The following is a 72,089-nucleotide window of genomic DNA, read 5'->3' on the forward strand; positions in this document are numbered from 1 at the left end:
TCTAAGAACTACTTTTAAATAATAGTATATATATTATATACTTAAATACTAACTTATTAGCTTATTATATTAATTATATTTATTATAAGCTAAATAAGCCTATAATAAAAAGAATATATAAAGGCTTTAAGGCTAAGGCTATAGTTATACTAACTATATTAGGTTTCTAAATAATAATATAATAGCTACTTACTTTTTTTAGGCCTCTATAATAATTTACTATTAATAACTATATATTTTAAATATATACTATTAAATACTATTACCTTTTAGTAGTTTAAAGTTACTAAACTAATTATATTAAAAGTAGTATTACTTAAAATAACTATAAACTTTCTTTTTATTATACTTTATAATACTAAATCTATTAGCTTTTATAAAAGTATTAACTTAATTAAAGATAACTTTAAAGGTTTATTTTAAATTACTAAGTATTAGTAAGTTTAAGATATTTAGTATAAAAAGAGAAAAGAATTAGTTACTTAAAGTATAGTATAAAGCTATAGTTTAAAAAAATACTTTACTTTAAAAGAAAAATTATTATTAAGGTAGTAAATAAAGTAGTAAATTAGCTTAAAGACTTTATTATTTTTATTATTAATAAGTATACTTTTATTATTAAAAAAGTACTATTATTAGTTATTAATTAGTCTTAATAACTTATTAAATAAGGTTAAAAATATTATTAAACTATTATATAGTAAAATAAAAAAGTTACTAAGATAATTTATTATAAAAGAGAAGGCTATACTTTAGAAAAAGCTAAAAAAGAATAGTCTATTAAGTTTTTATTATCCCTTTAAGAAAATAGTAAATAAAGTAAAGTATTAGCTTTATACGAAAGTAATATAGTTTATAGTATAAAAGAGGTTATATATTTTATAGTAAGCTTAATAAAAGCTTAGCTAAAAAGTTATATTACCCTTTAGGATTACTAGCTTTATAAAACTAGCTAATACTAAGATAGCTACTTTTAAAAAAAAATAATACTAAGTAGCTAAATTATAATAATAAGTTATAATTAGTTATAAGTTACTTTCTTAAAATATAACCTATAGTAAAAAAGTAAGCTAGTTATATTATTAGTAACACTAAGGGATAGGTTAATATAGTTAACTATATGTATTAGTAGTAATTAATAAATAATAGGGGTAACTATAGTTCTCTATTATATATAAAGAAAAGAAGGATAATTATTATAGGTTAGTTAGTTAAATAACTAACTTATTACCTATAAATCCTTAGAGAATTTATAGCTAAATATCTAAGGATTTGCTAGCAATAAGTTATTAGGGTTAACCTAATAACTCTAATATTTATCTACAATAGTTAATATTATAACACTAGTAACTTTCTATAGTACTAAAAATCCCCTATTATTTATATCTAAAAGAATAGCTAAAGAATATAATAAAAACAAAAAGCTAAAAAGTATTTAATACTCTTTACTTATATAGTATATTATATATAAAAAACCTATTTATTTATCTATATCTCTAACTGCCTATTACTAACTAGCTTCTCTAATATATTATTTAGTAATAACTTTATAAATCTATCTACTAGGTTATTACTACTATAAATCTACTATATCTTAAAAATCTTATAGTATTTATATAACTAACAAAGGGCTATAATATCTATTATAAGTTATTTTTTCTTTATAGTACTAAGTTTTATAAGGCACTTATAAAGCAAGTATAAGTTAGTGTAAAGTATTATAGGTATTTACAGTAGCTTAAGGTAGTTAGTGATTATCACAAGAGTAGTACTAATTACATAGGCAACGTTAGCACTAGTAACTATCCTATAGACCTTAGAGGTAAGTATACTATATATAACTCTTTTATACTTTATTAAGCTAAAGTAGATAATATTACTAGTTAATTTAAAGCTTTTACTATTAGTAGTAGGTTACTTAATAATCTATTTATTAGTAAGGACTATAATAAAGCTAAGTTAAAAGGTAAAGTTATAGTTATTTATAAATAAGCTATTAATAAATATAAAAAGCTTAGTAGTTATAAGGTTAATTAGTAAAAATTATAGGCTATAGTTAAAGTTATTAATTTACTATTTAATTTAGTAGTTTAAAGCTTTAATCTCTTTTACTATAGGTAATTAGTGTTAAGTAGTAACTAAATAGTTAAAGTAGGCTTTAGGTTAGTAAATAAAAGCAATATATGTACTATAGGCGTATTACTAGATATAATCTTACTAAGTAGTAGGTAATTTCTTATTAATAAGTTAAAGCTTTTTACCTTAGCCTTTTTAATAAAAGGTAAGCTTACTATTAGTAGTAATAAATAATATACTACTATTAAAGATAATAAAGTTATTAGCTATAAGTAACTACTTAGGTTTTACTATAAATATAGCCTTCTTAAGCTTTTTCTCTTTATAGGTAAAGAATTTACTATTTATAAGGCTAATTATATTATTTATTTATATACTAATTAATCTAAAGTTACTATTATTAGGTAATAATATTAATAAGTAAAAGTTAAAGGTTAATAAATCTATCTAGAGATTCTCTCTATAATAGTAGTTATAAGTTACCTACTAGTAGGTTCCTACCTCTATAATACTATATAATAGCTTAGTTACTATTATTATTATATTTACTAAGTAAAGATAATAAATTTATATAGGTAAGTAGGTAAAAATAATATAATTTAATAGTATTACTAATTAGGTATACACCTAGGTAATATTATATAACTAAAGAAGAAATCTATATTAAAGTAGCAAAGAGGTAAAGGTAAGTATTAATTACTAGGCTATTTACTAAATAATAGGTAACTATATAAGAATTATTTTTTTACTATTATCTATATAGCCTTAGATAATAAGCTATAATTTCTTATAAGGCTACTTATTTTTACCTTTTACTTTATAGACTATTTATAATTTAAATATATAGGTGTTACTATAGGATTTCTTATTATAAGTAATAATATAAAATACACTATAGTTAACAAAGGCTTTTACCTTTGCCTTATTAGATTCTTTAAAAGGTTTACTAGGCGTAGTAATAATCTCTTCCTTATATAGCTTAATAATAAGTATATAGTCTACCTCCTCTTTTATAGTTAAAAACACTATAGTTATAGTAAAGTATATCTTTATAAAGAATATAGGTATTAGGTTCTTTTATAGGTAACTATAGCGTTATTATAGTAGTTTATTATTAATAATAATAGTATTATATACTTCTTTTTTAGCGTTAGGTATCTCTATAGGGTCTTCCTATGCTTATGTAGTGTATATAGGACTATCTTCTGCTTACGTAGAGTAGCTAGTAGGTTTATTTAGTATAAGGAGGTCTAGTTAACCTTCCTCTGTGTAGTAAGGTTTTACTATAGTAATCTTAAAGTTATATAGGCTATAGGGTAAATTAATAGTACAAGTAGTACTATTATTAGTAATAAGGTAAAATAGGCCTTACTAGCTATATTTTTTACACTATATATAGATAAAGGATTAAAAGGGTAAAGCAATAGTATTAGTTAAATCTAGGCTATTATATATAGTTAGTACTTTATATAGCTGTTGTTTTATATAGATCTAGTATACTATATTTATTACTTTCTTAATAGCTTTAGTATATTATATAGTAGTTATAGTAGGTAGTAACTTATTAGTTATTTAAGGGTATATACTAAATATAAAGAGAGTTAGGATAAGGCTATCTAGGCTAGTAGTATTATTAATTATTTTAATAGTAAGTTAAAAGGTAACTTTAGGTTTAGTACTAGTTTCTTTATAAATAATCTTATAAGTATAGTAAAAGAGGTATAATAGTGCTTAACTTTACTAATACTATAATAGGCTTTAATAAGTACTTCTTTTACTTTAATAAATAACCTATAAGTAGTATATTTAAACTTACTAGAGTAAAAATTTAGGCTAACATTAGTTATTATCTAATTAAGTAGGCTAAGATATACGTTAATCTAGTATATCTATAGTACTTCTTATATATACTCTATAGTAATAGATAATAAGAATCTTACTATATTAAACACTATTACTATATTAACTATATAAAGTACTAGTTTATTACTATTAAGATATATTATATTAATAAAGATCTTATAGTTAAACTTATTATTATTATATAGTATAAACTTAAAGTAACTAAGGGCTTTAGAGTATAATTAGTAGTAGCAGTAGTACTTAGTAATAGCTTTAATTAACAACAAGGAGGTGTTTTCTCTAGTGTATTTAAGTAACTTATAAAGTTACTAAATAGTTAGGTAGCTAAATTACTAGTAGATTTAGTATAATTTACTATCTATTAGGTGTTACCTAGTAATACTCTTCTCTAGTAGTTATAAAAGTATTTATAGGTAGCTAAATTAGTAAATAATAGGTATAATATTATTACCTTAGATTAGCTAGTTAATAAGGTTATTAAATTTTATACTATAATAGTCTATATCCTTTAAGTAAAAGAGAAATAAAGTATTAGTAGTTATTATATAAAAAACAAGGTTACTAAGTAGTATAAGTATATTAATTACCCCTAGGGATTTAAAGTAATTACTACTACTAAAGTAAATACTTACTTTACTTACTTAGGCAGTATCTATAGGTATCTTTTTACCTAAGTAGTACTAGAGAGTAAAGTATTACTTATAGCTAGTAGTTAATTTCTTAGCTACACTAGTGTTAAGTATAATACTATAAAAAGTTACTACTAAATAGTGCTTATTAAGTATAAATATCTTATTAGTTTTTATAGTCTTACTAGGTAATAGCTTCTTTAGTAGGTTCTTATAGGTAAGTATATAAGTAGTTACTTAGTTATATAGCTCTAAGAATATAGTTAGGCTATTAATTAATAGTTATATAAAGAAAGTAGTAAATATAAAGAACACTATATCTATATAGTTATTATTATAACTAATAGGTTATTTATTACTATTACTTACTTTTATAAATAACTTATATTATAACCTTTATAGTTAAGAAAAAAGTAGTTAAAAGTAGCTAGTAAAGCTTATATAAAGTAAGTACTTTTATACTAGTTAAATAAGTATTACTACTCTTTTTAGTGTACTTAGTTAACTAATAACTAGGCTTACTATAAATAAAGCACTTCTTAGTTAATTTATTACTATACTAGTTTTTACTATAGTAGTTACTTTATAAAGAACCTTATATTTACTATAGATTAGTATAATTATTATAGCTACTATTATACTTATAGTTAACCTAAAATTACTTATTCTTTATAGTAAATTTATTTACAAGGTATTATATAGGTAGCTTATAGTAAAGTAAGGTATTTACTACTCTATTATATAGTTATACACAGAGGCTATAGAATATAGCTAGTAGGTTAAAGAGAGCTATAGTATACTTAAGTATACTATAGTAATAGGTAATAAGGTATTTATAATAATCCTTATCCTTAGGTAGGCTATTATAGATAGTTACCTTAACTAGCTTAGTAACCTTTTAATAAGTAACTTAAGGATCTTAAGTTTATTTTTACTATAGTTTTTATAGGTAATTAAGTTAAATAATATATAATAAAGCTTAGTAATATAGGCTAAGTGTACCTTATTACCTTTAAATTATTCTTTAAGCTTTACTATTAAAGCATTAAAATTACCTACTTATTAGTAAAAATAAAAGTATAATACTCTTATAGTTCCTCTTTAAGTATTACTTAAATTACTACTCTATAGTAGTCTTATATTATACCTACCTAGACATAAAGGTTATAGATCAACAGTAATTTTAAGTTAATAGTCTTATACTAGCTACTAGTATATTTTATAGCCTAGTTATTAGAGTATATCTTTATAAGGTTACTTATTTACTTTAGCGTTAGCCTTAATATTACTATTAATATTACTATAGTTAATAAGGGCTTCTGTAGTAGTGTAGTAGTTATTATATATAGGCTATAGATTTTAGCTATTACTTAGGGTTTTAGTGTTAATAAAGGCAGTAGTAAAGTAAAAGTTAGGTTATTATAGAAGGTTTAGTAGCTAGTTACTAGTAATAGGTGTACTTTAACTGTTTTTACTCTATATATAATTATCTTATAGCCCTTAATATCTTTAATAAAGTTAAGGTCTTTAAGGTATTCTCTAAAGTTATATAATAATCTCTTAATAATAGTAATTATTTTATTAGTCTAGTAGGTGCTTTCCTTCTGTTAAAGGGTATTAAATATATATTAGGTAATTAATAGGTATTTACTATAGTTAACCTATACTCTATAGTTAACAAGGAAGTTATATAGACCTATTAAGACCTTTAAGTTAATAGCTTTAAAGTTACTAATAAGCTAGTTAGTAAGGTCTTCTTGTATATAGTAAAGTAATTTACTACTAAGGTAGTTATTATACTTAGATTTACTAAGGTAAAATATAATAATAATGTTAAGCACAAGGGATTATTACTTCTCTATAAGGTTAGTTAGTAACCTTATAATATAATTCTTTCCTTATTAGTATAAAAGAATATACTATATAAGGGTAAAAGGTATAGTAATAATATTATTTATTACTACTATCTTTTCTACTATATTAAGTAGTATATTATATTTACTATAAATCTTCTCTTCTTGTTGCCTTATAGGTAAAGGCGTAGTGACCTAGGAGCCTTGCTTACTTATAAGCTTATTTTATTTACTTATCTTAGCTTAGGTCTTCTGCTTATAGGCGTAGTATTATTTACTGTTATCCTCTGTTAGCCTAATAACCTTTTAAACATAGGTATTTCTTTTAGTAGACTAGAAGGCGTATACGTTTATTAGAGGGATTACTACTAGTAGTATAAATAACTAGAGAAAAACACACTCTTATAAGTAAATAACTTAGGAAAAAATAATAGGCTATTATATTAGCTACTTATTAACGCTATTAGTTAGTAAAAAGAGGAAAAATAATAGGCTATTACATTAGTAACTTATTAACACTATTAGTTAGTAAAAGGAGTATATATATAGAAAAAAGAAGTTAGTAAACTAAAGAGCTTATAATAAATAAGATATAGTAAATAATTACTAGTTAGCTATAAGTACATAAAGTAAGGGGTTTTTTATAGTTAAAAGTGCTTCTCTAAAGGCAATAAAGCTTATATAATAGACGTAAATTAATAAGGTTTCTACTAGTTAAGGGGACTAGTTATAGATCTATTAATTAACCTATTATAATAGGTAATTAGTATAATATTATAGTAAAGGTATTTACAGAGGCGTTTTTTAGTCTTTGCCTACTCTAGGTATATAAATAATTAACTAGTAATAATTACCTCTTTTTATAGTCTTTACTAATCTATAGTTTAGATAGTAAAGTTAACTTATATAGTTAACAGTAAAGTTAACTACTAATTAGTGTTAGTAACACTAAGAGATAGGTTAATATAGTTAACTATATATATTAGTAGTAATTAATAAATAATAGAGGTAACTGTAGTTCTCTATTATATATAAAGAAAAAAAGGATAATTATTATAGGTTAGTTAGTTAAATAACTAACTTATTGCCTATAAATCTTTAGAGAATCTATAGCTAAATATCTAAGGATTTACTAGTAATAAGTTATTAGGGTTAACCTAATAACTCTAACGTTAAGGACTCCTATAGATAACACTAGAAATAGTTATAAAATCTAGTAGCTATTAGTAGAGATTATTAAACTTAATTTTAAAACTTTAAAAAAAGAATATTTAGTTTTAATTAGAGTAAGTAGTTAGTGCTAATAAAGTATTCTCTATAGGTTACTTTGTAATTAGCTAGCCTATTTAGGTTTAAGGTATAATAAGGGATAATATAACTCCCCCTAGGCTTAGTGTACTACTTAGTTATTATATATAAATATAAAAACAGAGCTATAGGATGTAGCGTAAAGTCTATAACCTAGATCTACTTATTATAGATATAGAAGACAAGACACTTAGTAAGTCTAAAAATTATTATCTAAATATATAAGTAATAGATTATATAAATATTATATATAATAGCTATTAAAGGTAAAGAGTAGTAGTTAGGCCTATTTAAAGAACCCTAGGCGTTTTTAATTACCCCCCTTTATATTACTTTAGCTTGTTAAGTAGAAGAAATTTAATTAATATAGTTATTAGTGTAGGTTATAATAGAATAGTAAAAGTCTACTAATTAAAGCTTACTTAGAGAGTATCTAATATATATAGCTAAGTTTAACATTATTCCTTTAAGTTAGTGCCTACTATAGATAAGGAGTAACTATTTACTAAGAAGTTTAGCTCTAGGTAATCTATATGTTTATTACCTTTAGTAAGTTAAAACTAAGAAATTACTTATAATAAGCTATTATTAATTTAATATCTTAATAACCTCCCTTGTAGATTATATTACAGTAGATAAATTAAAGTTATATACTATAACTTATCCTTATATAAGTTCTAATTTTTTTATAAACCTACTTAGTAAAGGGGAATCTTTATTAATTTATTAGCTATATTGCCTCTTATAATTATAATATATATCTAGTTTATAGGTTCTTAAGTTCCTATAACTATAGGCTATTTAAAGTAGTGTACACTAGGTTATAATAGTTAGTCTTAGTGTTTAAGGAAAATTATTTAACTTAAGCTAATAATAATTAGGCTATAATCTATAATATACTATAGAAGGTAATACTTCTATTAAATTAGTTAAGAAATAATAGGTAGGATCTATTATAAGATATTTTGTGTAGTAACTAGGGACTATATAGTCTTATAAGTTACTTTTACTAACTACTATCTCTATAAACTAGTAAAATATTTACTTAGGATATATAGAGTAATATTTAATTTTTATAGTAGTAGTAATACATTATTAGTAAATAATAATTACTATAGTAGGAATATATTCTAGTTACTTTAGGCAGTGTTCTAAATCTATACTATAGGCGTTATAACCTTAATAAGAAACAGAAAATAGTATTAGATTTTTTTTTATAAAAGAAAAGTTTAGTATAAGCACTAGGTTACTAGCTATAAGGGGTATTAACTACCTCTATAAAAGTATAACTTATCTCTATATAGAGAGGCTATATTTAGCTATAGCTTTATAATACAACTAGATAGCTAAGTAATTTAGTTAGCTACCTATATTATATACACCTTACTAGCGCTTAGTATAACACCTAAAAGGTTATTATAGAGTAGAATATATAATATATAAAAGTATAGTAACTTTTCTCTTTTACTATATAAAGGTTATTTTTACTTTATAAAGTTAACATTTTTACTAGTTAAATATTATATAACTAAAGGATTTTATTAGGCTATTAATTAATTATAAAATAAAGAAACAAGTAGATAAAATTTATAATACTTATAGTAGTTATTAATATATCTAATTAATTTATATATTCCCTTATTTATAATAGTGCTTATCCTATAATCTCTATAATTAATAAGTAAATAAGCTAAGGTATTACCTAAGCTAGAATTCTACTTTACACCTTATGTCACTGTAGACTAGTGTAGTAGCTATAGTTACTACTCTACCTATAGCTAATTTAGCCTTCTTTATATCCTATTATTTACCTCTCCCTAGGATAACCTATTACTTGTCTATTATAAACAAGAGTATTTAAGACATTAATATATAGCTATATATAGAGGCTATTAAATATAGCTTATAGGTTAATAACAGTAATTATATATTTAGGTATCTTATAGTAATAAGTAATAAGGTATTTATAATAATCTTTATCTATAGGTAGTCTATTCTATATAGTTACTTTAACTAGCTTAGTTACTTTTTTAATAAGTAGCTTAAGAATTTTAAGCTTACTTTTACTATAGTTATCTTAGGTAACTAATATAAATAATGTATAATAAAGCTTAGTAATATAAGTTAAGTGTACTTTATTACCTTTAAATTATTGTTTAAGATCTACTATAAGGGTAGTAAAATTACCTACTTAATTATAAAAGGTTATAGTATAATACTTATAGGCTTTACCTTATAGTATTACCTAAATTATAGCTCTATACTAGGCTTACGTAATACCTACTAGCCTATAAAGGTTATAAAACAAAGGTAATTTTAAGTTAATAGTTTTATATAGGCTGCTAGTATATTTTAGGTCTTAGTTACTAGAGTATAAATTAATAAGCTCTATAAGCTGCTTTATTAATAGGCCTAACGCTGCTACTGCTAAGGATAGGTCCTACTATAGTTTATATATTAATATACGTAGGCGTTAGACTATTGTTACTACTTAGGGTTCTACTGTTAACAAAGGCTATATAGGACAGTATATTAGTTTATTATTTAACGTTCTATAGGTAGTTATTAGTAATAGTTATAACCTAACCTTTTCTATAGTACGTAAGTCTATCTTACTACCTATAATATCTTTAATAAATTAAAGGTTTTTAAGGTGTATTTTAAAGCTATATATTAATCTCTTAACTATATAAACTATTTTATTTATCTAGTAAACATGTTCTTCTTACTAGATAGTCTTATAGATATATTAGGTAACTAATAGGCACCTGTTGTAGTTAACTTATATACTTTACTTAACAAGGTAGTTATATAGTTCCTTTAGGATCTTGTAGTCTATTGCCTTAAAATTATTAGTAGACTACTTATAGAAATCCTCCTAGGCGTAATAGAGTAGTTTACCCCTAAAGTAGTTATTATACTTATATTTACTAATATAAAATATAGTAAAGGTGTTAAGTATAAGATTTTATTACCTCCTTATAAAAGTAGATAGTAAATTTCTAATATAACCTTTTCCTTATTATTAAAAGAAAATATACTACACTAGGCTAAAATAAATAAGGTATATACTATTAATTACTACTAACTACTTACTTATATCTAGTAGTATCTTATATTTACCTAGGGTATTATCTTTATCTTATTATCTTATAGGTAATTATATAAAAGCTTATAAGCTTTGCTTACTTATAAGCTTATAGTAGTTACTTATTTTACTTAGCGTTATTTCCCTAGTTAAGGTAATTCTATTATTATATCCCTTAGGCTAATAGTACATTAAACTCTATGTTTCCCTTAGAAGACTAGAAAGGTGTATATATTTATTCAAGGGAGTATTACTAGTGCTATAGATTATCCTAGTTAGTTTACCCTTAGTTATAAATAACTTAGGAGAAAAAAACTATTAGATTATTATATTACTACCTTATTAACACTATTAGTTAGTAGAAGGCAGTGTATATATAAGAACAGAAGTTAGCTTATAGAAGAGCCTATAATAAATTAGTTATAGAGACTTATTACTAATTAGATAGCCCTAGGCTATAAAGTATTTTTTATAGTTAAGTGTATTCTCTGTAGGTAGTAAAGCTTACGTTATTAATAAAATTAATATAGCTTCTGTTAGCTAAGCTAACTAGTTATAGAACTACTAATTAACCTATTATAAGGTAATTTATATAATATTATAGTAAAGGCTTTTGTAGAGGCGTTTCTTAGTACTTATTTACTCTAGGTATATAAATAGTTAATAACGTTTATTACCTATGTTTATTATTATATTACTTACTTTTAGGCTAAGGGGAAAGTTAACCTACTGTAGCTAAAAGTTAAGCTAACTATTGTTTAGCGTAGGTTTTACTAAGGTAAGGCCTTATAGTTAATTAATATAATAGTAAATAATTAAATAATATTAGGTGTACTTAATAATCTCTATTAAGGATAAAGAAAAGAAGGATAATTACTGTAGGTTAGCTAGTTATATAATAAATTATATAAGCCCCTAGTAGATCCTTAGTTAAATAACTAATAATTTACTAGTAATAAGTTATAGGAGTTAACTTAATAACTTTAATAATTTATTACTTATAATTATTAACATTATAGTAGTTATACTAGAATAGACCTATCTCCTAAAACTTAGCTATTTTTATTAATAGTAATAGGGATTACTAAGATATATACCTATATATTAAAGACTAACGTTATTAAACTTATACTAATATATACTATAGATTAACCTAAAAGTTAGTGTATTTATACGTATATCTATAAATTCCTATAGATTAGACAAGTTTTACTATTTTTAACCTACTATAACTGTCTTTTTAAAATATTTAGTAGGCTAGTAAAGTGCTATAGAGAAGGGCTATAGAAAAAGAAGTATACTATAAGGTAATAACCTTAGTATCTTTTTTACTAAGCCTATAAGATTTATAACCCTAAGGAGGTAACCCTATTAGTTACCTATAGTACTAAGTAGTTATATTAGGTAAAAGTTACTTACTTGTTTTACTATAGAATTAAATAGTTCCTTAACTTAGTAAGTCCTACTCTTTTTTTTATATATAGTAGGCTACACTAGACTTAATACTAATTAGAAGCTACTATAGCTTCTTCTCCCTATTATATCTTTTATATATAATATTACCTAAGGGTAGTCTTAATTAATTTTTCTATAGGTATAATAGATACTATATATCTTAGTATTAGAGGAGGGAAAGTATTTTCCCCCTCTAATGCTTACTTTTTATAATAACTACTATAGTTACCTCTTAATTTTATTTCTATATATTATCTCCTTATTTACCTTAGTAATATTTCTGTTAATATATAGTATTTATATAACGTTTTACTTAGCTAAGTATATAGAATAAAGGCTATAAAGAATATATAAGATATATTATTTTTATATATACCTAGTAATAGGTAGTACACTAATCTAAGTAAGGTAAAAGCCTTTAGTAATATAGATATAAAGAAACACTATTATCTAAGGTAGCCTAAATTTAAGTAGGTTATAATAGTAAGAAGGAAGATTTTTATAGCACTAGATAACTAAGCTATACTTATTACCTTTTAGTTATATAGTAATAAAGTAGTTATAGACTATACTTTATTATAAGTTAGATATTATTTAGTATAGTTAGATTTCTCTGTCTTTACTATACTAAAACTTTACTTTATCCTTAGATAAATAAACTAACCTATATAAGAACTAATTAGAATATATACCCTCTAGTTCTTCTACTTTACTAATAATCTTATAACACTAATAGACTAGTTTAACTAATTAAAACTATATAGTAATATAATAGCCTAACTAGTTAACTAAATACTAGTTATACTAATTAAAACTAATATTATAGACTATAACTATTTTCTTTATAGCTAATTTATAAACTAGATATAGATATACTACTAAAACTAAGTAATCTATAATACTTATTATAGACTATCTATATAGTATAAATAAACACTAAAATATACTATTATTACCCTATTTTAGACTATAATAGCCTATACATAAGATAAGTAGCTAAGAGATAGCCTACTTAGTTAACTTAAGCTAATAAACACTAAACTATTAACCTCCTCTACTAAGTGCTTAGCACTATAATCCTAAATCTTACTAGTGCACTACTAAATAATACTGCCCCTTTCTCTTTAGCTAACCTAGTTATAAACAGAGGAGAATAAACAAGATATATAATATTATATATACTATTTAACCTACTTATTATTAGTGCACTAGCCTAAGGGAAAAGCTATAATCTTAGGTAGGCCTTTTAGAATAAAAGGCAAAAGGTAAATTAAGATAGCTAAACACTATAATTAGGTACTATAATAAGCCTATTTAAAAGTTAAATAGGCTACTATTTAGGCTAAGGTTTACACTAGGTTATATCTATAGCTAGTGTATACTATCCTCTCTAGTAGTCCTATTATTATTACTAGTACTATTATATATAAAGGCTATATCTCTATAGTAGTAGTAACTACTACCTAACTATAGACTTACCTACTAACTAGAGGAAAAAAACTAATATAGTAGTAAATAATCCTATATTAGACAGTAGGTAGTAATATTCTCTGTTATTATTATACTATTATTATTAGTAACTACCTTAATACTATTATTTAGGTTAGTACTAGCTAGCCTATATTAGCTAACTTTATCCTTAGTCTATCTACCTTCTATACTTTATAGTTCTCCTATATTAGGTTTATATAATAGCGTAGTAGATAATATCTTATAACTAAGATAAAAACGTATATATAAACTAAGTAGGTATCTAAGAGGTTCCTTAATAGTATATTTACCTTAGCTTACTATATATATAGTTAATAAGGCTTATACGCTAGTTAATAGTGTCCTCTTTTATTATTACTACTCTTTTTTTTTTTACTACTCTCCTTTATAACCTAAGGCTTAAAAAGATAACATAAGAAAAGTAGTTTATATCCTATATAGAATTAGTAAAAAAAAAGAAAATATAATTTTATTACTACTAGGGCTAATACTATAGAGGAGAGTATAACGTTAGTAAGACCTCCTTATTTAACCTTTTATAAGTAAGTACTTAAATAGTCCTCTTATTCTCCTTAGTACTCCTCTACAAAGGAATATAGATCCTTTTCTTACTCTTATAGCCTTATATATTATATTAAAATAAAGTATAACTTTTTCCTTATAATCTTTACTTTTACTATTAAGTTTACTAGTATAAGTAGCCTTTGTTATTACCTTATAATTATTACACTAGCGTTATACTTTAGCCTTTATATTTCTTTACTATATAGTCTTTATACTACCTTATAACTTATCTTTACTTAGTAGCTAAGTCTATACTCTCTTATTATCTTTTTCCCTTTTAATATAACTAATAAGTAATATCTAAGGCTTTACTTCTCTCTTAGTCCTTTTACTTACCTCTCCCTTTGCCTTAATATCTCCTTAGTTAGTCTAGTGTACTTAACCTTCTTATTTACTAAGGAGTAAAGAGAAATCTAGACACTTAACCTTAACTATATTTCTATTAGGCTAATAATACACTAGAAGTATATTACTTAAGCTATTTTTATTCTTTACTTATACCTTTTTACCTATAGCTAAATAAAAGTCTTTATAGCTAGAACACTTATTATACTATTACCTATAGAAGTAGTAGTACCTTTTTTTACTATACTTACTACTACTAATAGTAGTAGCTCTAGGGGGCTAACCCTAGGCCTTAGCTAGTATAGTGCCCTCCTATACCCTTAGCTCTTAAGCACTAAAGATATCTAGGTAAATTAAGTATAGTATAACTAGTAGTAGCTTAATAAGATCTAGAAGTTAAATAAACTTTATAAGGCTAAGAAGGCCTAGTAGGCTAAAGAAAGCTACTAGGTATAAGAATATAAGATTTTAGCTAATAAAAAGTAGTATTACTATAAGATTACTATTATAGAGGCCTTTATAAGCTAGTATAAGGCTACTTAAATACCTTCTACTAGGCTTTTTCTTTATAGGCCTTTATTATATTAAAAGGCTATAAGATTCTATAGATCCTATATAACTACACTATAGGTCCTTTATAGAGAAGTAGGTCTTTATTTACCTCTTAATAGCTATATATATAACCTATACTAAGTTAAAGTCCTTTAATAAAGGGCTAAAGCCTAGGCTACTATATAGTAACTAGTTAAGAGGTAATACTATAAAAGCCTATTACTACTATTAAACACTAAGTAGGCTTACTAAAAAAGCTATATATAGCCTTATAGACACTACCTTTTTACTAGACCTTATTAATAGTCTACTTATCTTATATACTTTTAATAGTATTATAAAGTCTTACTTTTACTTTAGTATAAGTTACTTTATTTAGCTTAGTATTAAAGATAATAAGGCTTTATTATCTTATATACTATTCTTAGCTATATTATCTCTACCTAAGCCTTACCTTTATTTATTTATAGTATAGAATAAGTTATATTCTTCTTTCCTAAGGATATTATTATCTTAGTGTTAACTTTTATACTATAGTAGCTAGCTACTATCTTCTTTAGCCTACTAAAGCTATTAATATTTACTAGTGAGCCTAGTAAAGTAGGCCTCTTTATAATTATTATCTTTAACTTATCTTTAATATACTAAACTCTAGCTATACTAGCTTAGCCTAACTACTTAAAAGCCTACTATAGGCTTTTATAAGTACTATTTATCTTAGTATAGAAGAATATAATAATATAGTTATCTTTAACACTACTATAGATATATTAATCTTAGAATATATTAGCCTAGCTAAGCTACTCTTAAGCCTACTATAGGCTTTTATAGCTATTAGTTATCCTAGTATAAAAGCTATAATAATATTATTATCTTTAACTTTACTATAAATATACTTATCTTAGGATATATTAGCCTAGCTAAGCTACTTATAAGCCTACTATAGGCTTTTATAGCTATTAATTATCTTAGTATAAAAGGCTATAATAAGTTATTATTCTTAACTTTACTATAAATATACTAACTTAGAATATATTAGCTTAGTTAAGCTATCTATAAGTCTACTATAGGCTTTTATAGCTATTAATTATCTTAGTGTAAAAGGCTAAGTTAATATTATTATCTTTAACTTTACTATAAATATACTAATCTTAGGATATATTAGCCTAGCTAAGCTACTTATAAGCCTACTATAGGCTTTTATAGTAATTAATTATTCTAGTATAAAAGGCTAAGTTAATATTATTATCTTTAACTTTACTATAGATATACTAATCTTAGAATATATTAGCCTAGCTAAGCTACTTTAAAGCCTACTACTGCCTTTTACTAAGGATACCTTTTTACTATTAATACTTTACTATTACTAGGTCTAGTACTATATTAATACTACTTTACTTTATAGTTATTAGCTAAACCTTACTACTTCCTAGGACCTCTTATATTTACTAGCTACTATAGTATAAGAGGCCTTAATAATATTATTATCCTTATTTCTACTATAGATACACTAATCTAGGATTTACTAGCCTTTTTAAATTACCTATAAGCCTACTATTATCTCTTAGTTAAACACCTTTATACTATCTACTTCCTATATACTATTTAACTTAGTATTATAGCTAAGCTATATACTAGTATCTATTATATATATTCTCCTTATATAGCTAATATATTACTTATATAGTATCTTTATTAACCTTTTTTACTACCTAAAGGCCTTAGAAGCTATACTACTTAGGTTTTATCTAGAATCCTATAGTATAAAGATAACTAGAATATTTATATTATATTAGTATAATATACTATCCTTATTATAGCCTACTAAGTCTTATTTAACTAGTACTAGCTTATAAGAAGGTTATTAGTAAGTCTAGGATATATAATTAATATTAGCTAAGTATCTAGAAAAAAAGTTTAATTAGTACCTTTAGGTAGTTACTATATTTACTTAAGTCTAGGTAAAACTAAATCCTATCTTTAAACTATATTAGTTTTTTAACTAGTACTATATTATATAGAATAAAGCCTATAAAAACACTAGGTCTAAGAGTACTTTAGACTAAGGACATCCTTATAGCTATATCCTAGAATAAACCCTACTGTCTTGTCCTTAACACTAGTACTACTACCTAGCTTTTAGTAAAAAGGTACTAGTTAACCTTATAGTTATAAGTGTTAAGTGTCTTAAGAACTTTATACCCTAGAGACCTTTACCTTATTATTAATAAGAAGCCTAGAAGCTATAGGTATACTAGCTATTAAAAGGGTATATTTATATATACCTTGCTTATTAATCTTATCTCTAAGTGTATTTAGCTTTAGAATACTATATATATCTTCTATAAGAGTCCTTATTTAATATACTACTAAACCTAGGTTATTAGTACTAAGCTAGCTAACTAATAGTCTATAGCTATTCCCTAGCACTAGTTGTCCTATTATGTCTATATTCTCCCTTAATTATAAGTAAAGACATATATATAATAGTAGTCTACTATAATTATAGGGTTTAGCTTATAAAGTCCTTATAATAAAGGATTAAAGAGTTAGAACTAAAGTTAGGCTAACCTATATTATAGCTTTATATTATATAAATATAGAATAATAAAGTAATACTAACTATACTAAGTTATATATTACTACTCTACTTATCTCCCTATAATAAGACTTATTATACTCTTATGCCCTCCTCTACTATTTCCCTAAGATATATACTAAAGGGTATATAGACATAAGAGAGGGTAAAGTTATAGATAGCTAATAAAAATAATATAATAATATCCTAACTTCTAATAACCTCTTAATCCTAAAGTAAACCCTACCTACTTTATATAACTTAACTACTAATACCTATAAAGTAGTTAAAATTAATATAATATACTAATATATTTATATATAAGAATAACTAGTCTTATTATTTATACTTACTATTAGCCTCTTATAGGTGTATTATCTCTTTACCTATATATAACCTATAATCCTAGTGTATAGATAGCCTTTCTCTCTTACTATAGTAACTATATAGTCTTAGTCCTAGCTATAACCCCTTTAATTACTAGCTAGGCTAGTAGCTAGCCTCCCTCTTATATAATTATCCTAGCTATCCCTTTCCCTTTATCTACTTATTATAGTATATTCTATTATTCTTCTTTTACTTAATAGTAATACCTCCCCTTATATATAAACCTCCCCTTATCTATTCCTATAGAGTACCTTAGTACTAAGAGGCTAACCTTATAAGTAGGTTACTATACTAGCTATCTCTAATAGACTATATTTATTTTACTTTACTTCTCCTCTAGTAGAATCTTTAATAAAGGTAATCCCTAAGACTTAGGTGTACCTTAATAGGCCTTATACCCCCTAAGTTATCTACCTTATAGTAATAGTACTAGTAGTACCTTTTACTATAGTGTATAGCGCTAGATATAAGTTACTATAAGAAATAGCTTTCTCTTTAGAGGTTCTTTATACTATAGAATAACCTTACTTATATAGTATAACTAACTAGTAGTATAATACTTAGCTTAGTAAGGCTACTTTTAATATATCTTATTAAGATTAGATAGCACTAAGCTATATTAAAGATATATAGCCTTTATTTTTCTTTTCTCTTAACTCTTAACTACTTTTCTCTAGATTCTATAGCACTTAACCTCTATAATATACTTATTATATTACTTCTTTTTTTTTTCTTAGCTATACTACTACTAACCTTATTGTCCTAGTTCTAGCTTAGTAGCTTAAGAAGATACTTTATATATCTATAGGGTATAGTCTTTACCTAGGTTACCTTTAACTTTACTCTAGAGGCCTAGGATTACCTAGTGTAAGTATACTAACTATAGGCTAAGGTATAACCTTTTCTCTAAGGCCTTACTTAATGTCTTTTATTTACTTACTTTACTAGGTAGCTAAAGATAAGCCTTATAAATAGACCTTAGATAATAATATATATTACTAAGTATATAAGTACTTCTTTTATACTAGCTTACTTTTTATTAACTTATACTAGTACTTTTAGTAAAAGTAGGCCTATTTAGTATTCTTTCTAAAGTTATATACTATATTAGCTTTTAGTTTAATATCTAAGGTTAAGTAGCCCCCTAGGTAGTATAATAAAGCCTTTATACTATAAGCTACTTATACTACTCTATAGACTATCTTTACTATAGTAGTAAAAAACTTATTCTTTTACTTTTATACTATTTTATTTTTTATAATACCCTTAGTGTCTTTATTACTAGCTACTTATACTTATTAAGTATACTACTTACTAGCCTACTATTCTAAAGCTACTATATTTAGTATTACCTTAGTAGTACTACTAGACCTTCTTAAGGCACCTAACACTATACTAGCTAAGAACCTTACTAATGTCTTTCTCTTAAGGTCTAGAACTATATCTTTACACTATACTAGCCTTAGTCTACCTATAAATATCCTTTAATATAAAGGTATTACTAATATCTATAACTAATATTAAGACACTAGCCTATATAGCCTACTTTATTAGCCTTATACTTAGTAGGCCTTTCTTAATATCCTCTACCTATAGTTTAAAGATAACTTTCTTTATTAGCTACTACTACTACTATCCTTACGCCTAGCTTACTTAGCTTATTTACTACTTTACCTAGGCATAAGGTTATACTTATTACTACTTATTAATAAAGTATTATCCTTTATCTTTAGCTTTACTTCTAGGCTAATACCTAACTACCTTTTAGTATTATTTACTACTTATCTTTACTAGCTTTAAATAGCTAAAGAACTAGTTACTTAAATAAACTAGTAGACTTAACTACTATATACTATACACTAGTATAAGGTGTCCTATAGGACCTAATATAGATATATACTAAGGTAGCTAAGCTCTTTATTATTACTACTTTATCTTTAGCTTAGCTACTAATAGTATACCCTTTATACTACCTTATAATATAACCTTCTAGGTCTTATATAAGGCACCTAAATTAGGCTTATAGTATATAGTTATACTTATTATAAGGACACTTTAGTTTATTACCTTTACTACCTTTAAAGAGCTAAGCTTAAGAGACTATCTACTATAGTCTACTTTCTTTTATAGACTAGTAGTTTCTACTTTTCCCTTATATCTTTAGTGCTATCCTTATACTTATATAGGCTTTATAAGTAGTCTTAGCCTAAACTACTAGACCTTTTTTACCTAGGCTAGTGTATACTTAATAGTAACACTAGTAATATCCTTTAGTTCTTAAGATAAGTGCTTAATTTAATAAAAAGCTTACTTACCTTTAGTATATACTATATACTTACTTTAATAATACTATCTCTCTTTTATTACCTTTTTTATATAGATAATAGTAGCTATAGCTAAGAATATAGTTCTATTCTTAAGAGGCTACCTAGGCTAACTATAGCTTACTTATACTAATACTATACTATAAAAAGTCTTAGCCTATATTACTCCTATAATAATAGTGTCTATAGCTATTAGCCTTTACTACCTTACTATACTAGCTAAGGCTATACCTTAAGGCTATAGTAATTATTAGTACTATAGCCTAGTAACTACTATTATACCTTTAGCTTTAGGTTTTACTACTATAGTAATACTACTATACTATACTTTACCTTTTACCTTTAGTGTTCTTAGCTATAAACTAGGCCTATTTAATACTATTTACTATATAGTGCCCTCTAAGTCTCCTATAGTAGGCTTTATATAGTGTCTAGTACCTTAAGTATTATAATAACTTTCTTATTATATACTTCCTATATTACTACTAAGGTAATAAATACTACTATAATTACTAAGGCTAGCCTTATTACTTTATAATAAGCTATAGCTATTCCTATTATATTTAATAAAAAAGCTATAACTACTAGGCCTTAGTAAAGGTAGCTTAGCCTACTGTCTAGTAGGGTAGCCCTAGGCTATTAGGCTAGTACTAGTAGTATTATAATACTTACTATAGCTAATCTTAACTAAGTTATTCTTAAATATCCTAGCTACTATATTAATAATTCTTTAGTTATTAACTATATATTATACTATATATTTCTTTAGCTAGAGTAAGCCTTAGAGCTATATAATATTATCTCTTAGCCTACTATTATATTATAGAAGATATATAGTAGCTTTTACCTATAGAGAATACTAATATAATAAAGGTAGCTAAATAACTAAAAGGTATTATTATATAGCTAGGACACTAGCCTAAAATAACTAGCCTATTATTACTAGTTATATAGCTAGTGTAGTTATAAGGTAAGTTATTAGTATAATATCTAGTATAAGGTATAATTAGTATTATTAATAAAAAAGGAAGTATAATAGGGATAGTATTAATAGCTAGCCTATATAGGCTAGTAGCCTTATTACTATAAGCTTTACCTATATATATAGCTTACTTATAGTAGTATACTTATTTACTTACCTTTTACTTTAGCTTATAGCCTTAGCTACTTATCTTTATTTACTATATTACTACTTACTATATAGTAGCCTACTATATAGCTTTTTAACCTTATATAATAACCTAGTAGCTTAGGCTACTTATTAGCCTAGCCTTTAACTTACTAATATAACTTTATTAGCTAGTTTATAATAGTAAAGGTAAATATATTATTATTATTACCTTTAGTGCTACTACTAATAAGATCTACTTATCTCTTAGCTACTATATTATATACTACCCTATGCCTTTATATAGGCTAGTGTACTACTCTTAGGGCCTATACTATACCTTACTATTATTTACCTTTTACTACTAAGCCTATTCTATAGGGTTAATATATTATCTAGGAAGCTATACTTATATTCTTTTACTATAATACTAACCTATTTAGCTAGTAAGTATAATAGTGTTATCTTACTTATACTACTTAGTGTTATACCCTTATATAGCTATAACTAAGGTAGTTTATTACCTATAGGCCTTACTTCCTTATTAGGCTAGCTAATACTAATACTAATACTACTATAGACTTTACCTTATAAAGTTATAAAGTATTTTACTAGTGTATTTATTATAGTATAGCTAGCTACTCTTTATATCTAGGTACTATATAAGTAGTACCTACCTATATTAGGTTATAGTAATAAAGTCTTCTATAATAGCCTAGCCTACTACTATACTACTACTATAATCTTATCTAGTGTTATATTAAGGCCTACTAGCCTTAGTATAAAGGCTATACCTTATATAGCCTCCTCTTTAATAAGGTATATAGCTATACTTAGCTTTCTATTATACCTTATATAGCTAAAGGCCTACACTAGTATTATAGTGTTAGGCCTTTACCTAATAACTATAATAATATAGTTAGCTATAGTATTAAGGCCTTTACTTAGTACTATTATACTTACTAGAAAGGATATTACTTAGTGCCTAGCTAGCCCCTTATATACTATAATACTACTAACTACTACTGCCTTAAGTAGGCTCTAGTGCCTCCTAGAAGTTAGCTATAGCCTCCTAGATAGCTTATGCCTATACTATATTACCCTTATAGTAGTAAGTAGTATAGTAAAGAATAAGTCTAATATATTAGCTATTACTAAGGCTATACTAATATTTATTATAAAGATAATAATAGTCTTATCTAGCTATAGTAAGTAGCCTATAATTAAGTTAGCTAATATAATCTTCTTATAGCTATAGTACTAGGTTATTAGTGCCTTAGTATATTATAAGCTAGTATAATAGGTTAGCCTACTTAGCTAACTAATAGAAGACTATATATTATAGGTATATAGTCCTAAAGGGGTTATTATTACTACTAGTAGCCTTACTCTCTAGCTAGTGTATAACTACGCCTATATCTTCTCTACTTACTAAAAGAGCCTATCCTTAGCTAGTAGTAGTATATTAATAAGGTAGCCTTCTAGTAATAGTAGTAGTATTACTATTATAATAATCTAGTGTAGTACCTAGGTAAGCTAATATAGATATAGTAAAAGAGGCACTAGAAGCCTTTAAGTATTATTATAATAGTGTTATAGTACTTATTAAATATAACCTAATCTAGCTAGCTACTTTTACTAGCCTCTATATAATACTACTAAGGGGTAAAGTTAATAATAAGGCTAACTTAAAGGCCTTAGGTATATAGATAAAAAGGTATACTATTAATAACTATACTACTTACTTATATAAAAGCTACTCTAATATTATTACTAAGATACCTACTGCCTAGGCCTACTACTATATAGCTACTAAAAGTATATAGTATAGTATAATAAGTATTATTACCTTCTTTAAAGATTAGCGCTAGCATAAGGCTTACTACTGTCTTCTTAGCGCCTATTAGTAGTATAATAATAGTAAGTAGCTACTTATTATAGTAAAAGTAAAGTACCTCTTTTTACCTTAGTTAGAAGGTAGTACTATAGCTACTTAGCCTATAGATAGCCTATAAAAGGCTAGTATATTCTTTATAATTTTACTATTATAGGCTACTAGCCTATTTAACTAGCTACTAGTGTTTAAAGCTATTAGTAGTGCCTATATTTAGTTAGTTATAGCTACTACTACTATACTAGTAGGTAATTAATATAGCCTACTTAAGTAGCCTTATTAGCTAAATCTTTCTTTTTTTTCTCTTTAGTATTATATATATATAGTCTTTTCTCTTTTACTACTTACTTTACTAGTAGTATTAGTATTATTAGTCTACTACTTATTACTTTATTAAAAAAAGGTATATATAACTATTAAGGCCTTAAGATACTTACTTTACTAGTTCTTACTTAATCTAAAATATAGTACTATAGTAGTAATAGTATACTTAACCTCTATAGTACTATTACTATAGCCTACCTACTTATATAGTGCCTATAGTAGGCCTCTAATTAGGCTATTACTAATACTACTACTAAGTGTCTTAGTAAAGTAGTAGGCCTAGATCTTTATAATATAGTAAAGGCTTATAATACTAATATATATATAAAGCTAGCGCTTAAAAAAGGTTACTAGGTGTATATAAAACTACTACTTTTACTAACTTTTACTAACTACTTAAATAGATAGTAAGTAGTATAGTAAATACCTTTTATTACTACTACTATTACTATTACTACTACTACTAGCTACTACTACCTTTGCCTAGAGGGCATCTATAGTACTATTAGCTACTAGTAGATATTACTAGCTAAGTCTTCTAACTTTAGCTACCTAAGGCACTTATTATTTACTATAGTATTTTAGTATAGTAAGTATTTTACTATTAAGTAGTCTCTAGGCCTCTTTAAGGCTATTACTTATTATATTATCTTTAGTACTATTAGTATTATTACTTATATTATTTATACTACTATTACTACTTAGTACTACTACTAAGGCTATATATAAGCACCTAGCTACTTCTTTATTAGTACCTTAAGATAATATATACTATAAGCTACTATACTTTAGCTATTAATATATAAGACTACTACTTATCTAGGCTATATATATAAAGGAAAAGCTATACTTAAAGCTACTACTAGCTACCTATATAAGGCCTAGTATAAAAGTAAAATATTAAGTAAGTAATAGGTTAATATATAAGAGAAGTATAGTAAAAAAAAGAGCTAGTTACTCTTAAATACTACTTTACTACTACTACTATTACCTTTATAGTATCTTAGCTTTATTACTTAGCTACTAAGGTCTTTATACTATAAAAGGCTTCTATAGCTATAGTATACTATATCTATATAGTATAGTATTAAAAACTTAGTACTATAGTAGCTAAGGCTACTTAATAAGAATATTACTAGTAGTAGGTTACTAAGAAAGTTATATACCTAGTAAAAGTAGGCTACTACTATACTTAGGTTTAACTTTACTTTACTTACTGCCTTATTAAGTATAGCCTAGGCTATACTACTACTATTATTACTATACTATTTATCCTAAAGGTATTAGAAAAGCTAAAGAAGTATACTTTTACTTTAGGTCTAGCTATAGGCTATTATACTTACTATAGTCTTAGCTATATTATTAATAACTACTAAGTATAGTAAGTAGTAGTTAATATAGTTTTATAGCTTAGCTAGTATTAACGTTTTACTTATAATAAGTAAAAAAAAGAAGTTAACTAGCTACTAGTAAAAAGCTAAGATTAGGTTACTATTAGTTATCTTAAAGTTAGTAATATATAGCTAGATAAGCCTATATAGTTAGCTATTATTATCTTAGCCTACGCTTATTTTTACTTTTACTAATATACTTTATATTTATACTATATATAGCTAGCTATTTACTTTCCTAAGTATTATTATTATTAGGCCTAGTATACTATAGCTTTCTTAATACTAATATTATAGTACTTATAAAGGTAAGCTAACACTATCTATAGTATATAGGTAGCCTAGCTACTACTAGTATAGTTAACCTTATACTATAGTAAAAAGGTATACCTATATATAGTAGTTTATACTATATTTTTTTAGCCTTACTACTACTTACTTCTCTTTCTCCTAGTTACCTAGATAATAAAGGAGGCTTAATATAGTTAATAAGCTAAGAGTATTTTACTAATAATAGTAAGGTATTTAATACTACCTATATCTATATAGAGCACTACTACTACTTAACTAGTAGTAAGTAAACTTATTACTACTAATATAGTTCTTTAATATAGCTAGGCTTAGCCTAATTATAGCCTTTAGCTAGGTAGTATTATTATTACTAGCTACTACTACTAGTCTAGGCGCTATACTATTAGCTAAGGCAACAAGGTAGTAAAATACCTTATTTACTAACTACTATAAGAACTATAGTAGTACTACCTTCTTAAACTTAGAGACTACTAGTATTACCTATATAGTTAACTAGATAATATATAGTAGGCTACTACTACTACTTACCTTATAGCCCTCCTAAAGAAGCTAGTAGTAAAGTAAGTAAGTAAGTATATATTTTTAGTATAATATATATACCTTTAGTATTATATTAAAAAATAAAAAAGTAGTCTTAGCTTATAATATACTACTAGATATATAGCTAATAATACTCTCTATATTATACCTTTAATCCTATAAATACTATTATTAGCCTACTTAGCCTAGCTAGACCTATATAATAACAAGTAGCTAGCTACTTATATACCTTATAGAGAAGTATAATATCCCTAAGGAAGACACTAGTAAAGGTAAAGAAGTAGTTAAAGAATACCCCTATAGCCTTATTATCTTCCTTTAGCTATATAGCCTAGGTTATATAGTATATATTAACTAGGCTAATACTATTTAAGAAGTAAGTGTTAATACTTAGTAAGGTAGTAAACTATAAAAAAAGGTTAACGCCTAGTAGCTTTATTATCTACGTTAGCTTATCTAGCTAGATATAAAAACAGCTAGTAAGTATATTCTAGGTAGTATTAAGGTTTTACTTTACTTTACCTAGTAAGTCTTTACTATTATTACTACCTACTACTACTACTACTATTACTACTACTATTAAATTAAGTAGGTCTACTTTTATAAAATAGTAAAGGTTATTTACTTTTCTAACTTTAGATAACTTTAGTACCTTCTATATATATAGTATTATATAGTAGACTAACTTATACCTATAGGCCTAGTTAAAGTAAGTATAAGGTAATAGTTTATTTATTTTCTTTTACTATATCTTTATTAGCTAGCTATATAGTAGCTAATATAAAAAAAATAACTATACTTATTTATTTAACTTACTTTAGATAAAGCCTTATAAGGTAAAGCTATAGTACTTTCTATATATAGTAAACGTTCTTTTACTCCTAGGCCTTAGGCTTCCCTATATATAGTAAGTAAATATATTACTATATAATAGCCTTAGCCTCTTGTCCTTTATACCTTATTAACTATATATTAAGCTATAGTAGCCTAATTAATATCCTTTAGTCTAGAAGCTTTATTAGCTTATACTACCTTAGCTACTCTATGTCTACCTTAGCTACTACCTTAGCTAAGTAGTATATAAGGAGTAGCTACTATATCTAGGGTACTACTATAAAGTAATATTCTTAGAGGTAGTTAATAACCTAGTATACTAGGTCCTTATTAGCCTATATTACTAAAAGGCATTTACCTTAGGGTTCTTTTTCCCCTTTTTTTATTTTAATAAGTAATATACCTCTTTAATATAACTACTATTATTAGCTATATACTTTATACTACTTATATAAATAAAATAAAGAATACTAATATAGGCTAAGTAGTAGTAGTAAAACTATTTATAGCCTAGCTTTAGTTACTAGCTAATATACCTCTCTACTAGCTCCTTTATACTACTATTAAGCCTCTTAAAGTCCCTAAGGGCTAAGGCTATACTTACCTCTATGCCTACACTATTTAGTATAACTATTTAAATTATCTACTATACTATTAACAAGGTAGCTATAGAACTCTCCTAGCTACACCTAGTTATCTATAAGAAGCTTAGTGCTATATAGAGAAAGAAGAAGGGGCTAAGGGTCTACTAGTAGCTATAATTACCTATATAAAGGTATCTAAAGACAAAGGATTACTAAAGAGAAAATAAAACACTATAATAAAAAGCTAGTCCTAGCTATATATATATAGTAGGTATAAAAGAATAAAGAATAGGTTATAAGAAGAGGAAGTATTATATTATTAAGAGTATCTTTATTTAGCCTTTTTACTATATTTCCCCCTAGGACCTTATATATATATATATATATATATATATATATACTTATATATATCTATATATATATATATATATCTTAGCTATAGTATAGGCCTAGTACTTTAGCCTTGTCTACCTTTAATTTATAGCGTTAGTATATACCTCTTAACTATATCTTTAGTCTATATTATAGTATATTCTAGTACAAGGTTATTAATAAAGTAGCCTTCTTGTCTTCTAATAAAGTCTCTACTATTTAATTAGCCTTACTAACCTTTTATCTAGATATATACCTCCCTCTTTTAACCTATAAACATTATAGTATAACCTTATTACTTACTACCTAGCTATATAGTATACTTAGCCCTAGCCTATCTCTATAGTGTTAATACCCTATAGTATTACCCTCTATAGCCTATATTACTAGCCTTACTTAATTTAGCCTAGACTTATTAACTTATATCCTCTTCCTTTTTTTTCTTCTCCTTAAAATAAATAAGCCTCTTTTACTAGCTATACTACCTTTTACTCTTTATAGATATTATAGTATAACCTTCTATATTCTTAGCTAGAACTAGCTATATAGTCTACTTAGTCCTAGTCTCTCTAGGTTATAGCTAGTGCCCTATAGTATTACCTTTAGTAGCCTATATTATTTATTTTACTTAATCTAGGCTTATTCTCTACTATAGGTTACACTAGTACTACTATATTAATAAAGTCCTTATACTTTTAGTACTACCTTTATCTATAATAGGCTATTAGTATACCTCTCTACTACTTTATACTATATTAATTATTTTATCCTCTTATAGCTTATTATTTATCTAACTAGGAGAGGCTAAAGAAAAAAAAAAGGAAAAAGGAGACAAGAAGAGAGTATTAGCTAGGGTAGTAAAGGCCTTAGTATAGTATATAATACTACCTTAGGTTTAGTAATAATATATAGTTTATTAACTATATATTTTCTGCTTATACTATATTACTTTTTATTCTTTATATAAAGTATATAGTATTTTTTTTACTATATATTTATAGTAGACACTTCCTTTGTCTTACTAAACACCTATCTTAGTACTAGTCTAGTATAAAAAGGAGTATATATATATAAAAGGGTTTATAAGAATAGTCTACTACTTATATAGCTAAATATATTATAGTATATTATAATATAGTAAGTAAGTAGTTATATATAGAGGAGAAAAGATATATATAACCTTACTAACTAGCTAGTGTTACCTCTTAACCTAGTCCCTATAAGGCTAAGGCTTCTTTTTCTCTAATACTTACTACCCTAGGCTATAGACCTTAGTGTAGCTATTACCTTACTGTCTACTGTTCTATAAAGGGATATTAATCTATTATCTATTATAAGTACTTACTTTTTAAAAAGGTAGACATCTATTTTACTATATATAACTACTACTTATATATTAGTATACCTTAAGCCTATTTACTATTATAAAATAATTTAGTCCTTATAGTTAAGCCTTATATTTCTAGGTACCTCTCCCCTTTAAGTAGCCTTAGTCTAGGTCTTAGACTAACATTAGAACACTTTATAAAGAGAGGTATAGTAAAAAATACTAAGTAAATAGCTTTTATTAATTTATATAGAAACTAAGGTATAATAGTATTATAGTTACCTAGCCTTAGTAACTATATAGAACTAACTAGCTGCCTAGCCTATAATAATATAAGGTATAGGATATTTACTTTAATAACTACTATCTTAATCTATTCTCTAAAATATATAAGCCTTACTTAGTAGCTATTAAACTACACTATAAAGTATAAATAGTAAATAGTCTTGCCTATAGATAAGGTAATTAATTAGGACGCACTAGGAATTAATATAGACGCACTAGCCTTATGGACGCTCTACTATTTGCCTTTCTATTTGGTCTAAAAAAACAGTATATCCCCACAAAGGCGGTAAGGGCAATTACACTAACACCTCTACCTAGCTCTTTAAGGGGCACTCTTTATAGCCACAAAAAGGACCCCCTTAGGCTGCCTTAATAGGCTACAATAGGCTGCCTTAATAGGCTATAATAAGCTGCCTTAATAGGCTACAATAGGCTGCCATTAATAGCTTAATAGGCTACAATAGGCTGCCTTAATGGGCTGTAATAGGCTGCCGTTAATAGGCTGCGATGGGCTGCCTTAATAGGCTACGATGGGCTGCCTTAATAGGCTACAATAGGCTACTGTTAATAGGCTGTAATAAGCTGCTGTTAATAGGCTACAATAGGCTGCCTTAATAGGCTGCGATAGGCTGCTGTTAATAGGCTATAATAGGCTGCTGTTAATAGGCTATAATAGGCTGCCTTAATAGGCTACAATAGGCTGCCTTAATAGGCTACAATAGGCTACCTCTTGTAGGCCTAGCAGTATTTAGTTACACTAACAAGAATTTTTTCAACTAATTAGAAAAGTAAATAGTAGTACGTCCATAAGACTAGTGCGTCCATATTAATTCCTAGTGCGTCCTAATTAATTACTATAGATAATAAGGCTTTAACTATTATATTTTTTACTTACTAATATAGCTTATATATATAAAGACTAGCCTTAAATAGTATCTTTAATATAAGATATAATATATAGTATATTAGAGTAGATTATATATAGTATCCTAGTAGTTAGTTTATTTATAATAGGACACCTAAGAAAAATAGATATAGCTATAAGTATCTTATTATCTTTTACCTCCTTCCTATAGTACTATAGACATTATTAATAAAAGGGATATAAGAACTTACCTTAGTAAGAACCTTTATTTATTATCTACTATACCTTAATATATTAAAAGAATAGACTATAGTTATAGGATTAGCTACTATCTAAGCTATATAGAATTACATTAGTAGCTAAATATAAGCTAGAGGAAGGTATAATTATAAAGGTACTATAGTTAACCTAGCCTATATCTACTAGCCTAGCTACTATATTTAATATAACCTTATTAGTTATAACCTATAGTATAAATTATAATATAAGTTTAATAGTTAACCTAAAGAACTATTCTATAAGGTAGGCACTAAACTCTCTTTACTTTTTTATAACCTTTTCCTTAAACAAGGCCTTTACCTCTAGAAGGATTACTATACTTAAACTACACTTACCTTTGTTAAGGCTATTAAGAAAGAGTTAAATTAATAAGCTATAAGTAATATTACTATTATTCTATTATTATTTTATAATAGACTTAACCTTTAATAAAGATATCTAATATAGTTATATTACCTTTAATTAGTATACTTAGTAAGAATAATAAATAAGGTAAGTAAAAAGTAATAGTAAATAATAAAAAGAACTAAGTGTTAAAGAACTTAACTATTAATAGGCTATTAACACTAAGTAGTAGTAGTAGGTCTAGTAGTTAAGTAATAAGTAACTATAATAGGCCTTAGGCCTATTACTATTACTACTAGGCTATCCCCTACTACTTTCTCTACTAATATTATACTTACGCCTAGTATTATATACACTAATTACACTGTACTCTCTAATCCCTCTATAGACCTTAGTGCCTAACCCTTTAATACTATAGGACCTATAAAGAGAGCCTCCTTCTATATACCCTAAAGGGAGGCAAAGTAACTACTTTAGTAAACCCTTTTATTAATATAGCTAGCTACTTATTTATTACTTTATTATTATAATATTATACTTTACTTTAAGGTAATTAACTACCTTTACTAAGTTACTTATAGATAATATAAAGTCTAGTAGTAAAATATATAATATACTTAACACTAGGTTTATTATTTTCTATAATAACTATAGTAAGCTAGGGATTAAAGAATACTAACTAGCCTTTACCTTCTCCTCTATACTCTATAGCAAGGTTATAACCTTCTATAATAGCTATACCTATACTAATAGTATATATAACTTTAGTAAAATAGTCTATTATATTTATAGCTATATTTAAATAAAATAAAACACCTAAGTGTAACCTACTAACTAGTAAGAAACTACCTCTATATAAGCTATCTAGGTAAGCCCTAGAAAGACTAAACTCTAAGCTCTTAAAGCCTTTATTAATATATAATTTATTATCTAATAAAGATATTACCCTATAGTATTTACTACTAATATAGTATATTATAAGATCCTTTTCTTATTACCTTATAACTACTGTTTTACTACTAATCTAATAGCCTTACTACTATCCTTAATAATAGTATTATTGTTTTTCCTCTTGTGCCCTTTTAGTTATCCTATAATCTATAGGACAGCTATATCTTAGGTCTAAGCCTTATATACCCTTTTATAAAAGGTTTACCTTTTATAGTATAAAAGTATAAATAGTAAATAGTAAAAGCTAGGCTTATAGTTATTATAAGCTAGATTATAAAGTAAGGCCTAATAGGATTTAAGTCTATAATATATTAATCTATTTTAGTATAAGTAAAGAAAGTAAAGTACTATATATAAGTAAATAAAAATAAAACACTATATATTATAGTATTAACTAGAGCTATTATAGAGGGTAAAAATATATAAAGCTATTATAATATATTCTTTAACTTACTTTTATACTTCTTTTATTCTATAATAACTATTATATTATATATATATATATAGTTTTATATTCCCTTTGTCTTTACCTATGCTACTTATAATATTAGTGTAGTATAGGATACTAATAATTATACTATAGTAGCTACTAATTTTTACTACTAGCTATTCCTTTACAAGTAGCTAGTGCCTTAGTTCTTACTTAGCTATTAATAAAGTATTCCTAGCTTTTATAATATTATAAAGTATAAGAAAAGTAGTTAATTAAGTGTTATAATAGTAGCTACTATAGGTAAAGGCATAAGTGTAGTAGTACCCTTATATATAGGTAAAGGTAGAAAATACTACTAGTAGGTAGTATATTATATAACCTACCTCTTCTTATAGCTATATTACCTATATACTAATATAGTAATTCTATTTATCTAAGATAATCTACTACACTATAGCTTATAAAGAACTATATAATAAAGTAGTAGCTAGAAATGATATATAAGAGTATAATAATAAAAAGTATAATAATATTCTCTACCTATAATAGTAAATCCTCTATAGCTAAGCCCTATAGAGAGGTATTTTATCTATATTAAATTATAGTATACCCTAGAGTAGTAGTAACCTTACACCTTAGTAAGTATTCTCTTACTTAGATTATAAGCAATATCTTAGACCCTAGAATAGAGTATAAGAGGTAATAAAATAAGTTTATTAAGAGGAAAACATAAGGCAACAGAGGCATAGGTAGTAGCTAGACCTATACTAACGTATATATAAAAAAGCATAGTTCTAGCTACTCTTCTCCTCTCTTTACTTAGTATACTCTATAGTTTATATAATGCCCTTAAGCTTAGTATAAAAGAACTAAGTAAAGAAGTAGCCTATATAGTATTTATGTTATTTACTTACCTATTTACCTTAGAGCTATATACTACTATATATAATAGTAGCTCTCTTTATTTACTAGACAAGGCTACTACTAGCTACTATCCTTTTACTTTACTTTTTACTCTCTTTACTTATAATAAATATATATATATAACTTACTACTTATTTAACCTTTTATATTTAGTATAACTAATAGGTTATCTATAGACCTATCTAGATAGCTTATAATAAGACAAGTACTATAGTAGAGGCAAGATCTAGTAGTAAGCTACTATAGCTATAAAAGTAGCTATTATACTTTACTATAATAATAGTATAAGAATATAGTTACTACACTAAAAAGTAGTTATACCTCTATAAGGTAGATATACTATATAAAAGTAGTTCTTATATATAGAAGTAGTTTTTTTACTATAAAGTAGTTTCTTTACTATAAAGTAGTTTCCTTACTATAAAGTAGTTTTTTTACTATAAAGTTAGTTTTTTACTATAAAGTTAGTTCTTTATTATAAAGTAGTTTCCTTACTATAAAGTAGTTTCTTTATAAAAAGGTAATTACTATAGTAAGATTATTAGCCTTCTAAAAGGCTACTTATCTATATATTCTATACCCCTAAATATAAACAGAAAGTATATATAGTATAGGCTATTAAATAAGGTAAAATAAAGTATACTACTACTAGTATAGCTTTCTTTATTACCTATATAAATGTTATTATAAATAGTATACCTAGGTTTATACTTTAGTAAGTAGTACACTAGAGTACTTAAGAGTAATTTAATTATTTAATAATAACTTATAGTTATACCTAATAGCTAAAGTAAAGTAAAGTTATAATAGCTATATATATATTAAAGACAAGTATTATAGGACTAACTTATAAAGGTAACCTCTATACTACTAGTAAAAGTATAACTATAAACACTTTAATAACTATATAACTATTATAGTTAGTAATTTATATATTATTATCTACTTAACTAGGCCTATCTAGTAATATATAGGCTAACTAGAAAAGTTAAATAATAATATAGTAAACTAGTAAAACTAACTAAATAAACTAAGAGACAAGGCTATATTAGTAAGTAATTATAGAAGATATTATCCTAATACCCTTATACCCTATATAAAGTATCCTATGTCTAAGAGTATAAAGTAGTTAGCTCTTAGGTTATATTAGTTTAGGTAGACTAAAGTGTATAGTATAGCCTACCCTAGAGAAAAGAATAAATAAGGTAGTAAATTAGTAACCTATACACTAGGATATATAGTAGACTTATTAATAGGCTTAATAATAGTAAAAAGTAACACTAAGTATAGTAAATTAGAAGATAATAATATAATATAGCCTACTATAGGCTAACTTTATTACTAGTCTAAGGTATAACTACCTAGCTCTAATATTCTTAGTAATATCTAGAGCTATATAGCTATAACTATTTTTAACGTAGATACCTTCTTCTTCCCCCTTAAGAATAAAGTCCTAAAGAGAGACCTAGAGAGGCTTAGTTCTTATAGTTATAAGTACTACTAGTGTCTACTACTTAAACTCTTATAGTAGCTTCTACTACTAAAGTATATAGCTAATAGTATTATATTGTCTCTTTTTACCTATATAGTATACAAGGTATTCCTTTACTACTATAGGCTTAGTATAAGACTATAAGGTACTAGTTTACTACTAGGCTTATATAAGTTAGAAGTTAAAACCTCCTTATAGTTTAGTTAAAGCTAATTAAGAATCTATTAAAGCGTTAATATAAGGAGTATAGTTAATACTATAATTAATATAGTAGAATATATTATAAAAAAAGAAAAAAAAAAAGATATATAGGTTATATAGAAGACACTAAGTGTTTATTATAACTTACTAAGCGTTAGTAAAATAAGAGGTTTATATAACTTTTACTTATAGCCTTATATAGCTAAGTAGTATATAGCTAGAAAATTATAGTAGTAAGTAAATTAATAGTTAAATATTAGTAATAATTAGAAACCTATTAATAGTAAATACTACTTTAGGTAATTATAGTAGAGGCTTCTAACTACTATAAAAGTTATAAAAAGAAATAATATAAATAAACCTTATATTAACTATTTAAAAGAGGACTATACCTAGTGTAGCCCTATATAAGCTATTCTTTTCTTTTTTCTTATTATAGGCCTTTTTTTTACTTCTTTATTAGTCTTATAGATAAAAGTTAAAAGAAGTACTAACTATAGTAGTAATATATATAGAGAGAAAAGTAGTAATAAGGAAAAAATTATTATATAATTATTAGTATAGATGTCTACCTTACTAAGAAGCTAGCCTTATATACTACACTAGCTAACTATACCTTAATAACTAATATCTAGTATTACTAGTTACCCTAGGGCACCTACGTAGACCTATTAAAGGAGATAGTAAAAAGGTATTAAATTAGCTACTAGTTTACCTTACTAGCTAGAGGCCTTTTATTATCCTTATACTACTAAAGAGCCTATAGTACTTAACGTCTAATAACCTAGATAAGGTCTTATTTACTAGTAACCTAGGTATTACTAACTAGCTTTTGCCTACCTATATCTTTATAGGTGTACTATATATTATAGTTAGACTATATATCCTTTATCTTATAGCTATTAAAGACCTAGTCTTTTATAAAGGTACTACTAATAAAAATAACTATATTAGCTAACTAAGTAAATAAATAGTTATCTATTCTTATATTATAGTAATAAAAGAAAAGACCTATCTTCTCTTTAGTATTATTAACACTAGTCTTAATATACTCTTAGAACTTAGTAAGCCTACTATATAAGATAGTAGCTATACTCTAGTAGATAACTAGGTTATAGCTATTAGCTACTACCTCTGTTTCTAGGTCTAGCTAGACCTTAAAGAAGGTAGTATTAATATAGCCTTTACTACTAATTAGGCTAAAGTTCTATAAGAGGTAGTACTAAGCTAGTAATTTATATTTACTAAGGTATATAATAGTTAAAAAATAGACTACTTTAGTGTCCTTTACTTTCTTTTAGTGCTTAGTATATAGACTACACTATATAATAATATAGTATATCTTCTTTACTATATTTTTAATAGCCTATACTATAGCTATATCTATTATCTATATATTATTAGTATATATATAGAGGTAGTTATTATCCTAGAGGATATTATAAAGGCTAAAGGCCTATAATATATTTACTATTATTTATAAGTAGATCTAAAAGAAGGCTAGTAGTACTATTATTATACTCCTACTGTTTATAAAGCTAGATATCTTTTTAGATATCTATTAGTCTATTAATAAGATAGTATATAAGGTTAACTTATAGGCTAAAGTAAAAGTAATTAAGAGAGATACTACTTAAGAGTTAATAAGTATAAGTAGTAGCCTTTTAGTGCCCTAGGCCTTTCTACTTAAATAAAGGTTATTATTAAGAGTACTATTATTATTATTATTATTATTATTATTTTTTTTTCCTCTTTAGGTTAGTATTTATAACTTAATAGACTAGTGTTATTATAGAGTTATTACCTAGTAAGAGAGAGAGGTTTTAGTAAAGGGTAGTTTAAAAGAAACTAAAGGCTTCTTTTACCTCTTTCTGCCTAGCTAACAAGATAGTATAGGCTAGTGTATTATACTATAAGGTAATATATATATAAGATAGCTATAGGTAGGCTTCTTCCCTTATTATTATAAAGGTAAGGCCTATATAAAGAAGGTAGTTAAGGCTAACTTAACCTTTTAGTACTATTTACTTTTACCTTTATAGCTACTTAGCCTAAACTTTTTTTATTTTTTTAGTATTTACTAAAACTAAAAAACCCTCTGTCTATCTCTTCTTTTTTTTACTTTACTATAACCTTAACCTATCTATTTATACCTTTTACTAATAAAGTATAACACTAGATATAGCCTTATATAGCCTTATTACTATACCTACTATAAACACTAGCACTAATACTACTAGTACCTCCCTTTATACTTACTAAGCTATTCTATTATAGCCTAATAAACTATTAACTAAAAAAAAAGAGTATATTAAGCTTAATAAGGTCCTTACTACTACCTAAGTAAAGGCTAAGACTACTAGTGTTCTTTATTAGCCTACTATCTATACTACTACCTATAAAGACCTTTACTAGCTTATCCTAATTATTAGTAACTTTACTACTTATAACATAGATAATATTAATATCTATATTTATACTACCTCTAAAGAGTATATTTACCTCTAATATATAGCTAGTATTCTTATTAATAATCTTATCTATATTAATATAGATAATATTACCTACTAGTATAATAAACAAGACTATAAGAACCCCTTAGTGTAATACTTTTCCTTCCCCTTCTCCCTTCCCCCCCCCCTTTTTCTTTAACAGTGTTCTAGACTAATATTACTAGATAAGCTTTCTCTTTATTATTATTACTATTAATAAGGCTACTAAGCTAGATACCTAGGGTGCCTATATTACTATACTAAAGGTTAAAGAAGACTATCTCTTTTTACTCTTAGCTAGCTATAGTAGCTAGGTGCCTATTATCTTTAATAATAAGTGTAATAGTTAAGGTATAAAGGCTAAGGTATTCTTAATAATATTATATAATAGAAAAAAAGGAGGGTAAAGAGCACTAAGAAGTAGTCTATTAAGGTAAAAAAGAGAAAAAAAGTAACACTATTACTATATATAAAGGTAGCTAATAGCTAGCTAGCTAGACTTTATACTACACTAGCCTATATTAAATCTTAATTTACTTAATAAAGATAAACTATATAAAGGCTACTTACTAGATATATAATATAGCTACTACTTTATATAGTAAGGTCTAAAAGCTATACCTAAGAAGAGAGTACTTTACTATAGTCTAATATATACTACACTATATTACTTTATAAAAGAAAAAAGCTAGTTATAGGCTTTATTTAGGTAGTTCTATAAAGTATACTAATAACTTATTCTTCCTTTTTTTTTTTTTTTTCCTCCTTTTCTTTTTACTACGCCTATCTTAATAAATAAAAGCTATATTACCTAGTTCCTTTTTCCTTAATACCTTTATTACTAGCACCTTTCTTATAATAACTACCTTAATAACTACCTTTTACTTATACCTAAGGGGCTAGCTTACTTCTTCTTTAGCTAAAGAGACTAATATATAATTTACTACTTACTTAAACTACCTATTTTATCTTCTACCTTATATACCTTACCCTTTTTTTTTTCTCTTTTTACTTTTTTTTACTTATCCTCTTATCTAAATAATAAGCTAATAATAAAACACTATATCTAAACACTATAATAATATAATAACCCTAATTAGTACTAACCTAAAGGCCTTTAGTAAAGATAAAGTTAAGCTATTCCTTAGTATTAGATATACTATACTAGAGCCTATTAAGATAAGTAAATATAAGTCTTTCTTTTTCCCCCCTTATACACTATATTACTAAGATAGCTAGGACTAGCTAATATCTTATCTTAGCTACTATAGTTATCTTTAAGCTAGCTACTACTAACTATAACCTTTATACTTAATTAGCCTTTTTCTTATTACTATAGTAGAGTATAGCCCTTAAGGCTAGCTAGTATACTATATAAGGTATTAATTACTACTTTTTCTTACTTTACTTTATCTAGTATCTTATACTTATTACTAACCTCTTCTTCTCTATAAGGTTAGCTTATAGGCCTTAGTTACTAGTGCCTAGAAGCCTTACTTACCTATATAGCTTATTACTATTACTTATCTTAACTTAGGCTTCTACTTATAAGTAAAGTGTCCTTTGCTACTATCCTCTGTTAGCCTAACTACCCCTTAACTATATATGTTTCCTTACTTAAACCTAGTGTATCTAAGGGTATATATATTTATTAGAGGATATACTACTAGTAGTATAAGTTACTAATAAAATTATACTCTTATAGGTAAATAACCTAGGGTAAAAGAGGTAAATAGGCTATTATATAGGTATAATATATAAGTATAATATATAGGTATATTCTATTAGCCTATTATAATAGTAAATTACTAACGCTATTAGTAGTAAAAAGAGTATAAATAAGAAAAAAGAGGACTTAGTAAACTAAATAAACCTATAACTAGTAGGTAAAGCTAATAGTTACTAATTAATAAAGGTTACTATACTAAGTAATATTATACTTTATATTAGTCTTTATAAGTTAAGAGGATAAGCTATTAAGTAAAATAACCCTAGATAAGTGTATAGTATAATATAGTTATAATCTCTTTTGTTTTTATATAGGGGGGGGAGAGAGAGAAGGTTTTTTCCCTTTTTCTTCTTCTTTTTAGTATAGCCTACTCTAGGCTTACTTTTAATTAAAGAATAATAATAATAATTACCTTTTTTTATAATAACTTTACTAATCTATAGTATCTTATAGTAAAGTCTACTATAAAGTTAACTACTAATTAGCGTTAGTTAGGTTTACTAAAGTAGTAATATAGTTAACTATATATATTAGTAGTAGTTAACCCTAAGTAAAGGCAGCTATTAGTCTCTATTAGGTGTTAAGTAGAAGACTATTATAAGTATTATTAGCTAGCTAGCTAATAGCTAGTTTATTATTATATATTCTTAGTTAACTTAATAAAAGGTTAACTAAAGATAATTTAGCTAACTTATTATTAAAGTAAAGGCTAATACTTTTAATAGTTAATAGCGCTAAAGAATATTATAATAGCTATATAGTAAGAGAACTAGGTTATAGACCTAACTAGTATTAGCAAGAGGCTTATTTTTATCCTATTATCCTTTTACTTATAAGACAGTAATAATAGCTAAGAACACTAAGGCTAGCTAAAAGTAGGCTAGGCTATAGCTAGTCTTTTTAAGGCACCCTTTATTAGCCCCTTACTATCTAAGCCTTTACCTAGCTAGTAGACTAGCCTATAGAATAACTAGCCTAGTTAGGTTACTAAGGGTAACATAAGGTAGTACTTATTATTCTTTATAGTTAGGCCTTTATTAGCTCCCTAATTAATAGTATTAACTATATTTACTTAGCTAGTTAAATAAAAATAAGTTAAATACCTATACTATTTATTACTTATCTAAGAAAGTATAAGAAAAGGCTTAGTAAGTAGGCATCTTAATATACCTTTCTTAAGAGAAAAAATAAAGTATTAAAGGCCTAGTTAAATAGCTATTACTAGTATAAAAGAAAAAAGGTCCCTTTGTTATTTAATAGTAAGCCTATAAGAGTAAAAGATATTTAGTAAAGATATAGGACTATATCTTATATAATAAAATATAATAACTTTACTTTATAGCTTATAATTATAGTGCCTTATAAAGCGTTATTCCTTAGGGTCTCCTTAAGCCTTATAATATTCTTTTCTCTTATACTATTACTATTAATCTAGAAGCTAATTAGTTCTACCTCTAGAAAATCTAATAATTAGTAAAGTAGCTAAGTAGTAGTAAGGCTTACTTTAACTAGTACTCTTACTTACTAAAAGTATTATTTTACTAGTAGCCTCTCTCTTAAGTATTTATTAAACTACTTTATAAACTTCTTTATACTATTATTACTATTATAACCTTATATAAAATACTTTACTTTTACTTTTTCTTTTATAATATTAAGTAGTAGTATAATATTAGGCTTAGTACTACCTTCTTAGTAAAGTTAGCTAGCTAAGGTCCCTAAGGTTTTACACTTAGCGTTAGCCTACTAAAGGTAGCCTTTCCTAGAAAGGCTACTATACTTATAAGCTAAGCTATTCTTTATACCTTAGAAAGCTATTAATAAGGATTTCTCTTAGTTCCTCCTATTATACTATATCCTTAATTTCTTTACCTAAGAGTAGGTTTAGTTCTTAGGATATAAGAAACCCTTAGTTATTTAGTTTTTTCTAGATCTAAGCTATAAGTGCCTTCTAGTAGTTTACCTATATCTAGGCGTATAGGCTGTCTTCTATAGAGAAATACAAAAGACTATATTTATATATAAAAAAGGTATAGATTATCTTTTTACTTAATTTAGGTACTTTTACTAAGTTAATAAGTAGGCTTTTTATTTTTATAAAATATATAAGGATAGACTAAGGATAAAAATAATAGTAAACCTATACTTAGTAAAAAAAAAGTAGTCTATTATTATAACCTCTCTTTTATCTACTATATATTATTATAAAGACTAGCTAGCTAATATAACTAAGAAGAAATATTATATAGATAAATATATAGTACTTTTTAATTTACTTATTAAGGGTAGTAGTAATACCTAGTAGAGGCTACCTAGCCTTAGTAACTAACCTTACTTACTAAGTATACTATTATATAGTAAGCCCTTATATAGCCTCTTTTTTCTTTACTTTTACTAGGCCTCTACCTTACTTTACCCTCTAGTACTAGGCTAGTTAAGCCTATACCTTCTTAAACTTACTAGTCTTTTTTATTTATTTACTAGTAATAACCTTATAGTAATATATAACTTAGCTTACCTTTAATAAGTTATTATTAACTTAACTTAATTACTAGTATAGTACTCTTCTTAAAAAGTCTATAATAATAAAATAAGAATTCTATACTTTATCTTTTTACTTTACTTTAGTAATACTTTTATTATTCTTTATTACTTTATACTTTACACTAGCTATTACTAGTATAGTAGCTACTACTACTTATCTTTTTTACTACTATAGTAGCCTAGTATACTACCTTTACTTACTAAAAGAAAAGACTACTAAGGTGTCTAGGCTATTAGTGTATATAGCTAGTAGCCTTAATACCTTTATCTTTATAAATTATTTCTTGTCTTATAAATATAACTATACTTATAGGTTTTACTTTTATACTAATACCTTATATAATATACTATCTATAGACAAGGCCTAGTATAGCCTATACTTCCTTAGAGACACTAGTATATATAAGCTTAATATTATTAGTAAAAAGCTATTCTTATACCTAGGTTTTATTAGTAAGCTACTATAATACTATAAAGAAGACCTTAAGCTAGAGAGCGTTAGTATTATTAGTAATAGGAGCTAGATCTAGGAGATATTCTTCTATAAGTATAGTAGGTACTTTAATATCCTAGCTATCTTATATAACTTCTTTATCTAGAAGATAAACTAGGTAATTAGGTATAGAGAGAAAGGCTAGCCTAGCTAGGACTATATTACCTATATCTTTTATATTACTAAGTAGTATAAGGAGTATAATATTATATTTAAGCTTAATACTATTATTAATATATATAACTAAGATAAAAATATAGTAAAGTAGGTTAAAAGGCTAATATTATTCTAGTAAAAGGTCTTTTAGTACTTACTTATTAAGACTAAAAATAAAGATAAGACATAGGTATATAATATAAAAGGCTTCTTTGTCTCTAAGAAGTAGTAAAAGATATTTTATAATAAGTATAAACACTTATTATATTATATACCTAAGGATAATAAGACTATAGCTAGTAGTTATCTTTTACTAGATAAGTAAATATACTTCCTTAATAAAAGTAGTAGCCTAATAAAGAAAAGTAATTTCTTACTTAATATTAAGATAAAGGAGGCTATATAGTAAGTTACTTAAGACTAGGTAGCCTTTATAAAGAGAAAAAGTATTTATAAGTAGTATAAACTATAGATAGTAAGTAGTATACTAGTAGGTTATAATAGTAGTAGTAATAACTATAAGAAGCTAGTATAGTAGCTAAGTACTACCTTTATTATCCTATATATACTTAATATATAAGGCTAGCCTATAGGGTAGCTTACTAGTATATATACCTAAAAACCCTTAGGACTATATTTTAGGTCTAGTACTTACTAGGTAGACAGAGGCCTCTTATACTTATCTTTTTTTTTACTTTCTTAGTTAGTAGTAAGAGGCATCTAGTAAGTAAAAAGCCTTACTTTTTATACTAGATAGCCTAGGTAATTAATTAATACTACTATAATAAAACGTACTACTACCTAAGATCTAATATATAGTTAGTAAGTATTATTTATAGCCTTACTAGAACCTAAGGCCCCCTTTTTCTCCTTTTTACTTTTATAAAGAGAAGTATAAGGGGTTTATTCTATATTAGCTTATTAGGCTTCTCTATAACACCTAGGCGCCTAGCCCTTTTAAAGGACAATATAGAGAGATATATATTCTTTATAAAGAAGATTTAATATCCTAAGGCTACTTTTTCCCTATAAGGACTAGCGCTATAGGCCTTAGTATAAGGCACTATAACTATAATATAGCTAGGTAAAGAGTATACTAGCTACTATAACTATAAACCTTTTATAGTATAATATAGACCTTAATATAGTAAAGGCCTAAGGTAATAAGGCTAAATAGACTAGTTCTTAGGGTTATATAGGTAGTATACTAAAGAATATATTATATAGGTAACTAAAAGAGTATTTAAAAAGGAACCCTTAGACTTAGTAAAGGATTATTACTATTATTAGCCTTATTAGCCTAAATAAAAGAGATAGACTACTAGTTACTACTATACTTTTATTTATATAGTATATATTACTCTTTAAGTAATAATACTATTAATTTATAATATTTTTAAAAAGTCTTTATATACTAAATATAAGAATAATAAAACTAATTTATTTATATAACTTTTTACTTTATTAAAAGCTATTATATAAGTATAGGTAGGTCTCTTTTATTTAGTATATCCTTTTCTCTCTTTATTAAGTAGCTATATAGCTTTACCCCTTTTTTATTATTTATATACTATATAACTCTACTATAAATACTCTCTAATAACTAGTTAGTTTTACCTAGACCTATAGTAGTATTATTATCTTATCTCTTTTATCTTTTATTAAATCTATAAAAAGCCTTACTAATATTAGCACTATAGATAGGTAAGTAGTAAACTTATAAAGAGAATAGGTAGCTAGCTACCCTATAATATAACTTTTTCTTAGTAAAAAAATAAAATTATTTTATCTTTTTACCCTATAGCTTTATAGTACCTTTAGTATAAAAAACCTTATACTTATATAAGTTAAAAAGCCTTTACTATAGTAAATATTAGTACTTACTATATTATAAAGCTTTATTATAGTTAAGAATATATAAATAGTGTTTAAAAATAGATAGTCCTTAGCCTTAGTATATTTCTACTACTTCTACTACCTAGGTAAATAAGAATAGTCTAATACTACTAAAATAGTAGTAAGCCTTATAAGGCTACCTTTAACCCTTATACCCTTATAGTAAAGGTACTACTTTATAATAATACCTTTAGAATATAATACTAAAATTAAGAAAAAGGCACCTTTATATTTATATAAGGGCTAAGCACCCTATAGTACTTATTATAAGGATTAGTAACTACTAGGGGCTTCTATACCTCTATATTATATATATAATATATTTTACTTATAGTTCTTTAGTAAAGTATATTCTTAGTCTACTATAGCTAGGCTATCTTTATTATTACTAATAGGGTATTCCTAGTCTAAGTACTTAGGATTACTACTATTACTACTATAATTAACCTAGCCCTAGATAGTAGGTCTATAAATAGTATTAATAGTTATAACTACTATAGGTTACTTTTTACTATTACTATAGTCTTATTAAGTAGTAGTAAAGACCTAGTATATATAATACTTAATAAGGCAAGGCCTATAAGACTATACTATCTTTAGCTAGCTAATACTATATAGTTAAGGTTTTTTTTCTATTATAATAAATAGTAGAGGATATATCCTAGGTTCTTCTCTATATTATTATTATTATAGTAAAATACTTTTACTACTTACTTATAAAGTATAAGTATATTTAGTTATATACTACTAGTCTAGCTACTAGTAATATTTAACTTATAGGCTAATAAGCTTTTTATTTCTATATAAATAAATAGCTAAGCTTAGGCTATATAGTATATAGTATATATATATATATACCTTATATAAAGCTTTAGTCTATTATATTAGTAGTATCTAAAACCTATTCTTAAGTTTATATACTTATACTATATATATAAAACACCCTAAGGAGGTTACTTTCTAAGTTAGCCTACCTTTTAGCACTATATACCTATATTTACTACACCTAATTTATAAATTAAGAAAAGTAGTATAAAGTATAGTAAAAGTATAGGGCTATAAAGAAAAATAAAAATATTAATACTTATTATACTATACTTAAACATCTTTACTATCTACTATATTATTTAAGTTTTAATAACTTTTAACTAGAGTTTATACTTATTTAATACTATAAAAATACTATAAAGATATATATATATATATATACTATTATTAGTAACACCAAGGGATAGGTTAATATAGTTAACTGTATATATTAGTAGTAATTAATAAATAATAGGGTAACTGTGGTTCTCTATTATACGTAAAGAAAAAAAGGATAATTATTATAGGTTAGTTAGTTAAATAACTAACTTATTGCCTATAAATCCTTAGAGAATCTATAGCTAATTATCTAATAATCTATAGCTAATTATCCAAGGATTTACTAGTAATAAGTTATTAGGGTTAACCTAATAACTCTAATATTTATCTACAATAGTTAATATTACAACACTAGTAACTTTCTATAGTGCTAGGAATCCCCTATTATTTATATCTAAAAGAATAGCTAAAAAACATAATAAAAACAAGAAGCTAAAAAGTATTTAATACTTTTTGCTTATATAGTCTATTATATACAAAAAACCTATCTATTTATCTATATCTTTAACTACCTATTACTAACTAGCTTCTTTAACATATTATTTAGTAATAACTTTATAAATTTATCTACTAGGTTATTACTACTATAAATCTACTATATCTTATAAATTTTATAGCGTTTATATAACTAGTAAAGGGCTATAATATCTATTATAAGTTACTTTTCTTTTATAGTACTAAGCTTTATAAGGCACTTATAAAGTAAGTATAAGTTAGTATAAAGTATTATAGATATTTATAGTAGCTTAAGGCAGTTAGTAATTATTATAAGAGTAGTACTAATTACGTAGGCAACATTAGCGCTAGCAACTATCCTATAGACCTTAGAGATAAGTACACTATATATAACTCTTTTATACTTTATTAAACTAAAGTAAATAATATTACTAGTTAATTTAAAGCTTTTACTATTAGCAGTAGGTTACTTAATAATTTATTTATTAGTAAGAACTATAATAAAGCTAAGTTAAAAGATAAGGTTATAGTTATTTATAAATAAGCTATTAATAAATATAAAAAGCTTAGTAGTTACAAGGTTAATTAGTAAGAATTATAGGCTATAGTTAAGGTTATTAATTTACTATTTAATTTAGTAGTTTAAAGCTTTAATCTCTTTTACTATAAGTAATTAGTGTTAGGCAGTAACTAAATAGTTAAAGTAGGCTTTAGGTTAGTAAATAAAAGTAATATATACGCTATAGGCGTATTACTAGATATAATCTTACTAAGTAGTAGGTAATTTCTTATTAATAAGTTAAAGCTTTTTACTTTAGCCTTTTTAATAAAGAGTAAGCTTACTATTAGTAGTAATAAATAATACACTACTATTAAAGGTAATAAAGTTATTAGCTATAAGTAATTACTTAGGTTTTACTATAAAAGTAGCCTTCTTAAGCTTCTTCTCTTTATAGGTAAAGAATTTACTATCTATAAGGCTAATTATATTATTTATTTATATACTAATTAATCTAAAGTTACTATTATTAGGTAATAATATTAATAGGTAAAGGTTAAAGGTTAATAAATCTATCTAGAGATTCTCTCTATAATAGTAGTTATAAGTTACCTACTAGTAGGTTTCTGTCTCTATAATACTATATAATAGCTTAGTTACTATTATTATTATATTTAATAAGTAAAGATATAAATTTATATAGGCAAGTAAGTAAAAATAATATAGTTTAGTAGTATTACTAATTAGGTATACGCTTAGGTAATATTATATAACTAGAGAAGAAATCTACGTTAAAGTAGTAAAGGAGTAAAAGTAAAGATTAATTACTAGGCTATTTACTAAATAGTAAGTAACTATATAAGAATTATTTCTTTACTATTACCTATATAACCTTAGATAATAAGCTATAATTTCTTATAGGGCTATTTATTCTTGCCTTTTACTTTATAGACTATATATAATTTAAATATATAGGTGTTACTATAGGCTTTTTATTATAAGTATAATATAAAATATACTATAGTTAACAAAGGCTTTTACTTTTACCTTGTTAGATTCTTTAAAGGGTTTACTAGGTATAGTAATAATCTTTTTTTTATATAGCTTAATAGTAAGTATATAGTCTACCTCTTCCTTTATAGTTAAGAATACTATAGTTATAGTAAGTTATATCTCTATAAAGAATATAAGTATTAGGTTCTTTTATAGGTAACTATAGTATTATTATAGTAGTTTATTATTAATAATAATAGTATTATATACTTCCCCTTTAGCGTTAAGTATCTCTATAAGGTCTTTTTATACTTATATAGTATATATAAGATTACCTTTTACTTATATAGAGTAGCTAGTAGGTTTATTTAGCGTAAAGAGGTCTAGTTAACCTTCCTTTATATAGTAAGGTTTTACTATAGTAATCCTAAAGTTATATAGGCTATAAGGTAAATTAATAGTATAAGTAGTACTATTATTAGTAATAAGGTAAAATAGGCCTTACTAGCTATACTTCTTATACTATATATAGATAAAAGATTAAAGAGGTAAAGTAATAGTATTAGTTAAATCTAGGCTATTATATATAGCTAGTGCTTTATAAAGCTATTACTTTATATAAATTTAGTGTACTATAGCTATTATTTTTTTAATTACTTTAGTACACTATATAGTAATTATAGTAAGTAGTAACTTATTAGTTATTTAAGGGTATACACTAAAGATAAAGAGAGTTAAGACAAGGCTATTTAGGCTAATAGTATTATTAATTATTTTAATAGTAAGTTAAAGTATAACTTTAGGTTTAGTACTAGTTTCTTTATAAATAATCTTATAGGTGTAGTAAAAAGGTATATAATAGTACTTAACCTTACTAATACTATAATAGGCTTTAATAAGTACTTCTTTTACTTTAATAAATAACGTATAGGTAGTATATTTAAACTTACTAAAGTAAAAGTTTAGGCTAACGTTAGTTATTATTTAATTAGGTAGACTAAGATATATATTAATCTAGTATATCTATAGTGCCTCTTATATATACTCTATAGTAATAGATTATAAGAATCTTACTATATTAAACACTATTACTATATTAACTATATAAAGTACTAGTTTATTACTATTAAGATATATTATATTTAATATAGTTAAATAGGTAATAGATTCTATAACTAACTAAGAGCTAGAGCTATAGCTAGCAACAGCTAGTCTTATAGACTAGCGACAGGTAGGGCCTAGTAGGGCACCAGCTGTCAGCAGGATATTGGCCTAACTAATAGATCTACTAGCAAGGCCAAGAAGTAGATCTAAAGGTTAGCTACTTTATCCTATAATAAGTGCCCCCCTAATAATAGAAATAATTATTATATAGTAATTATTTAATTACTAGTTAATAGGATAGTTAATATTACTAGTTAATAAGGTTATTAACTATATACCTTAGGCTTCTATAAGGCTATTATAGCTATTATAGAAAAAGTATACCTAAGGGTTAATAGTTAAAGGTTAATAGTCCTTGTTATAGTTATTATTATTATTATAACTATTACTATATCTATTATTACTATATTTATCCCTATAGTTATTAAAGTCCCTATATTTATTAGTGTTATTTTTAATAGTGTTACTATTATCCTTATTACTACTATAATCCTAGTTATTATTACTAGCTAGGTAGTTAGGTTAATAGTAGTTAGGTTAGTACACTAGTTAGTTAGGTATATATATAGACTAGCTATAAGTTAGCTAGCTATAAGTTAGCTAGCTAGGCGTATATAGGTGTAGGTATAGACTTTAGGCTAGTTAACTATAAGCTAGCTAGCTAGGTATATATATAGGTTATTAATATATAGGCTAGTTAATTATATATATAGGCTAGTAGTATTAATAGTTATATACTAGTTAACTATAGGATAATTAACTAGATACTAGCTAACTATAGGTAAGTTAACTAGATACTAGCTAGCTATAGGCAGGTTAACTACTAGCTAGTTAGCTATTAGATTTATTAAAGTTATAGTAATAATCCCCTATGTAAATAGATTTATTATTATTATCCTAGGGACTTGTTTCTGTAGTATAACTAGTAGTATTATTATCTTTATCCTTATTATCTTTATCTAGGGTATTTTAACTATAGTACTAGGCAGCTTTATAAGGTAGTAGTAGTAATAGTAGGCTATCTTAGAGCTAGTAGACCTATTACTAAAGAGACTAGATTTCCTCCTTTTATTCTTAAAGGCGCTAATAGATAGGCTTACCTCTTAGTAAGTAACCTTCTCCTAATCTAGGGTATGTTTAATATAGCTTTTAAAGGTATAGCTAGGTATATAACTTAGGGCTACATTAAGCTATTAGTTAGGTGTACACTAGTAATAGTATTAGTAGTAGTAGCTTTAAGTATCTTACTGCTAGCTAGGGGTTTTATATATCCTTTGCCTATTTACTCTCCTATTAGACTATATCCTCTTAGTTCTAGATTAGTATTATCCTTTAGGTAAAGGCCTTAACAGTAGTATAAAATTTTATAGCTAAGAGGAAGGTTAATACTACTAGTAATATAGACTATTTACTTATAGGTAAAAAAAGTAGTAATAAGATAGTTATTATTAATAGTAGTAGTAGTAAAGTTAATAAGGTTAACAAAGGTAATAAGTATAATAAAGAGGGTAATAGAGACTAGTAGTCTAGTAGGTAGTAAAAAAAAGTATTTTAAGATATAAAGTCTTAATAATAAAGTCAGTAGTAATATTATTAGCTATAGTTATTAGTGTATATATAGTAAAAAAGTATAGATCTTAAGGGAAATCTAGTACTATACTTATAGTAGGGCTCTAGCTAGTAACTTTATTATTATTATTATTTAAGGGCTTTAATTAATAGTAGCTCTAGTAGTAGTAACCTTAATATATAAAAGGGTAAAATAACTAATATAAAGAAGTATAAAGAAGAGTAAAAAAAGTAAGGTTATTAAAGTAAACGTTAGTAATAGTAGTAGTAGTAGCTAGAGGTATAGTAGATCTAGCTAGATAGGTTAGTCTAGCGTAGGCTAGTAGTAGCAAAAAAATCTACTAGTAGGTATATATTAGTAGCTAGGCTAGTAAAGTAAATACCTTTATTTAACTAGTTATCTTTAAGATAACTAATTAAATAGCTCTTAATAGTAATTTAGTATATTTACCTCTTATTATTATTAACAGTAGCAGAGGGTTAATTACTTATAGTATTATAACTAGTAGTTATACTACTACTTAACATAGTTAAATAGGTAATAGATTTTATAACTAACTAAGAGCTAGAGCTATAGCTAGCAACAGCTAGTCTTATAGACTAGCAACAGGTAGAGCCTAGTAAGGCACTAGCTGTTAGCAGGATATTAGCCTAACTAATAGATCTACTAGCAAGGCTAAGAAGTAGATCTAAAGGTTAGCTACTTTATCCTATAATAATATTAATAAAGATCTTATAGTTAAACTTATTATTATTTTATAGTATAAACTTAAAGTAACTAAAGGCTTTAGAGTATAATTAGTAGTAGTAGTAGTACTTATTAATAGCTTTAATTAATAAAAGGGAAGTGTTTTCTTTAGTATATTTAAGTAACTTATAAAGTTACTAAATAAATAAGTAGCTAAATTACTAGTAGATTTAGTATAATTTACTATTTATTAAGTATTACTTAGTAATACTTTTCTTTAGTAGTTATAAAAGTATCTATAGGTAGCTAAATTAGTAAATAATAAGTATAACATTATTACCTTAGATTAGCTAGTTAGTAAAGTTATTAAATTTTATACTATAATAGTCTATATCCTTTAAGTAAAAGAGAAATAAAGTATTAGTAGTTATTATATAAAAAACAAGGTTACTAAGTAGTATAAGTATATTAATTACCCCTAAGGATTTAAAGTAATTACTACTACTAAAGTAAATACTTACTTTACTTACTTAGGTAGTATCTATAAGTATCTTTTTACTTAAGTAGTACTAAAGAGTAAAGTATTACTTATAGCTAGTAGTTAATTTCTTAGCTATACTAGTATTAAGTATAATACTATAAAAAGTTACTACTAAATAGTCTTTATTAAGTATAAATATTTTATTAGTTTTTATAGTCTTACTAAGTAGTAGCTCTTTTAGTAGGTTCTTATAAGTAAGTATATAAGTAGTTACTTAGTTAAATAACTTAGAGAATATAGTTAGGCTATTAATTAATAGTTATATAAAGAAAGTAGTAAATATAAAGAATACTATATCTATATTATTATTATTATTACTAATAAGTTATTTATTACTATTACTTACTTTTTAGAGATAACTTATATTATAACCTTTATAATTAAAAAGAAAGTAATTAAAGGTAGCTAGTAAAGCTTATATAAAGTAAGTACTTTTATATTAGTTAAATAAAGATTACTACTTTTCTTTAGTGTACTTAGTTAACTAATAACTAGGCTTACTATAGATAAAGTACTTCTTAGTTAATTTATTACTATACTAGTTTTTACTATAGTAGTTACTTTATAAAGAACCTTATATTTACTATAGATTAGTATAATTATTATAGTTACTATTATACTTATAGTTAACTTAAAATTATTTATCTTTTATAGTAGATTTATCTATAAGGTATTATATAGGTAACTTATAGTAAAGTAAAGTATTTACTACTTTATTATATAGTTATATATAGAGGCTATAAATATAGCTAGTAGGTTAAAAAAGGCTATAGTATACTTAGTATACTATAGTAATAGGTAATAAGGCACTTATAATAATCCTTATCCTTAGGAAGCTATTATAAGTAGTTACTTTAACTAGCTTAGTAACCTTTTTAATAAGTAACTTAAGATCTTAAGCTTATTCTTACTATAGTTTTTATAGGTAATTAAGTTAAATAATATATAGTAAAGCTTAGTAATATAGGCTAAGTTACCTTATTACTTTAAATTATTTTTAAGCTTTACTATTAGAATATTAAAATTACTTACTTATTAGTAAAAGGTAAAAGTATAATACTTTTATAGTTTACCTTAAGTATTACTTAAATTACTACTCTATAGTAGTTTATATTATACTTACCTAGATATAAAGGTTATAGAATAATAGTAATTTTAAGTTAATAGTCTTATACTAGCTACTAGTGTACTTTATAGCCTAGTTATTAAAGTATATCTTTATAAGGTTACTTATTTACTTTAGTGTTAGCCTTAATATTACTATTAATTTACTATAGTTAATAAAAGCTTCTATAGTAGTATAGTAGTTATTATATATAGGCTATTAATTTTAGCTATTATATAAGGTTTTAGTGTTAATATAGGCAGTAGTAAAGTAAAGGTTAAGTTATTATAGAAGGTTTAGTAGCTAGTTACTAGTAATAGGTATACTTTAACTATTTTTACTCTATATATAATTATCTTATAGCCTTTAATATCTTTAATAAAGTTAAGGTCTTTAAGGTATTCTCTAAAGTTATATAATAATCTTTAATAATAGTAATTATTTATTAGTCTAGTAGGTACCTTCCTCTTATTAAAGGGTATTAAATATATATTAGGTAATTAATAAGTATTTACTATAGTTAACTATACTCTATAGTTAATAAGAAGTTATATAGACTATTAAGACCTTTAGGTTAATAGCCTTAAAGTTACTAATAAGCTAGTTAGTAAGTCTTCTTATATATAGTAAAGTAATTTACTACTAAGGTAGTTATTATACTTAGATTTACTAAGGTAAAATATAATAATAGTGTTAAGTATAAAGGACTATTACTTCTCTATAAGGTTAGTTAGTAACCTTATAATATAATCTTTCCTTATTAGTATAAAAGAATATACTTATAAAGGTAAAAGTATAGTAATAATATTATTTATTATTACTATCTTCTTTACTATATTAAGTAGTATATTATATTTACTATAAATCTCTTTTCTTATTACTTATAAGTAAAGGTATAGTAACTATAAGCCTTACTTACTTATAAGCTTATCTTATTTACTTATCTTAGCTTAGGTCTTTTACTTATAGGCTAGTATTATTTACTATTATCCTCTATTAGCCTAATAACCTCTTAAATATAGTGTTTCTTTTAGTAGACTAGAAGGTATATACGTTTATTAGAAGATTACTACTAGTAGTATAAATAGTTAAAGAAAAATATACTCTTATAAGTAAATAACTTAGAGAAAAATAATAGGCTATTATATTAGCTACTTATTAACGCTATTAGTTAGTAAAAGAAGAGGAAATAATAGGCTATTATATTAGTAACTTATTAACGCTATTAGTTAATAAAAGAAGTATATATATAAAAAAAAAGTTAGTAAGCTAAAGAGCTTATAATAAATAAAATATAGTAAATAATTACTAGTTAGCTATAGGTATATAAAGTAAGAGGTTTTTTATAGTTAAAAGTACTTCTCTAAAGGTAATAAAGCTTATATAATAGACGTAAATTAACAGGGTTTCTACTAGTTAAGAGGACTAGTTATAGATCTATTAATTAACCTATTATAATAAGTAATTAGTATAATATTATAGTAAGGGTATTTATAGAGGCGTTTTTTAGTCCTTAACTACTCTAGGTATATAAATAATTAACTAGTAATAATTACTTCTTCTTATAGTCTTTACTAATCTATAGTTTAGATAGTAAAGTTAACCTATATAGTTAATAGTAAAGTTAACTACTAATTAGTGTTAGTAATACTAAAGGATAGGTTAATATAGTTAACTATATATATTAGTAGTAATTAATAAATAATAGGGGTAACTATAGTTCTCTATTATATATAAAGAAAAAAAGGATAATTATTATAGGTTAGTTAGTTAAATAACTAACTTATTGCCTATAAATCCTTAGAGAATCTATAGCTAAATATCTAAGGATTTACTAGTAATAAGTTATTAAGGTTAACCTAATAACTCTAATATTTATCTATAATAGTCAATATTACAACAGTTACTACTATATTAGTAATAAGAAGATTAGTAGTTTAATTCTACTATAAGGCACTATTAAAACTAAGTAAAAAAATTAATATATAAGGTAGTAGAATAGCTAGTATATATATAACTAATCTAAATAACTATACCTAAAGGCCTTATTACTAGTGTACCCTAAGCGCCTATAAATATAAAGGTAACTTACTAACCTCTATCTAAGAAGATAGTAATATTAATTAATAAGCCTTAGTCTAATTAAGGCTAAAGTATATTAATTATATATTTATTACTAATTAGTAGCTAAACTTAGTTAGTAATACTATTATTACTAAGTAATATAGAACTATATATAAAAGGTCTAGATAATTAGTTATATAGTTATTAGGAGGTAAATAGCTTAACTAGGCTATAAAGGCCTAATTAGGTATATAAGATTAAAATAACGTCTAGAATTAGTTCTATTACTATAATAGTAAAGTAGTAATTAAAGGTAGAGGTTAACTTATAAGTATTAAATTCTATGTCTTATTTATCTTATCTATCTTAATTAGTATTTAATGTCTTAATTAGGATAATTAAGGCTCTATAGGCTAAAAAAACACTTATAAAAACTACTTAAAGAAAAACCTAAAATCCTGCCCTATTCTACTAGTAGAGAGAGGGTATATATTATAGGCTAAAGCTATAGTAAGTATAGTAAGGCTTTACTTACTATAATATATAAGCTAGTAAGAAAGGTGTACTTAGTTAGCACTTAGTTAGTGCCCCTATTTAACCTTATATATATAAGATATATATTACTATAAATAACTTTTCCTCCTTAGTCTAGATTAATTATATTAAGTTACTATACACTTATTAGAAGGTAGTACTAACCCCTTATAGTAGGCCTAGTAAAAGAGGTAATCTTTATAGCTATAAGAAGTAGGCTTAATAAGGAGGTACTTTTTATAGCTATAAAGTAGGCTTAATAAGAGGGCTTTTTTTATAGCTATAAATATAATACTTCTTATAAAGGCTATTTTTATAGCTATTAAAAGAACCCCCTTATAAAGTCTATTTCTTATAGCTATATAGGTTAATTAGTTAATAGTAAACAATAATAGTAAAATAGTAGTATTAATATAATTACTTTTACTATCTTTATTAAAATATATTTTCTTTTGACTAATTAAAGAGTATATATCCTTATATCTATATAAGACTTATACTTATATATTAATTTATTATACTTATATATTAATTCTTATTATTTAATACTAGTACCTTTAATAGGCCTAGGCTTACTAAACTAATTATATTAAATAGTATATTATAATTTAGTTATAGTACTAATATTTATACTACTTTATAATACTAAATTTATTAGCCTTTATAAAAGTATTAACTTAATTAAAGAAGGTATTAGAGATTTATTCTAGATTACTAAGAACTAGTAGATTTAGGATTTTATATATAAAAAAAAGAGGATCTATTACTTTAGGTATAGTAAAAGGCTATAGTTTAAAAAAAGGCTTTACTTTTAGGAGAAAATTATTATTAAAGTAGTAAATAAGGTAGTAAATTAGCTTAAAGACTTTATTATTTTTATTATTAATAAATATACTTTTATTATTAGAGAAATACTATTATTAGTTACTAATTAGTCTTAATAACTTATTAAATAAAGTTAAAAGTACTATTAAACTACTATATAGTAAAATAAAGAAGTTATTAAGACTACTTATAAAGAAAAAAGAAATTATACTCTAGAGAAAGTTAAAAAAGAATAGTTTACTAAGTTTTTATTATCTTTTTAAAGAAATAGTAAGTAAAGTAAAATATTAGCTTTATACTAAAGTAATATAGTTTATAGTATAAAAAAGGTTATATATCTTATAGTAAGCTTAATAAAAGCTTAGCTATAAGTTTATATTACCCCTTAAGATTACTAGCTTTATAGAACTAGTTAATACTAAGATAACTATTTTTAAAGAAGGAAAATAATAGTAAGTAGCTAGATAATAGTAGTAAGTTATAATTAATTACTAGTTACTTTTTTAAGATATAACCTAAAGTAGAAAAATAAAATAGTTATATTTTATACTATAGAATATATTATAAAGCTATAGTAAGTAAATAATATAAATAAACCTAAGGTTAAATAAATTAACCTTATTATAAAGAAGAATATTATAAAGAGAGATAGGAAAAGAAAGGCTACTTTATATAGGTCTAAGAGAATTTAGTTATACTAACATTTATTTTTTAGACTAATTAGAGGGTATATATCTTATATCTATATAAGACTTATACTTATATATTAATTCCTTATATTTATATATTAATTCCCTTATTTAAAAGTATATTTATTTTATAATAATAGTAAAAAATAATAATAAGAGTTATTATAGACTTTATACACTTTATAGACTTTATAAACTTTATAAACTTTACTTTCTTATATAAATATATAGTTAGTGTCTAAGACTACTTTTATAACTTTAGTAACTTAGTTATTTAGTAGGCTAGCTATTATATATAAAGAAGAGGTTATTACTAATAAGTAGCCTTTATATAGGTCTAAATACCTTTATTATTATTATTATTATATATCTTTAAATTATAACTATTAAATATTACTAAAATATAGATTTTGTATTTTACTACCTAAAAACCTAAATTTATATAGGTGTTATATTTATATAGTATAAGTGTATAGACTAAAAAATAGGTTTTAGATGCTGCTAATGCAACAGACTGTAGCAGCAGCAGTAGGGAAGCTTACTGGTCTTTTTTTTCGCAGTCGTAAACTCTCGCGGGTAGAATAGCTGGGTAACGTGACAGGCGCCAATGCCCAGGACGTAGACAAATCGACAGAAGAAGCCAAGGGCGTCAACGCAGGGGAGGTTGCAAGGGGAATAAATGGCTAGGCGCTAGGCCAAATAGCGCCATAAAGGCTGTTAATGTTTCCTAGGTAGGCAGCGCCAATGTTGTTGTAGGCCTCAGTAATCCGTTTGTACAAGTCAACAGCAGCTATAATAAGCTTGCCAGCAGCGCAGTCAAGCGGAGCCTTAATACTGTTTGCTCCTAATAAATTCAAGGATACAGCAATAGGGGACAACAAAGGATTATCCACTGGCCGCACAATAGACGCCGTCAGAATCGCCAAACAAATCAAGAGAAGCAGGTAAGCGTTGAGACATTATAGGCCAACAGTCAACTACGTCCGCCAAGCAGTTGCCTATTAGACTTCAGCAGCTAATGTTCCTAGGCCCATAGGGCCCATTCGGCTCTGTTTATATCGATGCATGCAAACCGTCCAGACAAGCCAACAGAGGGCTAAAGAAACGTTTAGCAAGATCAATTTGCGGTGGGTAGAAAGGTGGTGTTGCATACAAGACAGTCAATGCCAAGTCCCATCCGCCAGCTCATAGAAACTCTAGCGTAAAGCCACACTAAACTAACAGGAGAGGGTACAACAAATCAAGGCCCACAGGAGACATAGGGTACCTTCCAATAGCGTTGCAAGTCAGTGTGGCTAGCTGCTTGAGTTTGGGGACATTAACCTCAATGCCAACACCTTAAGTGTCCTCGTCCTTGTAGCTCTTAAGCTTCGCCAGCCTGACGCTGCGTTCAAACCGTCAGGCCACCGTCTTCAACATCTAGTGCTGCTGTTCAGCGGCCAGTTCGCGTACGCCGTCTTCTACTCCTAGGACAGCCAGGTATCGGTCTCGATGGTGTCAGACGCCTGGTAGATCTGTCCCTTAATAGAGTCGGATGGGCTGGGGGCAACGCTAAGACAGGGCAGTCTTAGATGCTAGGGCAGCCATAACAGGCATCGCGTGAGGAACTACAGCGCTTAGGGAGTCAGCTTCAGTGGTCGGCAACAGGTGGGATTCTTGTCCATCCTTTCTCACCATGATGAGGCGCAAGGGGTATACTGCTTCTCGGATGCAGCTGCGACATGACGTCCTGCTTGTCTTACAAGTATCGCCAGTACTTGTCGCCGTACGTTAGCATCTTGGCCTCAACAAGGTCCAGCAGAACACCGCTCGCTTAAGCTTGCAGGCAACTAAGAGTCTGCCACGCTTGAGAGACCAGCGGCTTTGGCGACTAGGTTGTTAGCTAGGAGATAGAGCCATATAGCGTAGCTTTAGACAAGCAAGGGGTCACAGGTAGAGTCTTCAGGGCGTATTTTCCCATCGACCAGGGCGTAGAAGTAGGCGTCATAGTCGCAGAAGTGGCTATAAAGATTAGGGCGTTAGCGTTAACAATAGAACCCATGGTTACAAATATGTGTCCACAGGGTGCTACAAAAAGAAAGAGAGAGAGAGATAGTATAGTTCTCTGCCTTTCTCTCTTCCCAGAAACTGCTGTAAAGATAAAAAGGGCATAACCATTTAATCTCAAGTATCCATCCATTCACCCACCCGTTAAATGCCATAATCTTTATCCCATGGTTCATCATGGTTCATGCCATGCATCATCCACCGCACCCGCGTACGTAAACCCTTTACTGCCACTACTGACATCACAGCCACAAGGCGTAGAATAAAGCTCAAACAACAAATCACTATTCTAGATTAGTTAAAGCTATAAAATAAACTCTCTCTAATCAGTAGAGGACATAATAAGTAAGCCTATAATGATCCGTCACAATAAACTATTATAAACCCCCCCCCCCAGAGGGCAGACAGTAAAGGAATATCAGGCAACAATAGCAGTATACATTTCTCAAGGTCAAACGTTCAGGGTGCAAGCCACCAACTCCATCCACTACTCAAATGCTTGCCATTAACAGCGTGTATCAAGTGGCCAAGAGACATGTCTTAAGAATCTAAGATACATCATAGGGGCAGAATTCCAAGGCCTAAAACTTAGACAATGTCCCAAGTGGCCCAAGGCATAAGTTTCACACTTGCAAGCATCAGAAATCCCATTTCAAGCAAGATATTGTTATATCGGGTTTACGTAACTGATAGCTCTTAGGGGAAAGCCTAGTATCTACTTGTGTTTTGTTCCACGTCCACCAGGAAATAATAGAAAAAGATGAAACGGCACGGAGAAAGGTGTTGAGAATCGTCCTTCTCCAGTGCTCCCAACACCGCAAAGCTTGGACCCAAGGCCCGGAGCGTCTCCTGCTTCTTGGCCTCCTTCACCAAACCTCTCAGTCTGTTGTTCGCATCCACCAGCTGGTTCTTGACAGCGGCACAGTGCGTCTGCGCGTTCCTGACCATCTCCTTGGCCTCTGTGAGAGACGGCAGGGGGCTACCCTCCTCCTTGTTGGACCCAACACCCATGCGAGCCATGTTGGCCTGCTCTACAAACCTTGACCAGTTGGCATTTGGGGCTGCTGAGGTTGCTGGCTCTGCCTGAGAAATCATGCTAGCCTCATCGAGAGCAAATTTCACAAGCGCAGCCTTGTTCTTCTAGACAGCGTTGTGCAAAGTTGTTGTCGCCACTGGAAGAGCCTCCTCGAGCCGGGCTATCAGCGCCTGATGTTGTGCGAGTGCTTCTGCTGCAGCCCCGGCGTCCTTCTCCTGCTCAATCTCCCTGGCGCGGTGGAATAGTGCTGCCACATCTACTATTGTGGGATCCATGGCATTGGAAGGTACTGCGGGTTCGCAGCGATTTGCCTGAGCAGACGTAACAAGCCGCTGGGGAAATACTGGTAGGTGACGGTCCAAGACTAAACTAGACTCTAAAACGGCATTAGACGGGTTCAAAGGGCACATGGTCAAAAGAGAAAGCTTACCGAGCTTTTTCACCTTGGGGCTACGTGGTGACTGTGGTGAGGCCTGGCGCTTCAAGGACACAGAGGTCTGGTTGGCTTACGTGCAGGGAGCAGTCGCGATGATAGACCGAGAGGAGGTCTAGGTAGGTTGTGGTCATGTCTTGGACAGTGGGGTCGGCTGAGGCCTGGTTCGCGACCGTGGAGAATCTCCCTCAAGTTCTACAGGAGGTGGTATCCGCAGGTGAATCCGTCGCGCTGTGTTGCGCACGCCTGTGTTAAACACGGTCAGTATTACATTGACAAGCATTCAGGGCAACGAGATTGTCCAAACGTACCCCTTTCTCAAACACGACACTGAGCGCCTGTGACGTGGCAGGGGCCGAAGATAACAGCAGCCCAAGGGCCTTGAGCGTGACTGTCAGGCGCTGCTTCACCAAGTCGCTGCTGCACAGGTTGGGTAGGGGATCGTAGTGAGTAGCACGCTCTGCCATGCCGTCACGCAAGTGAACAACAGCGAGTGACCAGTGAGAGTGCTTCTTTGAGTAGCAGGGGAAGACAAGAAGCTGGGATGCTCTGACTGCTGCAGTGTATTTGGCCAGCCACTCCGGAACGTCGTTGTTCTCCAGGGAGACCCAGAGGCTGTCGCCAAAAAAGATACGATCTTTAGAAAAGCGGACCTGGCTGGATTGGTTGACAAGATAGATGAGGGCCCCGATCGCTTGGTTGTCCAGCCACTCGTGTTCGGTTATCTGCTGGTGAGCTTTCTTAACAACCTCGGGTGTGGGTGGCTGGGCAAGAGGCTCGGGATGAGGAGGAGGGCTTGGCGTAGCAGACTGGTGCAGCGCGGGACCATAGTATTGTTCGAAATCGAAGCCGTCGTCAAGACTTTGGTCTTGCCCTTGCTCGAGACCTTGGTCATCATCCCCGCAGAGAAGCCGAGGATAAGCAAGTCGGCTTCTTCGGAGAAGCTGCGTTCAACTTGTGTGTTTCGATGAGGTTCTGGCGAGCGCGTATCCTCCCCGTCTTGTTCAGGGCTTGGAGACATGGGTGTGTCGATAATGGATGGGGCATTGGCGGCTGATGCAAGATCAGGGCTATGGGAGACTGCTCGCAATTTCCGACCGCCGAGGCCGAGTTTGGCGTGTAGAGAGCGACTGGCCTCTTCTGTCAGGATAGAGTTGTCAGGGTTTACCTCAGATGCAGCATCGAAGAGCCACCCTCCAGGTTTCCAAAGATCAGGCAGCGCGATGGTTTTGGAAAGCGCAAGCAGGGTCACTTGATATAGCCGAGAAACAATGATGGTCCCTAATCTCAGTTGACCTCTTGATCGAATTGGGCGGAACTGGATGGGAAAAGCCTTATCCAGAGATCCCCAATGTTGACTCAGTGTCTCAGAATGGAGGTTGTACAAGTCGGCCCGTTTCCCCCTGCTCTTCAACTTTTCCGCCAGGATGCTTGTGGCTGCCTTGACGCGCGGGAGCTGAATCTCGAGGGAACCCGCTAGCGACATCTCAACTTGGGGCGAGGGTTCTCTTGTCGCTTGGGAGACCAGGCGTCGGATACAGGACTAGGTGCGACTTGTTCTACCGCTGGTAGGTGGGGCGTCTAACTATATGTCCTCTTAAGTAGTATCGAGATCGAAGATTTCGGAATAAAGATTCTTGGTCTGTGACGTGATTCAATGTGGTGGGTGGTTAGCGACAACCTTGTCCGCTAAAAGGTGCTGCGAGCAAATGGGGATCAAGAGGGTTTTTTGTTTCAGTGCTTACCAAAGCTTTCGGACGCAAGTTGGTCATGAATCAAGACGAGTGCATCGCCGCGTGCGTGTGATCGGATGGGTTCGTGGGGTCTATGTTGGAGGGTCAAGAGGGGAGAAGAGAAGATGGGGGGAGATGTGAAGATGTGAAGATGGCACGAAAGTGTTGTTGATCGTTGGTGTTGCAACGGGTAAGTACGTCGACGTGTGATGAAAGGTGCTTGAGAGCACCTTCCGTGGACGCCTTACGCAACGCGACCGCATGCAACAGGGATGAAGACGTCAAGACACAGTGTTACTAGCCCCCTTCTCAATCATGTTGTTATTGTCGCGATCAACCGCCTCGGCTGGTTGGGTGGAGTGAGAGGAGGCCCCGGTACCAATGTTTTTGCGTACGTGACTGACGGCATCTTGGTCACGTCAAGAAGGAAAATACCGGTCAACCCAATGGAGAGACCCAAGTCATGGCGGGAGCCCAGATGGCCAGGCTGCAATCACGACATGAATGCCCGTCGAGACTGCATAAGCAAGTCGGCGGCCGTGTGGTGGTGGGTGATCTTTGATGGTATTCTCAAGGCTTGGGTGCACGAGATGCCCAGCAGCCCCCCGTCTGCTTGTCGACCGGCATTGGCCCGAGGGATCAAGAGGTCTGACAGAGTTGGTTGGGGCGATGATGTGCTGAACGGGAGATGCGCAACTTGAGAATGATGATGCCGTCCGGGGAGGTCACAGGGCAGATGATACTGTCACCGGTTATCATGATCCCTTGGTCATCGTCGTGGCCGGTCAATGATGACATGACTTCATGCCTGCGATGCAATGCAATGTATGTACCAGGCTGGAGGACGAGCGATACAAGGACGGGCGGCGCCGCGCATCGCTGTGTTGGAGTCGGGGAGAGGAGCGTCGACTGTGCGCGTGCTCGGAACAGGCCACAATTAGCGGACAAGAAGTACTGCCGCTTGGCGCATGAAGTAGGGGGGAAACGGGTAGCGATACAAAGGTTAAACCATGGATATTCACAACACAAACAAGCAATTCGCAAAGGGGCCCTGTCGTTGCGCGCCGCAGTTGATAGTTGGTCACTGACCCGCGTTCTTAGGCAGGTATGTACTGCAGAGGGCTTCGTCACGTCGCGTCGTGTCACGTCACGTCACGTCATTATTACCTACCTAGGTAGTATGTATATATAGGTACCTGGGAACTTCTACTTAGAAAAGCTGCCCACTGAAAAGCTGCCCACTGAAAAGCTGCCCACTGAAAAAGCTGCCCACTGAAAAAGGTACGCACTGAAAAAGGTACGCACGCGCGTGCATACGTGCCTCATCTCAGAAGCCACGTGCTTTCTCAAATCAAAAGCCCCACCTCACCCCACCTCAGCTTCTCCCAGCATCCTGACCGTGGACAGTGCAATGCATCCCTGTGATACAGAGCATCAGGATCCCAGCTTTGCCTCGAGGTGCGCCCGAGAGCGAGCCACCTTGCGCGCCGTCTGCAATGATGCAAATGGATAGCAACAAAGCGTGGAAAAAGTGAGCTGGCGAGGATGACCTGGAGAGATGGGAGACTACAAGGTCGCAGTCATGGTTTCTAATCACCCCCTCGTAGGAATCCTGTCAAATCGGATCATACATGACATGACGGCCGTCGATGTCAAGCAGGCAGGCAGACACAAACCGACGTGGAAGGGGGAAAGATACCTACATACGATCAATCGCACAATGCATGTGCAGTGCCGAGTGCCAATGTGAAGACGCGTTCGGCGGAGTGGGTACAGAACCTCTTGGGATGGCGGAGAGCTAAGGGTATCATAAAAAAGATGGATTTGAGAGCAGGATTACGGGGGGGTGGGCGAGGTTGTTTGCGTGGGAAGAGGAAGTGCAAGCAGACGTTTAGACTTCTGGGTGGTGGTTCTGGGTGTAGAGAATTCTGGCTTCGGTTGAGGGGATCGCGGAAGGCCGAGATGATCTGTTTCCCTGGGCTGGAAGAAAGATGCGGCTTTGCGAAGTCGGACGGAATGAAGATGGTGCAGCCGATCAGGGTGAGCTACCGGTAGCCGTTGCCTGTGATGGAGTGGGTAGTGGAGGACCAACTACCTATGCCCACTACCTACACTGTGTGGGCTTGCCTGGTGTGGTGTGGCCCACTCCGAAGATCAGTGTGGCTCAAGCAAGCTTGTACTTTTCTACGATGTACGTATTTTCGGAATCGCCTAATTTGGCTGGGGCTATCTATCTTAGAAATGTTACCGACATTGTTCCGGCGGTAATGCCAGATGCGGCCTAGCGGCCCACATGCTCTTTTCCATCTAATGACATTTCGCTGTCGCGGGCCCGAGCGTATTCCAACTGGCTCACTTTGACACGTGAAGTGGTGCAGGTACGTACCGCATACAGGTAGATACAGTGGGGAACTGTAGCGGAAAAACCTCCGACAGTTCCCCACAACAGATCTAAACAAGGTAGGCACCGCAGTACGTATACCTAATTTAGCTAGGGATATCTATTTCTTGCGTCAGCAGCTTTATCATCAACAATAATGTCACGTAATACCCACACTTAAACCCGAATACGCATCAGAGCACCAGTATCTACTGTTATTTTCTGTCTGTCCTTCTCTGCCTGATGTCTCTGCGACTGTGAAGTTTGTGCCCCGGGATGCAGCACTAGTTGCTTCCACGTACACTGCTACTGTGTGGTGTGCGCCTGTTAGTCTGTATTACTGTAACACAAAGCATCAGGAATGGTTTGTATCTATACATGAATTGGACTTGCCTTGGCAGTCCTAGGTCTGTGATGGTGCGACGATAGGCATCTTTAGTACATGCGTCTTATACCACGGCCAGAAGACATTTGCTGCCTATGCGTTGATCTCGCGAAGACCCTTGATGGCCTGGAGGGTGCCTAATGGCGTCGATATCTTCCTAAACTTGGTCTTGGTCCAAAGGGTCTGTTACAAAAAAAGTCAGAGAAACTGCTAAGTAGGTATAGATGCTTCTTGACTAGTGAGTCTCTTACTGTCTTGCTATTTGTGTACGTGGTCGCCACGAAACACCACCTATGACCATGGACGACTATGCCTGGGAGAAAGGACAATTTCTTAAGAGCATCTGGTCTGGCCTTGTTGAGAAGAAACTTCCACTGTCCTGTCTGCCAAATGCCTATTTGTAGTGCAGCCTTCTGCGTGTGGCCGTCATCACGTTTCGTCTTGATGCTAGCGGCAACGGGGCGGCTGGCGATTGGGATAAAGTCGGTGTGGTTGGCCGCAGCGTCGTGCCATGTACGCCTGAGCCCCAGCAAGGTTGATTCGGCCTGAATGCTGTCTACTGGATTGTTTCGTGGCTTGAGGGTGAGCACGTAGTCTACCTTCTTCCTGGGTATATTGTCAATGCGGTAGCCAGGGATGATTCTAGCCGAGGTACTGATTGCCATGTGATATCTTGGTTAATGTAGGTACGGATAGAGGGCCGGCTGTCTTGGGACACACAAACAATACAGAGGTGCATCGTGGCAGTTGCATCGAACGCCGCATAATCAATCTCTCATGAACCTATCTTAGCAAGCAAGTCTTACCTGCTGGGAAGAAAACTTGGGGACTGAGTTATTATTCCATGGTCGTGCATTGAACAGTCGGCGGATGAGGTGGCTTAATCAAGAAAAGCTATGGGGCTTGTTCACAGCGGGCTTGCAGTTCAGTAATACATCGGAGCTCACAGCTTTGCGACTGGGCAGCTATCTAGATATCATCCTTGGAGTATGATGGTAGATACACGGGTCGTCCCCCTGACAAAGTATGCGTGAACATCACAGGAGGGCATCAAAAGCACAGCATAATAAAGGGTCCGGAAACCGCTGGATGAGGGAGATTATTGTCGCCAAGCCCTCACACGCCTGGCCAATCATCTCGTTTTCCATCTGGGGCCAAGCAGAATGGTCTCTGTCTCAAACCCTGTGGGCCATGTTCTGTTGTCTCTCGGCCTTTCCGTTTAGTTTGTACTGGCCTCTCCCGTTTGTCTCAAGGGCTCGTATTGAGCGGGTCCGGGCTCCGCTGCAACAGTCGGCAAGATGAGTCATCAGGACATGTTGAGACACCTTCTCACTCTCTTCCTTTGCTCCTCTTGAGCATAAGATGGCTGGCTTCCCATCCTTGCCACCATCACCTAAGCACCATGACAGCAACAATCTCATGAGCGACCACGGCCCTTGGAGATTAACGACACGAGTTGTAACGGCGAAAATCAGTGAGTAGATGACTATCACTATCAGACCCTACTACCAAAAGACTATACCTAAAAAGTATGCCTTTAGGTGATATTAATCAGCTAGCCAAACGCCACAAGGAACAGCAGCAAGCTATGGATGGAGCCTCGTCGTCTAGGGTAGACCACAGGCTATGTGCGCGGCAAATCTGGCGATTTAACCATCAGTTTGAATCAACAAACTGCACAAAGTACGAAACCTTTGATGATCTTTTGAAGGAATGAGACCCCGGTTAAGTACTCTTGGAGCACCTTGGCTGGAGTGAAGGTGATACAACACAGGACGATACGAAGTGGCTCACGACATGGGAAACCAACAAGGGGCTTTTTGTAACGTGGCTTAAGACCAACCTCAAGAAATGGCGAGAGAAATACGACGAGGAGCACCCTGATGCGGTTCCGAGAGCGCCGCATGCCGTCAGCGACACCCCATCGGCGGCTAATGGCTACCCTGCTGTTGATCCGCGCACCTAGGAAAAAGGTGCCCAGATAGCCGTCCATCCAGTCAACGAGGTGGCCGTCTCATCAATCGTCCAGCCAGTCGTTCAACCTCAGCCATTCAACCAGCACTACAGCAGCACTAGGGCTCACGCTGCTGAGCTAGGCACAGGTGGCCGTAGGGAAAAGGACAGGGATATAATCGACGGCAAGCAAGCTCGCTGGACAGATGGCGAGGTGAAGGGAGAAACCAGCCAGAGGCTGACGTATTTGCATGACTTGAGTCATGTGAGGGCGCAGCTAGGAGGCAGACAGCATGGGAGTGTCAAGCTTGATGCGACGGGACGACAGCTGTTTTTGGATTGGTATCAGCAACAGCGTGCGACGTCGCAGAGTAAAAGAGATGGGGGAGAACAGCAGACCCGAGAACAGCAGCGATGATGGACAGCAGCGGTGATGGAAAAGATGGCCTTCGTTATTCTGGCCCCTATAGGCCAGTATTAGTAGGGTAGAAGAAGCAATAGGAGACATAGAACAAGTGGTCTCGCGATTTCTGCCAACTGACGCATACACATATTTTTCGTGGCTTGCAACTGGTCAACATAGCAGACTACTAGGCAGGTAACTCAAAGATTCCACTGCGCCCCGGTTCGCCACCAAATAACGACGACGAGGACGACGAGGACGACGACGACGACGCAGGGACTCAGCCGTTATGCCTGCGAACGCTCATGATGCACCCGACCGTGACTAGGGCGGGCGGACTGAGGGAGACCAGCAGTGTGCGTCACCTGTGCTGCCTCCCCCCCCCTCCCTTGTCTGCTGTCCTATGTTCTGATTCGTTTTCGCAACGGTTTGTTATCACCACGGATAGAGCAACCAGACCCAGCAAGCAGGGAAATAAATGATGGTATTGTTTATTACGCCGCCGAGTTCCCAGATCCTTGTTTGCACCACGTCTCCATCTCATCAGGCGCGAAATCAACGTGGACGGAGGGTAGACCAAGCCCTGCCTGCCATCGCGGCACTCATGCAGACAGAAAAGTCTGCAGGTTTTGGCCGTGTTTGGTTCGCAAGAGAGGATGTTGACGAAGTTAGTCGAGGTGTGATAAAAAAGCTAACGGTATTGGGGCTGCTCTCGTGGCGTGTCAAAGGAGGGAGACACGGTTTTTCTTTTCTTTCGAATTGACGCGAGCGGCTTGCCAGACGCTGCTGGAATGCCGGGTGTTGTCTGCAGGCGGCGGAGTCAGTAAAGATATAGAACGCTCGGGTAGGAGATCCCGTGGACAAAGGTTCTTCGGTGATTACGGCAGTGTAGACGAGGAGGTGCGATTTGTTTTCGAAGTCGCTCAGGATGGTCAGATAGAACTGGGACAGTTGTTAGGTTGGACATCACTCCACGAAGAAGAATATGACTGTCCGAGGTTCGACACGGAAGACTGCGGATGAATAAACTCAGCAGCAAAAACAAACCTTAACTTTGGCCTGAACTTGTCAGATAGCAAGGCGGCGACGGCTGCGACGTATCGTATTTTGCGTCGATTCTGTGTATGGCGGAGCGAGTGTGGCTGTGGATTGAACCGGGAGGAAAGGCGGGGGTGAAGGAAGCGTGGTATGTATTTAGGTGTAGCTCGGAGAGGCTACCTAGATACAGCAGTATTGGGTCGAAAGTCCTATTACAGCAACAAGGATATCCCCTTTTGGCACCATGATGGGCCAATAAAAGAACCCCACTAAAAGTAGTATCAGCTACTCATTGGATCAACTTTTTCGTTGTAGCAAGACTTTTGAATGAGTACGGAGTGGAGAGTACCTGATTATGTCATGACGCTCCTCCGCATATCACTGTCGCTGTAAGCTAGGTAGGTAGATGCCTAGGTACCTAGGTAGGTAAGTGGTAATTACTACTGTCTTGCTGTGCTGAAACCACTGTTGCGGTTCCGTAGGCAGGTAATTGGTACGGTACCTACACGTAATCCCTCTCATACCACTGGCAAGCGGCGCTAACCAATTAGGTACCCACCTAGGGACCTAGGTACCCAAGCTAGGTACCTACGTGGGAAAGGCTCTTTCATCTTTAACCAGCAACGTCATTGTTCTGCGTCAGCAATGTTTGCTGGCCTGCTTTCTTCATGCCCAAAACAGAGCGGCTGCTTTCGATGCAAGAGGTTTTGCGTTTACTTGGCTACGCTGGACTCTGTACCTCCTATACTATAAGTTTTGTTCCTATAAGCATAGCTTCCACCACAACCAACAGCTAATCAAGCAAATATTAAGGTCCTCCCAGCGATCAACTCACTCACCCCACGCCCCGAAACGTATTTCGGGAACTACTAATATAACGACGTATATTACCGTAATCCATTACCGCCAAGTAGTTGCATCACGATTCGGCAATGGCAACTGTCTCACAGCGCGGTTTGGAACAGTCAAAGAAGATCAAACGGTGGTGGAGATACGGAGTTGCAAACGCAACCAAGGAGGAGTGTTCGCGAGTAGGGCCGGAAAAGATGTGATGCGACCTTGCTTAACCGTGTCCAAGACGAATTAAGCTGCGAGTGAGTCGATGGGGATGTCGCGAATCCATAATCATCTTGGTGACCACTCTCATCTGCAACGGGATGAAAACCAACGAGCTTGGGCAATTGCCCCCGTCGTCATTGCATGATAGTTATCGAGGCGTAAGGCAATGTTACAAACGAAAGTGAAGGCTGCGTCTACTTGTGGACTGAGACAGCGGGAAGAAAGGTATTGACGGCAAAGGAATCGGTAGACAGGACGGTCAGCAGAGGTTGGGTGAGCGACGGAGGAGAGATGGGGATCGATGGACGAGAAGCGTTTGCTGCGTTTGTATCAATCGTAGTCACGGTCGGGAATACGAAGTAGGAAGGATCCCGGGGGTTCGCTGCTGATGAAAGATAGCAGGCCCGGACTTGTATAATCAATTACCTGGTGCCGGGCCACGGTGATTGTGGTAGGTACCTCATACTGGGCGGTCGTAGGAGGTATCTGGGTACCTTCCTTGCGTGTACCTACTTCGTGCTGTTACTTCTAGAACAGCCCCGCCATATGCAACAGGAAGGTATGACAGACTTGGTACCCAGCCTCGTAAGTCACCAGCCGCCGCGGCGCGTGTCTGGGTCCCGCCACGTGAAGTGAATCGTTGGTTGGTTTGTGACGATGGCGACGGAGATGGCAGTGCGCCGGCAGTGACCAAGGCTGCGGAGCCTGGACGCCGTCTACGGGATTGTTGTATGGCTCGAGGGCGAGGGGTCAGTCAACCTTGTTTCGCGGCATGTTGTCGTAACTGGGGATGATTCTGGCTGAGGTGCTGCTAAGCACACAGTGTCTTGGTTGATGCAGTCGCAGGCACGCATGGATGGATGGAGTGGTCATGGACAACAAAGGGAGGGCATACCAGGGCACGGAAGTAACGAGGCTGTTGCTACGTGGGTCCGAGAGAGAGGCTCTTAACCGCCTGCGGACATTGCGGCGACGGAGTCTAGCCGACGAAAATTGCCCAAGGTTGTAAGAGTAATGGGAAGTGGAAGTGGTAAATCAATAGTGATGGTGACGTGCTAATTGATAGCGGCTTACCTGAGATAATGAGTGCTAAATAGAGTACCTCCCTAGTCAAGAGTCTGGTCACACTAAAACAAAAGCACGAATCAATCAGCAGCTCCCACAGTCACAGTCCGGATCAACTTGTTGGCCTGTCTTGATGCCACGAGGTAAAACTTAGTAGCCATATTGCATATGGATTTGGCCAAACTCTTGACCTAGTGAAGACGTGTAGGGTAAGAGAGGAATCATGCGGTACGGTGACCTAGAGAGAAACACCACAACCTACACAAGCAACACAAGATGCTTCCTCTGATCAGTCCAAGAAGTCCCCTTGATCGATGGAAGAAAGCCCCTCGATCGAGGTAAAGATCTCGCCGATCAGAAGGGTAGAGATCTCCTAGATTTCTTGTGTTATCATGGTTCGAAAGAAATTATTAGAAAGACTTGTTGTATAGTACAAGAAAAGGTAGGTATGTGTGAAGAAAGTGAGGATTAGTTGTCGCTCCATCGATCTGTCTATCGCCCCTTTTATCTTCCCCTGATCGGGCAACTTTCAGCTAAACCTATCGTCCATCGGCTTAATATAATCCCCGATCGCCCCACCCTACTAAACTAGTACTGTAGACACCCTCAAGAACGTAAATGGGAATCGCAGAGCTGTGAGCACGATCTCTCTTCCTCTCGCCACATTAAATCATAAGCGATATAACCATGGTATGGTATGGGAGACACGGACGTCGCCCCCGCAGCCCCAGGTCAGCAAAAGACAAGAAGAGCGGGAACAAGGTCAAGAGAACAAACACCCTCATTTGGATTGCCCTCCTTAACGCCATAAGCACAGTGTCTATCCGTGATTTATAACCATGCGCCAACACTCTGGAACAATAACAACCATGTCTCGATATCTTTGCGGTCCTCTTCTTCTGCGGCCCGTCCTCGACGTTGGACGGGTTCTTCAGATCGGGCATGATGCTCCTTAGAGAGGTCGATTGTGCCCGTAACCCCGGTAGCTGCGACATGTTGAACGCCGTCATCGTCGCCAGGGGGGTCTCGGAGTCCTCCCTCCGTGAGGTCGCCCTTCTCCTGCAAGAACTGGAATGGCGCCCTGTCGTCTGCCACTTCGACCTTGACCTCCCCCAGCGAAGCCCACGAGCCGGCGGACTTACCGCTAACAACCCCCATAAGCGGTCTAGTGCAGTTCATCCAGTACTTATGTAATATCACGATACGTAAAACCCGCTGCGGCGGGGGGTTTTGCGTAAATAACCCCCCGTAGCTTCGCCAGCAGTGCCATGTTCTTGGCATGTTCGCCATGCAACATCACGTTCAGTTGCTGCATTGCCTGTAATTTCCTTCTTGGGGGGTCGACGCTGTCTCTGGCCGGCGGGGCGTCCTTTTGGATGGTGCTGAACTCGAGGCCGTGGTAGCGGGCGTTTATATCGTCAGGACGACCTGAGCGAAACAATCAGCATCAGCCAAGACCTGTGAATACGAGCAATTGCGTCATGGCCTGGGAACAGGCACCGGGACTATTCACTCACATCAATGTCCCATATTCGGCGGGCTTATCCAGGACCGCGGGAGGGAGACACCAAGACGAGGTAGTGAGAGAAGACTACCTGGCTCGATGCGGAGCAGCGTTCCTCTTTGGATCGTCGTTTGTTGACAGAATCAGACATGAGACTTCGTGGCGAACAGGGAAAGGTTCGGGGTGCAAAGCTCATGAAGTTGTTTACAGACGTCGAGTGGATGACTAAAGGGAGGGAACGGTTAGTATGTATCAATACGACTAGGCGGAGAGTGTTACTGCATGACATTTGCGTTAAGTAGAAGCCAGCGAGGCGAGATCGCGTAGCTTGTCAGATGAAAGGAGTCACTTGGGCAACAGGCTGCTTCGAACCAGGTTTGGTCGATGGGCCAGCTTCTTGCAGCTTTGTGCTGCATGTGGCGACAGACATATTTCTGTTGATCAAAGGAGACGATGTCGACGTGCGCAAGCAAAGCTTGGCTTTCGAACGACAGCTG

At 30.3% G+C, this 72,089-nt stretch overlaps 5 protein-coding genes across 5 annotated transcripts; 1 reads left to right on the forward strand and 4 right to left on the reverse strand.

Moving 5' to 3' along the window:
- Positions 1-20,418: 20,418 nt before the first annotated feature.
- On the reverse strand, positions 20,419-29,236 carry LY79DRAFT_584725 (uncharacterized protein; the record flags this gene model as incomplete). Its single annotated transcript, XM_060560425.1, is given in 34 exon segments — positions 20,419-20,423; positions 20,505-20,516; positions 20,638-20,648; positions 20,745-20,751; positions 20,854-20,868; positions 21,186-21,224; positions 21,361-21,372; positions 21,711-21,741; positions 21,796-21,812; positions 21,977-21,996; positions 22,209-22,232; positions 22,295-22,298; positions 23,367-23,382; positions 23,505-23,521; positions 23,606-23,630; positions 23,864-23,867; positions 23,968-23,972; positions 25,152-25,169; positions 25,183-25,208; positions 25,583-25,601; positions 26,071-26,082; positions 26,312-26,404; positions 26,708-26,737; positions 26,899-26,924; positions 26,962-26,980; positions 27,275-27,292; positions 27,521-27,533; positions 28,129-28,142; positions 28,176-28,178; positions 28,473-28,482; positions 28,822-28,829; positions 29,126-29,134; positions 29,160-29,167; positions 29,218-29,236. 34 exon segments carry the CDS (start codon positions 29,234-29,236, stop codon positions 20,419-20,421), a joined length of 609 nt encoding a protein of 202 aa, XP_060407676.1.
- A 31,430-nt stretch (positions 29,237-60,666) lies between these two features.
- Positions 60,667-61,869, reverse strand: LY79DRAFT_86579 (uncharacterized protein). Its single transcript, XM_060565173.1, has 2 exons — positions 61,818-61,869; positions 60,667-61,714 (listed from the first exon to the last, which is right to left on the reverse strand). The coding sequence occupies exon 2, from the start codon at positions 61,556-61,558 to the stop codon at positions 60,794-60,796; it is 765 nt and encodes a 254-aa protein (XP_060407677.1). The 5' UTR covers positions 61,559-61,714; positions 61,818-61,869; the 3' UTR covers positions 60,667-60,793.
- A 2,794-nt stretch (positions 61,870-64,663) lies between these two features.
- LY79DRAFT_674664 (uncharacterized protein) lies at positions 64,664-65,235 on the reverse strand (the record flags this gene model as incomplete). Its single annotated transcript, XM_060564336.1, has 2 exons — positions 64,664-64,753; positions 64,822-65,235. 2 exons carry the CDS (start codon positions 65,233-65,235, stop codon positions 64,664-64,666), a joined length of 504 nt encoding a protein of 167 aa, XP_060407678.1.
- A 1,896-nt stretch (positions 65,236-67,131) lies between these two features.
- Positions 67,132-67,445, forward strand: LY79DRAFT_86629 (uncharacterized protein). The gene has a single exon (XM_060565174.1). The coding sequence runs from the start codon at positions 67,232-67,234 to the stop codon at positions 67,406-67,408; it is 177 nt and encodes a 58-aa protein (XP_060407679.1). The 5' UTR covers positions 67,132-67,231; the 3' UTR covers positions 67,409-67,445.
- Positions 67,446-70,513: 3,068 nt separating this feature from the next.
- LY79DRAFT_571913 (uncharacterized protein) lies at positions 70,514-71,441 on the reverse strand. The gene has a single exon (XM_060559298.1). It carries the CDS (start codon positions 71,376-71,378, stop codon positions 70,920-70,922), a length of 459 nt encoding a protein of 152 aa, XP_060407680.1. The 5' UTR covers positions 71,379-71,441; the 3' UTR covers positions 70,514-70,919.
- Between the last annotated feature and the right edge of the window lie 648 nt (positions 71,442-72,089).

This window comes from Colletotrichum navitas (genome assembly GCF_030913465.1).
Source record: "Colletotrichum navitas strain CBS 125086 chromosome Unknown LY79scaffold_135, whole genome shotgun sequence".
Classification (NCBI taxonomy): Eukaryota; Fungi; Ascomycota; class Sordariomycetes; order Glomerellales; family Glomerellaceae; genus Colletotrichum; species Colletotrichum navitas.

What these genes read in the sequence shown, in the direction of transcription:
- LY79DRAFT_86579 (XM_060565173.1), bottom strand. Translation starts at nt 61,558, where the DNA reads ATGTCGCTAGCGGGTTCCCTCGAGATTCAGCTCCCGCGCGTCAAGGCA.
- LY79DRAFT_86629 (XM_060565174.1), top strand. Translation starts at nt 67,232, where the DNA reads ATGATGCACCCGACCGTGACTAGGGCGGGCGGACTGAGGGAGACCAGC.
- LY79DRAFT_571913 (XM_060559298.1), bottom strand. Translation starts at nt 71,378, where the DNA reads ATGGCGAACATGCCAAGAACATGGCACTGCTGGCGAAGCTACGGGGGG.